The 72,089-nt window shown below is 44.9% G+C and overlaps 2 protein-coding genes and 1 non-coding gene across 3 annotated transcripts; 1 reads left to right on the top strand and 2 right to left on the bottom strand.

Annotated features, from left to right (window-relative positions):
* The first annotated feature begins 35,717 nt into the window (after positions 1 to 35,717).
* LOC127297831 (U2 spliceosomal RNA) lies at positions 35,718 to 35,914 on the top strand. Its single transcript, XR_007849519.1, has one exon. It is a non-coding gene; the product is annotated as a U2 spliceosomal RNA (small nuclear RNA).
* Positions 35,915 to 36,001: 87 nt separating this feature from the next.
* On the bottom strand, positions 36,002 to 38,133 carry LOC127293616 (uncharacterized). Its single transcript, XM_051323257.2, has 8 exons — positions 38,001 to 38,133; positions 37,263 to 37,432; positions 37,063 to 37,148; positions 36,869 to 36,954; positions 36,661 to 36,721; positions 36,545 to 36,577; positions 36,430 to 36,465; positions 36,002 to 36,305 (listed from the first exon to the last, which is right to left on the bottom strand). The coding sequence occupies exons 1-8, from the start codon at positions 38,066 to 38,068 to the stop codon at positions 36,228 to 36,230; spliced, it is 618 nt and encodes a 205-aa protein (XP_051179217.1). The 5' UTR covers positions 38,069 to 38,133; the 3' UTR covers positions 36,002 to 36,227.
* Positions 38,134 to 38,562: 429 nt separating this feature from the next.
* Positions 38,563 to 43,016, bottom strand: LOC127293615 (chlorophyll(ide) b reductase NOL, chloroplastic). Its single transcript, XM_051323256.1, has 13 exons — positions 42,689 to 43,016; positions 42,191 to 42,259; positions 41,799 to 41,860; positions 41,599 to 41,685; positions 41,221 to 41,288; positions 41,069 to 41,117; positions 40,885 to 40,970; positions 40,567 to 40,624; positions 39,980 to 40,030; positions 39,682 to 39,732; positions 39,556 to 39,597; positions 38,916 to 39,026; positions 38,563 to 38,808 (listed from the first exon to the last, which is right to left on the bottom strand). The coding sequence occupies exons 1-13, from the start codon at positions 42,939 to 42,941 to the stop codon at positions 38,761 to 38,763; spliced, it is 1,035 nt and encodes a 344-aa protein (XP_051179216.1). The 5' UTR covers positions 42,942 to 43,016; the 3' UTR covers positions 38,563 to 38,760.
* Between the last annotated feature and the right edge of the window lie 29,073 nt (positions 43,017 to 72,089).

The following is a 72,089-nucleotide window of genomic DNA, read 5'->3' as shown; positions in this document are numbered from 1 at the left end:
CCCAAAAAGAATTCTGAAATACTAAGAATGTGCATCGATTACTCCGGCTTGAACAAACATTGTCCGAAGGATCCGTTTCCCCTGCCGCGCATTGACCAAGTCATTGATTCGACGGCAGGGGCGGAACTTCTGTGTTTTCTTGACGCATATTCCGGGTATCACCAGATCCGGATGAAGGAGTCCGACCAAAAGGCGACCTCGTTCATCACCCCATTTGGCACTTACTGCTATGTTACTATGCCCTTTGGTTTGAAAAATGCAGGTGCCACCTACCAACGTACGATGCAGCGATGCCTGAAGGACCAAATTGGTCGGAACGTGCACGCCTACGTCGACGACATCGCGGTCATGACCCGGACAGGATCCGACTTGATCAGCGACCTCGTAGAAACCTTTGAGAATCTCCGACGGTACAAGATGATGTTGAATCTGCTGAAGTGCGTCTTTGGCGTTCCAGCCGGAAAACTCCTTGGCTTCATTGTCTCTAACAGGGGCATTGAAGTTAACACGGAGAAAATCAAGGCAATCCTGTGCATCAAAAGGCCAACTTGTCTCAAAGATGTGCAACGACTAACTGGTTGTGTCACAGCAATCAGCAGGTTTGTTAGCCGTCTTGGCGAGAAGGCGCTACCCCTGTACAAGATATTGAAGAAAACAGACAAATTTGTCTGGGATGAGGCAGCAGATGCATCACTTCAAGGGTTGAAGGAAATACTCACCTCCCCACCTTTCCTAGCAGCACCAGGAGAGTCAGAGCCTATGCTCCTTTACCTAGCAGCTACCAACAGAGTCATCAGCCTCGTCATCGTGGTGGAGCGACAGGAAGAAGGACACGAGTATGGAGTCCAAAGGCCAGTCTACTACATTAGTGAAGTGCTTACGGAATCCAAACAACGATATCCTCACTTTCAAAAGCTAGCCTATGGAGTATTCCTAGGTAGCAGGAAGCTGAGACACTACTTCCAGGAGCATCCAGTAATAGTCGTGAGCAAAGCTCCGCTGTCAACGATTCTCAACAACGCTGACGCAACAGGACGCACAGCAAAATGGGGCATTGAATTATCCGCCTTCGACATCAACTACAAAGCCAGGACTGCGATCAAGTCCCAGATCTTGGCAGATTTTGTCGCAGATTGGACAGAAGCTCCGGATACAAATTTGGAGCCGGAACCAGAGACATGGGTTATGCACTTCGATGGATCCAAGCAGCATCAAGGCTCAGGAGCCGGAGTCACCCTGAAGTCCCCCACCGGAGAAGAACTGCAGTACGTTCTGCAGATCCACTTCGAAGCTACAAACAATATGGCGGAATACGAGGCTCTACTACACGGACTGCGCATCGCTAAGGAGATCGGGATCAAGCACATTATCTGCTGCGGAGACTCCGACCTGGTGGCACAGCAAGTAGCCGGAACCTGGAACGCCAGAAACTCCGTCATGGCGGCTTACAGAGACGAAGTTGACGAGATCGCCAAATGCTTCCTTGGATACGAAGTCAAGTACGTCAGGAGAGACGATAACACAGCGGCAGACATGCTATCCAAGCTCGGATTCGGCAGGAAGCCAATTCCGCCTGGAATTTTCCTGGAGCATCTCCGGATACCCTCGGTGAAGGGCGCTAACCCGGAAAACCCAGAGGTGGCAGTATCTCCGGCTAGAGAAGTGATGGCTATCATTCTGGCTTGGACACAGCCTTTCCTGGACTACCTCATTGATCAGAAGTTGCCAGAGGACGAGGTCCTCGCACGACAGATCATCAGATGAGCAAGATCCTACACAATCGTTGATGGACAGCTCTACAAACGAAGTGCAACAGGAGTTTTTCTCAAATGCGTCTCTAATCAAGATGGTATTGAGATACTCAGAGAGATCCATGCAGGGGATTGCGGGCATCATGCCGCTCCCAGGTCACTCGTTACAAAAGCTTTTCGGCTTGGGTTTTACTGGCCCACAGCTAAACAAGATGCTGACAAGTTGGTTAAGACCTGCCGAGGTTGCCAGTACTACGCTACTCAACCAAAATGCTCCAGCCTAAGAGCTGAAGACCATCCCTATCACCTGGCCGTTTGCGGTCTGGGGGCTAGATATGGTTGGTAAGTTAAAAAGATCATCTCCTAGCGGTTTTGAATATCTCCTAGTCGTTGTTGACAAGTTCAGTAAGTGGATCGAGGCAAAGCCAGTGAGAAAAGCCGACGGTTCTACGACACTAAAATTTGTTTGCAGCCTCGTGATGAGATTCAGCATCCCACACAGCATAATCACAGACAATGGCACAAACTTCGCACTAGGAGAATTGAAGGATTACTGTGAGGAAGTAGGGATACGACTGGACCTTGCCTCTGTGGCCCATCCACAGTCCAATGGTCAGGTCAAAAGGGCCAACAGTCTCATTTTATCAGGAATTAAGCCTCGCCTTGAAGAACCGCTGCGGCGCGCAGCCGGAGCTTGGGCTGATGAATTGGATTCTGTCTTGTGGAGTTTACGAACTACCCCTAACAGGTCAATTGGATTTACTCCTTTCTTCCTGATATACGGATCCGAAGCCGTGCTCCCCTCCGACATCATCCACGATTCACCGCGAGTTTACGCCTATAATGAAGAAACTGCTGACGAGGCCAGACAGCTATCTGTGGACTTGATCGAAGAAGCTGGGAACCTAGCCGACCAACGCTCCACCATATACCAGTAGAAACTCCGACGCTATCACAGTCGTCGAGTTCAGAACCGCTCTTTCATGGCCGGAGACTTGGTCCTCCGCCTTCGTCAGGTGAAAGACCATAAGCTGCAATCTCCATGGGAAGGACCCTTTGTCGTTAGCAAAGTGCTTCACAACGGATCGTACTACCTTGTCAATTTCCGGGAGCTAAAGGATAGACCTGCTAATTGGTACCGGAAATGCAAGCGAGAGGATCCAGATGACATCTACGACGAAACAGATCGCCCTTGGAACATTGCACAGCTACGTCCTTTCCACACTCAGCAAAATTTTCCGAGTTAATACTCTGTAATAGTTATACATGATCAATGAAATAAAGCTTTTGGTTCACTCTTTGAGTCCTTTACCTCATTTACTTGTTCATTTTTAGATCGTGTATGTTTTCCGACTAAAACCGCAGAGCTGGATATTTCCGCCTAGGCGTGTATGAAAGTTGTGATTTTCAAAATCGTCCTTTAGGACGTAAGCTTAAGTTTTCTGGTGGAAATGTTTTCTGTTGCGAACTCATGGATTCCTAGTAGCGATTTCCGGCACCTTAGCTAGGGGCTTGTTTCCGCGGTTATTGACGGACTGCCATTGGGCTTCGTCGCCGCTGGCGAGCGTTTCCGGCTAAAGGTCTTCCGGCTCGCGGAAGGTCAAGTGAGCAAGTCGGAAAACGTCGAAATCAACACTTGCTTTCCGATAAAATGAAACATGCAAATAATATTAAAGGATAGCAGGATAAGTTGTTTCCGCCCATGCATAACTGTTTCGTTCCTAGCTACTTAAGAATTTAAGTTATCTTACAAACCCACTCCGGGGCCAAAATGATACATCATTGTCTCATTGTTTCACAGGATTTCTATTCGGAGGAATGATCCTCCTCAGACGCCACATAGGCGGAGCCATCGCCAGAGCCGTCGCCAGAACCAATGTCAGAGTCGCCATCAGAGCCTTCCTCGGACTGCTCATCGCTCAACCCGGAGCCTTCCGCATAGTAATCCTCAGCGCATTCATCTTCGTCTTCCGCGTCCGAGAAGCCCTTGGGGAGATCATACTTGTGGTACCAGAACGAGTGGTTAACTCGCCTAACAAATAGTTGATCAAACCCTTGGGTCTCCGCGAGAATGGAGCGCATGTTGGCACCCTTGGGAGTGTCGCGCGCAACATCCGTGAAGTTCATAGTGGGGAAGTGCGCCTTGCAGGTGGCTAAGACGAGCGAGGCGATTCCGCAAGAAGAAGATTCTTGCCAGTCTTTGATGAGCTCCGGCACCTGCTTCATAAGCTTGGACATAGTGTCAATCACTGTGGTCTTGGCTCTCTTCAAAGACAGGGACTTGGCGATTTCACGACACGCTGCGAACAGCTCGTCAATGGAACTCCGCGCTTCATCATATGCCTCCGTCCTCTTGAGGGCTGACTCCTTGGTCCACTCAAAGCCAAGACTCGCTGCAAAATTGGTGATCAGTTCTTCTGCGGACATAGCAACATATGACGAAGTCGGAATTACAACATAAAGGATACTTACGAAAGATCATCTTGTCGATAGCCTCCGCCTCCGCTTCTTGACTCTTATTTTTGGCCACTAAGGATGTTACCCTTTGCTGGCTCTTCTTAAGTTTGTCAGCGAGTTCCGCCATGTCGCGAGCATGCTTTTCCGAGAGCTCCTTCCTCGCCAAAGTCTCCTTCTCGGAGGATTCTTTGATGAAGTTCTTGAGGGATTCGTTCTCCGCCTCCAGCACTTGGACTTTGGCGGACAGGTCGTCGATGGCGGGGCGCTTGGCAGTTTCTTCTGTAAGCGGAAAAATCACACATGTTATGCATCATGAAAGTTTATAGAAAGATTCAAATCCAACCCGGAGTTCTTACCGTTTAGGCGGGTCTCCAAGTGCTTTATAGCCTTTTGGCTATTTTCAGCATTCTGGCGCAGCCCCTCTATCTCCGTTATTTGCTCCAGCACATGGACGCGCAGGTCTTCGTACAGCTTCCGCGTGTTCTGAAAGGCAGACAGGAGTTAGCCGGAAATTCAAAATTCTGGGGGCTGGCAAGGAGTTCAAAGTCTTGGATTGAGAAAATTTTAAATTTCCGCCTAAGGTACATATCGAAAAAAAACATTGGCTAACACATGTTACACGGAAAAAATGTCTAACCCAATGCTTGGGGGCTAGTGTTACCTGGCGCACGTCCTTGTGCTTAGCAAAGAAGACCTTGAGATCACTCTCAAGGTCGGAGAGCTCCTGAATTTCCGTGTTCGCAGGCCCCCACACCTTGTCCATCATGGCGGAGACTTCCGCGTGGCGTTGTGAGAGGGGGAGCTTTTGCAGAGACGGAGTAGGGTGAGGGTGAGTTTGGAGCGTGCGAGTGGCACGAATAAGCTGCACTTTCTGCTCGTATTGCTCAGCCGTAGGCTCAGCTGAGGTGGCGGTTGGCTGCTCAGGCGGAGGTGCAGATGTAACACCCCAAATTTCAAAACAAAGAGAAAATGAATTTCCTTTTTCCAAAAATGAGAACCAACAAAAACTTTTCTTAATTAGAGTGCTATGCTTAATGCTCATACCTATTACTTGTGTTTTTTTTCCATGATGAGGGTTATTATGCTTATGTGATAAACCCTAAAACCCTAAAGTGATCAAGTGAAGATCACAAACCAAATAAAACTAAAAGAGAAAGAAATCAAATAAGAAAAACCCTAAACCCTAACCTTCATACAAATCATTTGATCTATTTTGAGAAACCTAAGTTAAAGAAAAAGACATATGGGGGCCTATAGCCTTAATATGTAAATCTTGAACCCTACCTCTTCTTTCTTTGCTAAATGGTGGTGAACCATTGCAAAATCTACTAGACCCTAAACCTCATCCCTCTTGTCATCAATCTTTGAAAAATAAAATAAAAAGAAAAGATCTTATTTAAGAAAAAGGCATATGCAAGCCTATGGCTACTTTTTGAAAATGATGAGCTTTGCTTTGTCTACCTTGAGTAGATGATTTGAAATACCTCAACACACTAAACAAAGCACCTACCAACCAATTCAAGTGAGAAACAAAATAAAATCCAACATATGCATAGAGGCACATGTGGCACTTAGCCAAATTATCAGATCTTGACCTAGCCACTTCCATTGCCTCAAAATGGGTTGAACCTTTCACCCAACTCAATCTAACACTAAATAAACCTCACTCTTGCCAAAATAAAGCAAAGAGAAATAAAAGGATAAAAGTTAGAAAATCACAAAACCCTCACATATGGCTTATGCCATTTCTACAAATTTTGACCCTAGACCATTTTGGTCTTCACCATTAGTTGAATAATGTTACTAAACACTTATTAAAACTTTTGGAATCAAAGAAACACCAATCAAATGATTTTCAAACTCAAATTGTGCTCACATGTGATAATGGTCAAAACTGCCAATTATAGTCTGATCACTACTTTGAGCCCCTGCAATTCAAAATTTTCAAACTAAACCTTGCTAACTCTTTGCACCTCATCCAAGACAACATCAAGGTGAACACTTTTTGTAAATACCACCATGTCAAATTCATCCTAGATCAAATACTATGCTCATCCAAAGTTGGAACTTTTCATTAAGTGGAACATTCTCACACTTAGCAATTTTGCAAATTCTTTGAATTTAGAAATTCCACCACCACACCTCATCTTCTCTGGTCAAATACAACTCAACTAAATACCACATTTCCAAATCTTGCCACCTTTTGAATCAAACCAAATTTGGTAAATTACCTAAAATTTCAACTATGGAACAATGCAACACTATTTGAAATAGTGTCCTATCTAACCCTAACCTGCCCCAAATCTCTCTCTCTCTGGTCCCCTTGACTCCTCTCACCCTAGCCAATCCACAGGAACCCTAGGAGGATCTAGCCATGCTAGCATGGCATGGCCATGCCGGCCATGTCCCTCTCCTTCTTCTCCCCTTCACTCACCACCCTGGCCACCATGTCTCCTGGCTCCACAGCATCCCTCTACACCACCTAGCACCGTTGCTTGTCGAGGAGGACGACGACATTCGCCGGATTTCGCGCGCCCAAATCTGCCGAGCATGCCGCTCGCGTCGCACAGCATGCACGCCACGGCGAGCTCTGGCCACGTGCATAGCCACCGAAGCAAGCCTCCCCTGGACCCCCTGCTACGCGTTGAGCTCCGCCACCACGCCAGGATTTCCGCCGGACACGCGCCCGTGCTCTCGCGCTTCTTGTCGCCGACGACCAGCTCGCCGGATCCCCGTGATCTTGCCGCCAGCACCTCGCCTCTCGCGCGCTCGCCAGACCGTCCCCCACCTCGCCGTCTAGCTTCCTAGCACCGCCTGGACGCCGCCTAGCTCGCGCTGACGTCACCGACCCACTTCCTTCGCCGGAGTTGTCGTGCCACTGTCACCCTCGCCGCACACCACACGGCCACCTCGCCATTATAAATAGAGCCATCCCCGCGCTTTCATCTCCACACCAAACCTGCTCGCCTCCTTCTCCTCGATCTCCTCGACCCATTTCCCCTCTCCAATTCTCACCGGAGCTCGCCAATTGCTCCGTCGATCGCCGGAACCCGACGCAGAAGCCGCCGTCGATTGACGCCTCCCCGAGCGACGCCACTGGTACCAGTGCACTCCTCATCGTCGACAACGCCGTCCTGCACCGTCGCTGACCCTCGCCGGAGCTCCAGCTCGCCGCCGACCCCCTACCTCCGCCGCGGCAGCAAGCCCTTCCCCTCGACGGAGACGACGCGCCTCGACCGCACGATCTGCATCTAATCCAACCGCCCACATTCATCTGTACCACTTCGGTAAGATAGAGTCGCTGACGTGCGGACCCCACCCTGTCAGGCAGCCCACGCGTCTGTGGACCGTGGTGGGCTGGGCAGGCCGTTTTAATTTGAATTTCGGCCCGTTAGCTTTCCCGCCGGCCCTTTTTAATTCAAACTCCATTTAAACAAATCCACATAATTTCAATACTGCCCAAACTTTGAAAATCCATAGATTCAAATTGGCTTAACCAAATTCAATGAATTTTATATGGTTGGAAAGCTAGTAAAAAGATCTAAAGAATGCCACTGGTCCCATGTCAAGATTTGTTGTAGAATTAATGTGATAAAAAGAAGAAGGCAGGGACTTTTCCATATTCAAATAATTATTAAAAATCAACCAAAATAGATATTAAGTTAATTCCAACTCTAATAGCTCACCTTTGACTTACATTAATTGTTTAGGCAAGAAAATGGTGTGGTCACTTTGCATGATCATGCCCTAGTTTAATTAATGGAAAATATGGCTAGTTTATGTAGCTGATATTGTCCAAAACTATTAAGTAAATCATATGAAGTATTATACTTCATTTAAATTTTGTCTCAAATGAATTCATGTGATGTTTGAACCCCTGGCCAAACTCACTTATATGAATTACTTGGAGATTTAAATCATATGTAGCATTATTAAATGGTATGAGGTGGTCTACCTCATTTAAATCATTTTCTCAAATGATAATGATGAATGTTTGACTTAGGTCAATATAAGTTCATATAGGATTGTTTGAGAAATTAAATCTTAAGAAGATTTCAATGAGAGGAAATTATTTCTCAAGAACCCTATGGAAACTATCATTTACATATTAAATCAAAAGAAGTAAATTCTCCTCAAGCAATACACCCCATGCACCCTAATTAGATTATTTGTGTGCATAGAATAGTTTGTGTGATGATATGAGATGTATGGAATAGCCATTGAATTAGTGAGTAATTATACTCGTATTTAAATTTAGAAGCTAGCACCGGAGAGTACACGGAAGAAGAAGGTTGCTACCAGGAGGAGGAGGAGAATTTTGAGAACTACCAAGGCAAGCTAATATTCTTGCAAAGTGCAAAGCCCCTTTGGGGAAAGGCACCATGAATCTTACCTTTTCTTACATAATCCTATCCCAAGTTTATACATTACAAGTTTTTACTTGTTTTCTCAAGAAGTTGCTTTTATACTTAAATTTGGTCAAAGTAAAGAAGTTTACTAGAGTAGTAAAGTTAGTCTCCATCAAGCAAAGCAAGATAGCACCCCTCATGATTTAGAGCTAGTGCTAATGAATAAAACTTGACTACTCTAGATGGGAACAATGTGAATGGAAATGAATTTGAAACCTTGGAATGAGGAAGCATTCCATTGAATGATTTTGAAGGTGAATATGACCAAAGAGAAGATGGTGATTTTTGATAAACATGATTGGTTTGAATGCATGCGATACCTTTCCAATATTGAGTACCCTCACAATACCTGATTATGGGTAGGGCTTAACTGGAAGTTTATGCATTTTAGTATGGGTTCCCTCTGAACACATATCATAGGGGTTATGCTTGAGGCTGCCTCCGTTGTTGAGAAATGATGTGAATTGAGGTGAATTGTACGGCCAAGCCCTGTGCAGTTCCCAGGTTGACAGTTGGTCTTCACTGGGAGGCCAAGCTCATGGGGAGAGGTGCTCATACGAGGATTCGTAAGTGAAAGGTTATGGTTGATGATCCGTGTACTGTGTTACGATGATTCGGGGTAATCCCGACGGATGAAATCAAATGTTGTGGCACAAGTGTGCAACCTCTGCAGAGTGTCAAACTATTCGAATAGCCGCGTCCACGGTTACAGACGGTTGGAAAGGCCATACAGTTTCCGATGTCATATATTTGAAAATGATGTTGAAAGAAGATGGTGAAATGACTTGTGGTGAATTGAATTGCAATCACCACTTGAATGGTGGGAATGACACTAATGTTTCCACTTGAGTTAGTTAGCATTGGAATAAGCTTTTCTCAAATACTTGTGAACTAAAATTGGCTTTATGCAAATAAACTAGAGCTTAGCAAACCTTACTAGGATGTCTAGCACTTACATTAGTATTAGTTTGCGAGTACTTGAAGTACTCACGGCTTTGTCCCTGGCTATTCAAATGGCCAGAGTATGAAGATGAACAAGGAGATGACCAGCAGGACGCCTACGACAACTAGGAGTCTTCCGACGTCAAGCGTTGGCATGTGGACTCGAGATTCCTTGTATCTTACGCTTCCGCTATTGAACTTGTGTTTGTTCGTTGATCAATAGATCAACTATTCGTGTAATATGGATGATGTGATTCCAATTGTAAGACAATATGGTTGGTAATGAATGATGACTGTGATACTTAACTATTATGCCTCGCAACAACAATATTCCTGGGATTGCGATGTATGACATAATAGGCATTCGGACTTAAAAATCCGGGTGTTGACAAGTTGGTATCAGAGCCATTGTTTGACCTTAGGAGACCCTAGTTAGAATGGACGTCTGCAAAACTTAGTTTCAAAACAAATAAAGTGAATATTTATGAAAATTTATTCTCACTCTTATCCTTGAGATCTTTTTCAAAATGAGAATCTCATGCTTTACTTTTTTCTTTGAGAACTACATAAAACTTTACACACTTGACCACTTCTTTAACTTACTCATCCTCATTGCTCACAGATGGAGTACAAATGGGATTTCTATCAGCTTGGTCACGGAGGCAACCTGATGTTCGAGAAAGACTTGAAGCAACTAGTGGATTATCTAGGACGGCCGTATCCCGAGTTCTTCGGAACACCCCTCAACCATCACTCCGGAGGACCACCTTGGTGGGAAGTTTCTGCCGACCTACGAAGAAAGCTTGGAGCCCCGGTATGGGAAACCATATGGTTTTCTGTAACGGGAAACACTTGGAAGGAGGGACTAGTCAAAGCTATGCAAGAAACAATTGCCCGTCTGTGTGGAAAAAATGAGAACAAGATCAAGAACACTCGCTTCATCTACTACCCAAGACATGACCCCACCGGAAGACCGATGACCATGCCCCCGCACACGGAGATGAACCACTATGTAGCACACCTCGACTTCATGTTGTACAAGACCCGCAAGGAGTTGGACAACGCCCTCGCCTCTCGCCAAGCACATTACCCGTGACAACGAAGACTCCACCCCGAAGAGTAGTATCACTCCAGCACTTAAGTAGGTGTGAGTTGTATCAGGATCCCCTTGTATCGTAGAGCGAATGAATGGTTCTTCAAACCAACGGAGTGTTAGATTTGTAATGTGTGATGTTTGGTATGAATGAAAAAGTGTTGTTGGTTATACCCCCTCAACACTACTCAAAATTTTCAAGTTTTGAACTTCGTGAACTTTAATTCAAACAAACCGTAGAAATTTCCCTCTTATCTTATCATCCACTCCGATGTTCAGATGGCCCCACCAACCCGCAACGCCACCCAAGACGCCATGCTGCAGATGCTAGAGATGATGATGGCCGACCGAGAAGCCGAGAGAGCTGAACGCCAAGCCAACATTGCTGCACTGCAACAGCTTGCTCAGAACAACAACGGCCATGGAAACCACGACCACCCTGGGTCAAAACTGAAGAACTTTCAGAACACCAACCCACCTATCTTCAACAAGACCGAAGAGCCCCTAGACGCCAACGACTGGCTCCAGACTATGGAGAACAACTTGGAAGTAGCTGGAGTGGAAGCAAATGAGAAGGTTTTGTTTGCAACCCACTATCTCGCCGGACCAGCCCGCGCTTGGTGGACAAGCACCCGTGCCATGAACGGAGGTCAGTTCATGACTTGGGAAGACTTCAAGCTGAAGTTTAGCAAGTACCATGTGCCCCAAGGACTGATCAAGATGATGAGAGACGAGTTCCGCGAACTCAAGCAAGGCAGAATGTCCGTGGTAGAATACCGCGGCAGATTCCTTACTCTGTCAAGGTACGCCCCGGACGAGACCGACACCAATGAGAAGAGGAAGGAAAGATTTCTGAACGGACTCCACGACGAGATGCAGACTGTACTGGTCAACATTCCCTTTGCTGACCTAGAAGCCCTGGTGGACTCCGCCATCCAGATGGAAGGGAAGCTTCACCAAGCCAACGAGAACCGCAAACACCGGATGATGAATCAGCATGGGTCCAGCAATACCCAGAAGTACCGCAACAACTCATCTGGAGGATATACTCCAAAGTACAACAAGCCCCCTGCTCAGAATTACCGCTCAAACTACACCAACAACCACGGAGGACCCCCGAAGCCCGGAGGCAACAACAACAATCACACCAGCAACAACAACCCCAACAACAACAACGGGAACAACAACAATAGCAACAACAACAACAACAACAACAACACCACTGGCCCTAGAACTGGAAGCAACTCCATCCCCATCGCCAACAAGGACAAGGCCACCATCACTTGTTATGAGTGTGGAGTGGTTGGGTATTACTCCAATGAGTGCCCCAAGAGACTCGCCAAGATTGCCGGCAACACCGCTGCACCTACTCAGAACCAACGCCGCTTTGCTGCAAGAAAGAACCAGAACAACAACGGCCGCTACTACAACATGACTGCCATTGAAGCCCAAGAAGCACCTCAGGCCATGCCAAGTATGTCTTCCTGTTAAATCATATCGCCAAATCTCTCTTAGGAATCTAACTTTTCTTAAAATCTCGGGAGGAGATTTGTTTAAGGGGGAAGGGTTTGTAACACCCCAAATTTCAAAACAAAGAGAAAATGAATTTCCTTTTTCCAAAAATGAGAACCAACAAAAACTTTTCTTAATTAGAGTGCTATGCTTAATGCTCATACCTATTACTTGTGTTTTTTTTCCATGATGAGTGTTATTATGCTTATGTGATAAACCCTAAAACCCTAAAGTGATCAAGTGAAGATCACAAACCAAATAAAACTAAAAGAGAAAGAAATCAAATAAGAAAAACCCTAAACCCTAACCTTCTTACAAATCATTTGATCTATTTTGAGAAACCTAAGTTAAAGAAAAAGACATATGGGGGCCTATAGCCTTAATATGTAAATCTTGAACCCTACGTCTTCTTTCTTTGCTAAATGGTGGTGAACCATTGCAAAATCTACTAGACCCTAAACCTCATCCCTCTTGTCATCAATCTTTGAAAAATAAAATAAAAAAAAGATCTTATTTAAGAAAAAGGCATATGCAAGCCTATGGCTACTTTTTGAAAATGATGAGCTTTGCTTTGTCTACCTTGAGTAGATGACTTGAAATACCTCAACACACTCAACAAAGCACCTACCAACCAATTCAAGTGAGAAACAAAATAAAATCCAACATATGCATAGAGGCATATGTGGCACTTAGCCAAATTATCAAATCTTGACCTAGCCACTTCCATTGCCTCAAAATGGGTTGAACCTTTCACCTAACTCAATCTAACATTAAATAAACCTCACTCTTGTCAAAATAAAGCAAAGAGAAATAAAAGGATAAAAGTTAGAAAATCACAAAACCCTCACATATGGCTTATGCCATTTCTACAAATTTTGACCCTAGACCATTTTGGTCTTCACCATTAGTTGAATAATGTTACTAAACACTTATTACAACTTTTGGAATCAAAGAAACACCAATCAAATGATTTTCAAACTCAAATTGTGCTCACATGTGATAATGGTCAAAACTGCCAATTATAGTCTGATCACTACTTTGAGCCCCTGCAATTCAAAATTTTCAAACTAAACCTTGCTAACTCTTTGCACCTCATCCAAGACAACATCAAGGTGAACACTTTTTGTGAAGACCACCATGTCAAATTCATCCTAGATCAAATACTATGCTCATCCAAAGTTGGAACTTTTCATTAAGTGGAACATTCTCACACTTAGCAATTTTGCAAATTCTTTGAATTTAGAAATTCCACCACCACACCTCATCTTCTCTGGTCAAATACAACTCAACTAAATACCACATTTCCAAATCTTGCCACCTTTTGAATCAAACCAAATTTGGTAAATTACCTAAAATTTCAACTATGGAACAATGCAACACTATTTGAAATAGTGTCCTATCTAACCCTAACCTGCCCCAAATCTCTCTCTCTCTGGTCCCCTTGACTCCTCTCACCCCAGCCAACCCACAGGAACCCTAGGAGGATCTAGCCATGCTAGCATGGCATGGCCATGCCGGCCATGTCCCTCTCCTTCTTCTCCCCTTCACTCACCACCCTGGCCACCATGTCTCCTGGCTCCACAGCATCCCTCTACACCACCTAGCACCGTTGCTTGTCGAGGAGGACGACGACATTCGTCGGATTTCGCGCGCCCAAATCTGCCGAGCATGCCGCTCGCGTCGCACAGCATGCACGCCACGGCGAGCTCTGGCCACGTGCATAGCCACCGAAGCAAGCCTCCCCTGGACCCCCTGCTACGCGTTGAGCTCCGCCACCACGCCAGGATTTCCGCCGGACACGCGCCCGTGCTCTCGCGCTGCTTGTCACCGACGACCAGCTCGCCGGATCCCCGTGATCTTGCCGCCAGCACCTCGCCTCTCGCGCGCTCGCCAGACCGTCCCCCACCTCGCCGTCTAGCTTCCTAGCACCGCATGGACGCCGCCTAGCTCGCGCTGATGTCGCCGACCCACTTCCTTCGCCGGAGTTGCCGTGCCACTGTCACCCTCGCCGCACACCACACGGCCACCTCGCCATTATAAATAGAGCCATCCCCGCGCTTTCATGTCCACACCAAACCTGCTCGCCTCCTTCTCCTCGATCTCCTCGACCCATTTCCCCTCTCCAATTCTCATCGGAGCTCGCCAATTGCTCCATCGATCGCCGGAACCCGACGCAGAAGCCGCCGTCGATTGACGCCTCCCCGAGCGACGCCACTGGTACCAGTGCACTCCTCATCGTCGACAACGCCGTCCTGCACCGTCGCTGACCCTCACCGGAGCTCCAGCTCGCCGCCGACCCCCTACCTCCGCCGCGGCAGCAAGCCCTTCCCCTCGATGGAGACGACGCGCCTCGACCGCACGATCTGCATCTAATCCAACCGCCCACATTCATCTGTACCGCTTCAGTAAGATAGAGTCACTGACGTGCGGACCCCACCCTGTCAGGCAGCCCACGCGTCTGTGGACCGTGGTGGGCTGGGCAGGCCGTTTTAATTTGAATTTCGGCCCGTTAGCTTTCCCGCCGGCCCTTTTTAATTCAAACTCCATTTAAACAAATCCACATAATTTCAATACTGCCCAAACTTTGAAAATCCATAGATTCAAATTGGCTTAACCAAATTCAATGAATTTTATATGGTTGGAAAGCTAGTAAAAAGATCTAAAGAATGCCACTGGTCCCATGTCAAGATTTGCTGTAGAATTAATCTGATTAAAAGAAGAAGGCAGGGACTTTTCCATATTCAAATAATTATTAAAAATCAACCAAAATAGATATTAAGTTAATTCCAACTCTAATAGCTCACCTTTGACTTACATTAATTGTTTAGGCAAGAAAATGGTGTGGTCACTTTGCATGATCATGCCCTAGTTTAATTAATGGACAATATGGCTAGTTTATGTAGCTGATATTGTCCAAAACTATTAAGTAAATCATATGAAGTATTATACTTCATTTGAATCTTGTCTAAAATGAATTCATGTGATGTTTGAACCCCTGGCCAAACTCACTTATATGAATTACTTGGAGATTTAAATCATATGTAGCATTATTAAATGGTATGAGGTGGTCTACCTCATTTAAATCATTTTCTCAAATGATAATGATGAATGTTTGACTTAGGTCAATATAAGTTCATATAGGATTGTTTGAGAAATTAAATCTTAAGAAGATTTCAATGAGAGGAAATTATTTCTCAAGAACCCTATGGAAACTATCATTTACATATTAAATCAAAAGAAGTAAATTCTCCTCAAGCAATACACCCCATGCACCCTAATTAGATTATTTATGTGCATATAATAGTTTGCGTGATGATATGAGATGTATGGAATAGCCATTGAATTAGTGAGTAATTATACTCGTATTTAAATTTAGACGCTAGCACCGGAGAGTACACGGAAGAAGAAGGTTGCTACCAGGAGGAGGAGGAGGAGAATTTTGAGAACTACCAAGGCAAGCTAATATTCTTGCAAAGTGCAAAGCCCCTTTGGGGCAAGGCACCATGAATCTTACCTTTTCTTACATAAGCCTATCCCAAGTTTATACATTACAAGTTTTTACTTGTTTTCTCAAGAAGTTGCTTTTATAGTTAAATTTGGTCAAAGTAAAGAAGTTTACTAGAGTAGTAAAGTTAGTCTCCATCAAGCAAAGCAAGATAGCACCCCTCATGATTTAGAGCTAGTGCTAATGAATAAAACTTGACTACTCTAGATGGGAACAATGTGAATGGAAATGAATTTGAAACCTTGGAATGAGGAAGCATTCCATTGAATGATTTTGAAGGTGAATATGACCAAAGAGAAGATGGTGATTTTTGATAAACATGATATTGGTTTGAATGCATGCGATACCTATCCAATATTGAGTACCCCCACAATACCTGATTATGGGTAGGGCTTAACTGGAAGTTTATGCATTTTAGTATGGGTTCCCTCTGAACACACATCATAGGGGTTATGCTTGAGGCTGCCTCCGTTGTTGAGAAATGGTGTGAATTGAGGTGAATTGTATGGCCAAGCCCTATGCAGGTACCAGATTGACAGTTGGTCTTCACTGGGAGGCCAAGCTCATGGGGAGAGGTGCTCGTACTAGGATTCGTAAGTGAAAGGTTATGGTTGATGATCCGCGTACTGTGTTACGATGATTCGGGGTAATCCCGACGGATGAAATCAAATGTTGTGGCACAAGTGTGCAACCTCTGCAGAGTGTCAAACTATTCGAATAGCCGCGTCCACAGTTACGGACAGTTGGAAAGGCCATACAGTTTCTGATGTCATATATTTGAAAATGATGGTGAAAGAAGATGGTGAAATGACTTGTGGTGAATTGAATTGAAATCACCACTTGAATGGTGGGAATGACACTAATGTTTCCACTTGAGTTAGTTAGCATTTGAATAAGCTTTTCTCAAATACTTGTGAACTAAAATTGGCTTTATGCAAATAAACTAGAGCTTAGCAAACCTTACTAGGATGTCTAGCACTTACATTAGTATTAGTTTGCGAGTACTTGAAGTACTCACGGCTTTGTCCCTGGCTATTCAAATGGCCAGAGTATGAAGATGAACAAGGAGATGACCAGCAGGACGCCTACGACAACTAGGAGTCTTCCGACGTCAAGCGTTGGCCTGTGGACTCGAGAGTCCTTGTATCTTACGCTTCCGCTATTGAACTTGTGTTTGTTCGTTGATCAATAGATCAACTATTCGTGTAATATGGATGATGTGATTCCAATTGTAAGACAATATGGTTGGTAATGAATGATGACTGTGATACTTAACTATTATGCCTCGCAACAACAATATTCCTGGGATTGCGATGTATGACATAATAGGCATTCGGACTTAAAAATACGGGTGTTGACAGCAGACGAGGAGGCGCCCTTGCCGGAATCGCCGTGGCCAGTTGGGTCTTCGGGGAGGTCATCAATGTTGATGACGTCCTTGGGATCCGGCTTGGCGGTAGAGGAGGCCTTGGCCGGAACCTCGACTTCCGGTGTAACGGGAATGGAAGCCGGAGATGGCTTGGTTCTCTTCTTGGGGACCTTTGGGGCCTTGGGGGGCTGGCTTCCGGAACTTCTGTTGCGCAAAGGAAAAAAGTATAATGATTAAGTATGTGCTGATTCATGATGACAGAGGGATTTTAATTCGGAAATTGAGCATTTACCCGGAAGGCTTGAAAAAATGGTGTATGTCAGGTTGAGCTCTGTTGCTGGTGTCGATGAGTTTAAGGCGCTTATTCTCCGCCTCCGCCTTGCGGGTAGCCGCAGTGCTAAGCACTTCGCGGGCACGTTTGGCTGCAGGGCTGGAGGGAGCAGCCCTTTTCCTCTTGGAGGGGCGCGGAACCTCGGGAGCCTCCGCATCTGATGCGGCTTCCGGATCAGTGTTGCCCGCGTGAGGGACCCGGAGGAGAGTTCCGAGATCGCCTTCCTCGAGGGCTTCGAGCTAAGTTACCGAGCCAATACTTAGACAAAATTCTGATTGCAAAGAAATCAACGGTTGAGTCAAAGACAACATACCGCGGTCCCGGAGCCGCTGGTGTAGATGTCCTTGTTACACACGTGAATATGTAGATCACGCGGAATCTTGATGAGGAGTCGGATCCGCTTGTCGATGGCGTCGGCAGAGAGGTTGTCCTTTGAGGCGCGCATAGGATCGTCGCGCCCAGTGTACTGGAACATCAGGCGATCCCGATGTTGAAGTGGTTGGATCCGCTTGGTGAACCAGGACATGGTGAGGTCTTTCCCCGTCAGGCCTTCCTCCGTCAGCTTGCAGATCCGCCTAACTGCACGAGTCAGCTGAGGCGACTCGGAAAGATGAGGACATCGCGTCCAGGCCGGAATCTCGCTGGCGGGGCTGTTCTTGAAGGGCGGCAGCATCCTTTTGCTCGCCGGGTCGGAGACGTCCTTCAGGTAGAAGAAGCCTCCAGACCAGTACCGCGCGGATTCATGGCGGTCGGTGGGAGGATAGACGCGGCCAGGGCGGAGCATGAAAGTGATGGACCCGCAAGTGGCCAACTCGGAGGTCTGTCGGATCTTCTCCTTCTTGACGGAGAAATAGTACTGAAATAGAGGAAGTTCTGGAGGTACCCGGAGATGGCCCTCGCAAAGGGTGACGTGATTGCTGATCGCCAAGACACTGTTTGGGGATATGTTGTGGGGCTGGAGCCCATATGCCTTCAAGATTTCTGAGAAGAAATCGGATGGCGGGAATGAGAAGCCACGCTCCACCAGCGCCTTGGTCACCACCATCTCTCCATCCTCGGGGGCTGGAGCCAGAGAACCCGGAACTGATCGCCAGGATCCGGGCCTCAGGAAGCCTTCCGCCTCGAGGTTCTTGAGTTCAGTATCGGTGGTGGTGCAGGGCCACCATTTCCCCTTGGCTTCACTATCCCGCTGGCGAGCCTTGGATTTTCTGGCGGCCACTTCTTCCGCCTTCTGCTCCGCCTGATCTGCCCCGGAGGTTTTCTCCGGGTTAGCGGAGGTCCCCTCGACATTCTTGCCGGAATCCTTGGAAGGATCCAGCTGAACGGGGACGAAGGGTGGAGGGGCGGAAGCTAGGGGTGTTGCCGTGATCGGCTCAGATGTAGGAGGTGGAGTTGTAGAAGACATCTGAAGAAAACATGGCGGAAAAGCTAGTTTAGTCGGATCCAACGTAAAAATCCTAGACTCATCCCTACCAACTACGGCGCAAGGACGAAACTCGAGAGCTTACCGGAATGGTTTCTGCGGTGGTTGGAGTCACCGGCGACGAGGTTTTGGCACGGTGGCTCGCCGAAGTTAAGAACAGGAAGAACACTGCGCGGCGGCGAAGTGACCCCGGCGAGACTCCGGCGAGATTCCGGCAGACTCCGGTACGGCGGAGGGAGAGCTCGGAGGCGGCGCTGCGCTGAGAGGAGAATGGGGGGGTGAATGAGGTGTTTAGGGTTAGACGGTGGATATTTATAGGCCGTGGGAGGAGATTTGTGCTCCGCATACTCTGGTCGGAACGCAAGCGTCGCATCGTTGGATGCGCGACACGTGTTGAAACCCTAAACGGTAAAAATGGCTAAGGATAATTTACCGCTCAAATCGCGCGAAAATGGCGCCAGAATTGGCGGAACCGTTTGAATCTTTTAAGGTTCCGGCTAACGGCGAGAAGATAAGCAAACTCTTGTCCGCGAGCAGGGGAGTAACCCGAAGACATGTCGTGTACTGTCGATGGATGAAGTCCCGCAGGATGGGGGATTTTCCGACTAAAAGTTGGGAAAGAAGAAAATGTGAAGTTGGAGTTCTTCAAGTTTCTCCGCGTTACCAATATTGCCGGAGACCATGAGGCGTTAGCAAGGCGGAAACAGGAGGTGAAACTCGGAGAACTCTGGGGCTACTATTGTGGGTATACTTCATGGGTGTACCATCGACAGTGCCTAGATCCGGCAAGCCCAGGTGGCCCATAGATGGTGATGTGGCATGTGGCCCGGGCGGCCCAGTTGCTGTTGATCCTAAAGGATGAAGTCCAGCCTAGGAGAGGGAAGGCGGATCCCAACCGACCTTCGGAGGAAGTCGGATCCATGGAGGCCCATAAGGAACCCGGATCCAGTACGACGTATAAGGGAAGGCGGATCCTTGACGTACACGGCAAGACATTGTACCGTAGTTAAGCAACCTGTAATCCGGCTAGGACTCTCCATGTAAACCCTAGATCCGTGCGCCTTTATAAGCCGGATCCCGGGAGCCCTAGAGGCACAACCACAACTCATTGTAACATCGCGAAAGCGCCCGGATAATTCCAGACAAGCAGTAGGCCCTGTCATCGTGCAGGTGTTCCGAAGCTGGGTAAATCGCGTACCACCGTCCCGTGTGCACTCCGCCCTATGGCCCCTACTTCTTCTCCCCCTCGTGAGGATCCCTCCTCCGAGGCACCGTCGATTAGGCAACGACAGCGATACTATCGCTAAGGTGTTGGAAACTTCCCCACCGAATGTGGCGTTCAGAAGAAGTCTCATCGGACCTAGACAAACCTCCTGGCATGAATTGTTACATCGTCTCGAGTTAGTTCAATTGACGCATGGGTCTGATGTGTTTCGATAGTTCATTCTTAGTGGCTTCCATGTACAATGCTTTAATTTAGCCTGACATTCCAGTCGATAATAATTCAGAATTTTGGAAGATGAAGATACCGTTTAAAACGGAAGTGTTTGCATGGTATCTTCATCGTGGGGTCATTCTTACTAAAGATAATCTTGCCAAACGCAAGTAACATGGAAGTAAAAATTGTGTCTTATGTCATCATGATGAGACTATTAAGCACTTATTCTTTTAGTGCAAGTTTGCTAGGTCTATATGGTCAGCCGTCCAAATAGGGTCTACCTTATATCCACCACGTAGTGTTGCCAATATATTTGGCAATTGGCTCAATGGTGTGGATGTTAGGTTTAAGCGTCTTATTAGGATGGGAGCGATTGCAGTTATTTGGTCGCTGTGGCTATGTAGAAATGACAAGATTTTCAATAATATTTCTTCCTCTTTTATGCAGGTCATATACCAGTGCACAACTACACTCCGTTCAAGGGTGCCCACTGCAGCGGGTGGAGCATCGAGACATCTTTACGGAGGTGTCTTCATGGTTGGAGGATACGATGAGGGATATTTTTTTCCAACATGGGTGGCAGCGTGATCTACGACTGGATCCACCTAGCTAGTTCATTTTATTTTCCAAGAACTTTGGTTTTTTGCCTTTGGGTATCAGTGGTGTTTTGTAACAGATATTTGTGCGGCTATGTGCATCCTAGCGATGCAGAGGCCGGGTCTATTGCTTAAAGTAATAAAGTGCCCATTATCGAAAAATTTGAAGCTTTGATGGTTGTTCCCTTCATGAAAATTGTGATCCTTCGGGTACTTCGACAAGCGGGCGACTTAATTTAAAACGTTGTTTGTCCGAGCTGAAAGAATTTTAATGTGAAATCAGTACAGTATTGTTTGCCCATCAAGAACAAAAAAGGAACGTTTAGTGCAAACTTCAGCAATGAAGTTGCCACTTTTTGCAATGATTTCATTTATCATTAATGTAGATTGTAACATTTGCTTTTCTCTTACATTAAAATGTTTTCAGTGTTTTTTAAATACCTAAATGCATATCGGTTATCAAATGCCACATTATACCACGTCCAGAAGTATTTATAGTGCTCTACTACACGCACTTGCAAAGCACACCATATGTTGGTCGAGTGCTCCTAGCTCATCTATTTTGCAGTCAATGGAAAGTGGGTTCCTCCAGCTTGAGGTCTCGCATGAAGGAAGGTTTGTGTGCAGAGTACACTTCATGTTCAGCTCGAGATAAGATTCTGAACCTTCACTGAATAGTCTACGGAAAAGCACCTGCTATCGCCCTAGCATGTTAACAATTCCTGATGCCTCACATACCTACGGTGATCTATCTCAGACGAAAAGGCTTGAATGTCGAGTATTTGCCTTCACTCAAGAGAAATTTTAGTTATGGGTTAGTGGTGCGTGCGTGCTTCACTCTAAATTGTACAACTTTAAGTAGGTGAGCAAGTGCGGAGTTTGCGATTCTTTTTATAGTCACACCTTCCGCGTGGAAACTTACCGAGGACCACAGAACGCTAGGTAGATAGACACCAAATGCAACCGGTATGTCGGATCTAACCCTACTAAAAAACGCCTGAGTGGGTTATTTCTTGAACCTACCGTGTTGGGGGGATGACCCCCGGTATGCCAAAGGCATGCCAAACCGGATGGTTTGAGCCATCAAGATACCGGTTTAATATTCTTACCAGAGCACAAAGATAAGAGCTTGGCTAAGTAAAGGCAGACCGGTATCCCCAGAGGGGTATACCGGAACCGGATGAAGAAGATACCGGAAGGAAGGGCATGTCGGCAAGACTGGTCAAAGATTCTCTTCAGAGCTAGAAGACAAGGATGAGCTAAGCAAAGTGACTTTAATCGGAGCCCTGGCGCCAAAGAGAGGGGTGACGCTGAAAGAAGCCGGAGGACGTCAGCGTCCCTGATTAAAGAAGACCCCGGCGTCATCCATGATTAAAGTAGCTTTGTAAAGTAGTTTGTCCAATCAAAGATGCCATTAGGGTTTCTTGCTCTGTAAGCCACCCTCTCCCCTATATAAGGAGAGGGGGCACACCCGTATTCGGGATGGTCGATCCCTAGACGCTCATGTACGCTCAGAAACCTGTAACCATGTGGAGATCAATGAAGCAAGCGATCTAGAGCAGAGTTCTTTCTCTTGTCTTTCTTCTTGCATACCTGCCTTTGGTTGTGTTCTTGAGGAAAGCATCCGGAAGTTCATCCCATCTAATCGCAAACCCTCCCCCGAATCCTCTAGCGCCCATTCGGCCCCAACTTAAGCCATCCCATGGCATCTGCTCGTTCGCCACGACGACAGTTGGCGCCCACCGTGGGGCATGAAGTGGCGCTTGCTGGAGTTCACATTCGGGCGGGCATCCTCGACGTCGCCGGCCAGCGTACGGTCTCCGCGTTGGTGCAGCGCATCTACGCCATGGACTTCATCAACGACAACGCGGGCTGCTTCGCCAACGGCGGCATCTTCCCCAAGAACGGCCGCATCATCGAGTTCGGCAACCACCGCATCTACTTCGGCACCGTCCCTGTGCGCCAGTGCCTCTCGCCGGTGCTGGTGGCACCGGATCCGCCAAGATGGCTACATGCTGGCCGCGCTCCTGGCAGTGTGGAGGTGATGATGGCAGGCGCGATCGACGCCGGTAAAGAAGCTGCGGAAGAGGGTGCTGGGCGTGCGGTTTCGACCCGTGCGGCCAAGCCACCGCTGGAACGCGGCGCAGGCGCTGCGGGAGCATCATCCGCTCCACCGGAAACACCGCTCCAAGCGGCGATGAACGTCCTCGCCACCCCCATCGCGCAGAACATCGACCCGGCAGCGGCTCAGGCGGAGCTGGAGGCGCAGCGCCAGAAGATACTCGAGAGCGGCAAGGACGTTGTCAGGGCGCAGCGCGAGCTGAACCTAACCGTACGTGAGTATAACGCTGCCCATGGCTTTGCTTCTGTTAGCGCTCATGCTGCTAGGATACCGGAAAACCGGCTTAAGACTCGCAATCTAGACCAGGATCTGCGTAAAGAAATTCATGCCGGCAAAAGCACTTCTGCATCTGTGAGCATAGTAGAAAAACCTAAATACAAAGAGTCTTGATAAAACAATAAAAGCTGCTAAAGCTGCTGTGCAACTGTGTGAATCGCTTTCCGGGGACGCTCTGGCAAAACAACAAGAGCGTGTCCGGGAACTTCTTGAAACTATTGAGCAGCAAAATGCTAAGCAGCTTGATAAGCTGAATAAGGCTGTGGCTTCAAAATCCGCGCGTTCGACAAGGAATGCCGGTAGCAAGTCCCATGGGCAGGCTTCGTCCCCCCATCCGGACAGAAGAAGAGAAAAAGAAATGAATTCACAGCAGATGACTGTGTATGATCCGGTTCTTGCCGGAAAACAACAAGCCGGGCAATATGATGCCGGTAGAAAAGGCCAAGGGGCAAACAGAGGCTACGCCAAAGAAGGCTATGCCGGAAACAATCATGCCGGAAGACAGGAGACCGGGCAAAATTATCGAGCTGCAAGGGCGGCGTACGATGAGGAGGAAATTGATCCCCCAAGGTACCGGCAGGCGAGGGCCGCAGTACCGGAATGTTATGATGAGGCTGATTCCACAAGACCGGCAGCATACCGGAACCCATTGGGGGAACGTCTGGGAGAAAGATACCTACCGGAATGGGATGCGAGGCACCGTCTGGATAGAGTATACTTGTCAGAAATGATCGAGGAAGAAGGTCCCCCGGGCCCAAAATGTTTTGGCCCAAGGATCATGAAAGAAAAACCACCAGTTCGCAACTTTATGTTGCCCCGTGACACAAAAACATACGATGGCACCACGAAGCCGGAAGACTGGCTCGCGGATTACGTGACCGCGGTATACGTCGCAGGCGGCGGAGGAACCGTAGCTGGAGGAGGAAACCGGCGTTGGGCCGTGAGAATCATACCATCATTCTTGGTAGGACCGGCAAGAATTTGGCTGAACAACTTGCCGGCGGGAAGTATAAATGGTTGGTTGGACTTTGAGGAAGCTTTCGTGAGCAACTTCAGCAGCACCTATCAAAGGCCAAACAGGCCGCAACAGCTCGCTTTGTGCGTGCAGCGCCCAAATGAAACATACCGGGATTATCTGGCCCGATGGAACACTACAAGGAACTCCTGTGAAGGGGTGATAGAGGCACAAGCCATTGCGTGGTTTAGCAGTGGGTGCATAAGAGGTTCGCCGTTGTGGCAAAAGCTGCAGCGGAACATGCCGACAACGATGGCAGAGATGATACGTGTGGCGGATAGCTATGCGTTGGGAGACCCTACGCAGCCGGCGGTGCAACCTGAGCCGGAACAGCAGCGCCAAGAGCAACACCGGGATAACCGGAACAACAAAAGAAGGGAAGATTTTCCGGATCGAAGGTACGGTCCGCAGCAAGTTGCTGCTGTACAAGAAAACTCTGAGGCCAGCGGCAGTCAGAGACAGAGAACCGGATCGCAGCCATGGGCGGGTCCTAAGAAACAGTGGGTAGAAAAGAAACCCTGGGGCCAGAAAAAGAACTGGCAAGAACCCGCGAAGTATACCATGGAAGCTGCCATGGACCAACCTTGCCGGTGGCACACACCGAATCCGGCACACCCATCAAACCATCTGACAAAGGATTGTACCTGGACCAAGTACTTGATGCAAAAGGGAACGGTAAAAGATGCACAACCACCGCAAGACATGCCGCGGCAACAACAGCTACCACCACCACCACCGCTTACCGGGGCAAACGCCTTACCGGTACAGCCAAACCGGCAGCAATACCAGCAAGTTAACCAGGTGGGAGAAGGCAATGGCCAACCGCCTCCACCGGCACCTTTTGGGCCGGAATGTTTACCATGATCCAGATATGTGCTGCGTTGTGTTCGTAACTGAGCCAACCGACAGACAGAGCCTGCATCGCCGTTCTATGGAAGTAAACGCGGTGATGCCGGCAGTACCGAAATACATGCTGTGGTCTGATCAAGAGATCTCGTGGTCGTTCAAGGATCACCCTAAGATCATGCCTAACCCGGGTGGCTATACTCTTGTCTTGGACCCAATCATGCAGGGGCCAAACGCTCGAGTCAAGTTCAGCAAGGTGCTGATAGACAATGGGAGCAGCATAAACATCATGTACCGGCACACCATGAACATGCTGGGCATAACAGAAAACATGCTTCAGCCAACGCGTACGACGTTCCATGGAATCGTTCCGGGCCTGTCCTGCGCACCAGTTGGAAAAGTCCGGGTGGATGTGTCGTTTGGAGGACGTGACAATTGCCGGGTTGAGAATCTTGAGTTTGAGGTGGTGGACTTAGATAGTCCTTACCATGCTTTGCTGGGGAGACCGGCGTTGGCTGCTTTCATGGCCTCAACCCACACGGCGTATCTCAAGATGAAGATGCCGGCACCTCGTGGACCCTTGACTGTGGTGGGAAACTACAAAGTCTCACTGGAAACAGCTTCCGTCGGATCAAACCTGGCAGAATCGCTGGTGATCGCTGAAGAAAAAAGGAGGATGCAAACTGCAGTGGCGCTGGCTCAGTCCTCACAGCTGAGTTTAGCGGCAATGAGTGCAAACCTGGGCACACCGGCATTCAAGCCGACAAAAGAAACAAAGGACATTGTGCTGGACCCGCTTACCCTGAGCGCACCGTTCGTATCGGTGCCGGCATGAATGAGGCATTGTTATCACCAGATTTTGGACAAAGTCAGAGGTGGGCCACGATTGAGATAGACTTGAAGATATACATGGAAGGAAGAACAAGAATTGGCCTTATACGCGAAGTTGGGCTGAATTGCCCATGTATCTGTAATATAGTAGATCGCATCTTAGATTGAAAGTTAGAGTTTTACTTGTGCACGGTTAGGTGCACGCCTGAATTAGAAAGTCCGCTGGACTATAAATATGTATCTAGGGTTTATGGAATAAACAACAACTCACGTTCAACCCAAAACAAACCAATCTCGGCGCATCGCCAACTCCTTCATCTCGAGGGTTTCAATCAGGTAAGCGACATGCTGCCTAGATCGCATCTTGCGATCTAGGCAGCACAAGCTCCACGTTGTTCATGCGTTGCTCGTACTGAAGCGTCTTTGATGGCGAGCAACGTAGTTATCATAGATGTGTTAGGGTTAGCATAGCTCTTCGTATAACATGCTTACGTAGTGCAACCCCTGCATGTCTAGCCGCCCTCACGCCCATCTCGGGTGTGGGGGCGGCACCCTGCTTGTTCATCATCTAGTAGATCTGATCCATTACGATTGCTCCTTGCTCTGCAAGGATTAGTTTAATATCTGCAATAGTTAGGCCTTACAAAGGGGTGGAGGATCCAGCGGCACGTAGGGTGGCGTTCGCGAGTCCTAAACAGGATGTTCCGAGGATCAACGTCATGTTGGTTTTTAGGCCTTGTTTAGGATCGGCTTATAAGCACCGTGCGTGGCCGCGAGGCCCAACCTGGAGTAGGATGATCCGATTATGCGGTGAAAACCCTAAATCGTCGTAGATCTCATTAGCTATATTTTGATCAAGCAGGATCACCAAGTATTCGTGCACCCCGTACGAATCATGGGTGAATCGGCTCTTTGAGCCGATTCACAGATAACCTGAGAGCCGATCGAGGCTCGTATTTAATGTTTACGTGTATGCCATGCAGGAACTAAGCGAGGCATCCCCATCACCTTCCTGACCAGGTATAGGTCAGGTGGCACGCCCTTGCACTTCGCATCGCCGCGTGTGACCAGAAGAGCATTGCGGGCCGTCGCTCGGAGGGGTCTCGGCCCAGCCGCAGCTCTAGGCTCTTCCCGGCTCTCCACCGTGTTGACAGCCGCTGCCCGCCGGTGGGTTTTGGCGATCAACACATTCTCGGCACGCCCGGTGGGACAATCGTCTACATCAACCACATCGCCATCTACATCCGAGATGGCGGACGGCACGCCGCCACCTACGAGGAGCTGCCCGACGAGCTCAAGAAGAGATACGACGAGATCAAGGTCACCCTCGAAGCCGACCTCATCGGCTCTTTCCGCAGAACCCGTTCCCATGGCATCGATGGAAGGGATTCTCACCGCAAGGTGCACTCGATGGGATAGATCTCTCTCGCCCCGTCGGAGGAACGCACTGTGGCCTACGGCAGAGATCAACTACTTGGTGGCTCACTCGCTACACCGCCACTCGAAAACCTGGTCAACGTGTTGGAGCGTCTCGCTGCGCGTGATCCAGAGATCATGAGCCACCGCACTCGCCGTCGGGACCAGCTCTCGGGACGCATCAAGGAGAGTTGCCGCTCCAGCCCCGTCCACCGCTGCCATATGCGTTGGTAGCACCACAAGTGCCGGCTACACCGGCATTCGTCGTCTACAAGATTGGTGGTGATCCTAGTGACTACCGCTTCTTGACCGAGGCGCCTAAGGAGATCCCTCAAGGATACGCGTGCACGTATGTGCGATTGTGGCAACCGGGCACTCTCAAACCAGGCCACAACATCGTGGACTCCGGCGAAAACAGAGAAACGTCGGCAACGAGCTTGAGAAGCGCACGTGGCTAACTAAGTACGCCACCCCGACGAAACTCCCGAGCCCAGCTCCCGCAGCTGGCTCGTAGCTGGAAAAGCAAGCATGGTTGGCTAAGTACGCCACCCCGGCGAACCTTCGCAGTGCAACTTCGCAGCCAGCACAATGATCAGATCAGCACCATACCGAGAGACCAGTTCGGCATGGTGCCGAAAAGAAGGGCAATCGGCTATTCCAAGCCGTACCACGACGAGTACGAGATGATCCCGCTGCCACCTAAATATCGGCTCCCCGACTTCTCCAAATTCAGTGGATCGATGGCTCCAGCTCCATCGAGCACGTCGGCCGATATTTGGCGCAACTAGGACCGGCTTCGGTGTCGGATCAGCTACGCGTGAGGCTCTTTTCACAGTCCCTCACAGATCGGCTTTTGGATGGTACACCTCTCGCCAAAGAACTCCATCCAGCCTTGGAAGCAATTGGAAGAACAATTCCATACGCAATACCATTCGAAGCTTCCGAGTCTAGCATTGCCGATCTAGCACAACTACGTCGAAGCGCGGAGAAACGGTGACAGAGTACATCCAGCGCTTCAGAATCTTAGGAACCGATGTTATTCGGTTTGTATAATCGAAAAGGAAGCGATCGAGTTGGCGTAGCTGGCCTTGCAACACAGCTCAAGGACATGGCCTCCCAAGCAGATTATCCTCGCCGGCGCACATGGTTCGAAACTATCGCATATGAACAGCGCCACCTGCACTGTACCAAGACAAGTTCAAGCGTGCGATAGTCATGGTCGATCTGCAGAGGAAGATGAGGTGCCTGCGGGAGACCAAGAAGTAGCAATGGCTGAGTGGACTCGGGGAGGAACCCCGTATCCCGCAAATGGGTAAAGCCACCAGGGCCGCCTGTGGGATTTGATTTTGACGTGACCAAGACTGAACAAATCTTCGACCTCCGCTCAAGGAGAAACAGCTTGACGATTCCCGAAGGTCTCAAGTTCCCCACGGCGCAAGAGCTAAACGGAAAGCCGTACCGCAAATTCCACAACTCGCTTTCCCATGCCACCAACGACCGCAGGGTGTGGCGTCAAGACATCCAAGCGGCGATAGAGAAGGGGCGTCTAATTTTCAACCCGACGCCATGAAGGTCGACACCCAACCCTTCCCGCCGTTAACATGGTAGAAGTCATCTACTCCCGAGGGTTGCCAGCCAGGTCCCACGTTCAGCATTAACATGGTAGGACCTGGGAACCACTCTGGCAAAGATGGAGATGAGGGCAGCTGCTCTCATAGCAAGGACACAGAGGAGGCCGCTCCACGCGATCGGCTCCATCATGATGGTAAGCGCTATGTCACAGAGGGAGAAGTGAAGAACATAAGATATCAACGACCTCTCTCTGATCACCTCCTCAACAAATATGTGAGTCAGTATGACCAACGCCGACGGTCCAACTATGATGATGAAGGAGATCGTCTGGCTAGAGAAGCCAGAAGACATCGTCGGCAGGATCGCGATGAGGAGGAGCACGAGCGCCGTGCCACGGACAAGTCAAGGGAGCAAGATGACAACGCCGCACACCGGGATTGCCCTTTCTTCGTAGACATCGCTGGGATTCAGAATGAGCCGATTGCCCACAATCGGCAATTGCCCGTAGATGCAACCAGAAGAAGAAGGAGGCAGCCAACGTGTCTGTGTTCAAGCGCTTAGGGCCTCTCCCGCCACAGAGCAAACGTGCTGAGTCACCTCGTTGGGCAGATCTTGAGGATTCCGAAGACGAGGGACTAGAAGAAGAAGAAGACATGTACCACCGTCCAAGGTGGTGCCCTGACGGACTCAGCCGTTCACAAAAACGCAGGGTTCAGCGGTTGCGCGGCCTGGAGGAAGCCGAAAGGTTATACTTGCACACGCTAAGGAAGGCACGACCTGATCTGGCTGCAAAGGTTCAGTGAGCCCTGGATGAAGAGGGTCGTCCACGGAGAATGGAGTGGCGTCCCAAGCAAAAGAAAGCCGATGATGAAACATCGGCTGGCACAAACATGGTGCTCGTCTTGCCGACAGAGTTTAGTGCTCCACGATTATACGATGCACTCAGGGTGGACGACAGCAGGCGCATCAAGTCAGAGGTTGGGTTGGTTTTATCCAGCCTAACCGAGTAGCAAGATTAAACCAATGAGCAAACCGTGCGAGGCTGATCCTTGTGATCGGCCCCAAAAAAATTTATGGAGGGACATTACAAAACCTTCATCGAACAAGCAATGTGGAGGCCGATTCCAGCAATCGGCCAAAATTATCCTCTGCACATATTCTGTTTGTGTTCAGCAACGATCCACTGGGCGGCGGCCACGTCGGCAGATGAAAGTCAGCGTGAATCTTTGCGAAGCCGACGTGCAAGTGCAGTGCCCTGACTAACCATGAAAGCCGATATCTGCAGTCATTTGGCAGATTCGGCTCGGGGGGCATATAGTCAGATAAACATGTGCAGATAAACATGTGCAAACTTGCGTGCAGTGGAACATTGGGGGCCGATTAAGGAGAAAAATCGGCCAAATAAAAAAAAAAAATTTCGCAGACCAAGATCAAGACCAAGACCTACTGGCTATCGCAAGATGTGCTCAAGGCTCACGTTTTCGCTAGGATGGTTTTCAGTTTGGTGTTTCATCTACAACATCGGCGTTCAGTGGAGGGGTGCTAATCAATGACATGTGCATCCTCGCCGGTATTCTCGCCTTGATTAAGGCTCGGGGGGCGGCTCACCCTGAAGGTTCTCTGCTTTGGGGAGCCGATTTTGTTGAAATCAGCTAACTCTGCGTAGGCGGCACATTCGGCTGATCCATTACCGTTCTCGCCTCGACTGAGACTCGGGGGGCAGCTGGCTGATGACTGCTCTGTTTTGGAAAGCCGATTGGGGTCGCATCGACTGGCCCTGCATTGTGATCTCCTCTGAATCGGGGTAGGAGGCCGTCAGTTTTTACAAGTTTGGACCGTCTTGTCACTGCAAAAGGAAGAAAGGGACTAGATTCTCAAAATAGCCGATGAATAGTCATCGGCTAAGGAATTGCGAAAAATTGTGGTCAGATACCAAATCGCAGCCTGAAATTGAGAAGTTCTTGGCCTACGAGTTTATCGACATGAGGGTCCGGCTTCATGGGTGTCCAGAAGAAAAATCCGATACATTGCTATCGGCCTTGACGAGACAGGCGGAAGGAATGAAATTGGGGCAATTGAAGGATGAATCAAAAGGACAATTTCATTAATTCAGAGGAGCGGCTTTACAAGAAAGAGCCGATTGGCTCTCAAAAGAGGGATCTAGTACCTAGCGCACTACTACTACTAGTCCTATTCTACTAGTCGTCGTTGTCCTCGTCGTCACCGCCGTCGATGTCGTCGGCGCTGCTCCCAGGGAGCTCCTCGTCGCTGCTACCCCAGCCCGTGGCCGGAGCCTCTTCCTCCTCGTCATCATCATCGTCCTCGCTGTCCGCCCAGGAGCGGAAGCGCTTGGTTGGTGGGTACCCAGCGGAAGAGGAAGATTCATCTTCCTCCTCCTCTTCTTCTTCTTCGTCGTCATCTTCATCCTCGCTGTCCGCCCACTTGCGGGAGTGCTTCTTCAGCGGGAGCTTGGCGGAGGGGAGGGTCTTGGCCTTCACTACTTCTCCTTCTTTCTTCTCATTATCGGAGGGGAGGGGGTTCACCTCGGAATGAGGCTTGTCCTCGTTCTTCTTCGGCGAGAATGGGGGGAAGAGGTTTGAGAAGGAGGAGGAAGAGGAAGACATGGCTGGGGGAGAAGAGGGTTTTTTGGGTGCCGATGGCTGGAACAGAGGAAGGGGACGAAGAAAGCTAGTTGATCGGCACAGTTAAATAATGAGAAGCCTGGTGGAAATTTAATGTCATTACAGTTTCCAAGGAGATGACGCCGGAGCTATCGAATTTTGCAGAGGAGCTGAGGAGACAGGGCATAATGATAACGGATACTGCAACAACTCTGCTCTGCCACGACATGACCCGACGAAGGAAAGCATAATGATTTTGGAAAAATTATTTCCAAAACCAGGGGGGCATGTGTTATCACCAGATTTTGGACAAAGTCAGAGGTGGGCCACGATTGAGATAGACTTGAAGATATACATGGAAGGAAGAACAAGAATTGGCCTTATACGCGAAGTTGGGCTGAATTGCCCATGTATCTGTAATATAGTAGATCGCATCTTAGATTGAAAGTTAGAGTTTTACTTGTGCACGGTTAGGTGCACGCCTGAATTAGAAAGTCCGCTGGACTATAAATATGTATCTAGGGTTTATGGAATAAACAACAACTCACGTTCAACCCAAAACAAACCAATCTCGGCGCATCGCCAACTCCTTCATCTCGAGGGTTTCAATCAGGTAAGCGACATGCTGCCTAGATCGCATCTTGCGATCTAGGCAGCACAAGCTCCACGTTGTTCATGCGTTGCTCGTACTGAAGCGTCTTTGATGGCGAGCAACGTAGTTATCATAGATGTGTTAGGGTTAGCATAGCTCTTCGTATAACATGCTTACGTAGTGCAACCCCTGCATGTCTAGCCGCCCTCACGCCCATCTCGGGTGTGGGGGCGGCACCCTACTTGTTCATCATCTAGTAGATCTGATCCGTTACGATTGCTCCTTGCTCTGCAAGGATTAGTTTAATATCTGCAATAGTTAGGCCTTACAAAGGGGTGGAGGATCCAGCGGCACGTAGGGTGGCGTTCGCGAGTCCTAAACAGGATGTTCCGAGGATCAACGTCATGTTGGTTTTTAGGTCTTGTTTAGGATCGGCTTATGAGCACCGTGCGTGGCCGCGAGGCCCAACCTGGAGTAGGATGATCCGATTATGCGGTGAAAACCCTAAATCGTCGTAGATCTCATTAGCTATATTTTGATCAAGCAGGATCACCAAGTATTCGTGCACCCCGTACGAATCATGGGTGAATCGGCTCTTTGAGCCGATTCACAGGATAACCTGAGAGCCGATCGAGGCTCGTATTTAATGTTTACGTGTATGCCATGCAGGAACTAAGCGAGGCATCCCCATCACCTTCCTGACCAGGTTTAGGTCAGGTGGCACGCCCTTGCACTTCGCATCGCCGCGTGTGACCAGAAGAGCATTGCGGGCCGTCGCTCGGAGGGGTCTCAGCCAGCCGCAGCTCTAGGCTCTTCCCGGCTCTCCACTGTGTTGACAGGCCGCTGCCCGCCGGTGGGTTTTGGCAGTCAGCAGGCATAGGAAAGCGCGCTCGTCAGCTTCCTCCGTGAGAATCGGAATATCTTTGCCTGGTCTACAGATGACTTGGTAGGTGTTCCGAGGGAGCTGGCTGAGCACTCATTGAATGTCCGGAAAGATGCAAAGCCGGTAAGGCAGCCGTTGCGCCGGTTCGCTGAAGACAGGAGAAAGATCATTGGAGAAGAGGTGACAAAGTTACTGGTTGCCGGTTTCATCGTGGAGGTACTGCACACTGAGTGGCTAGCCAATCCGGTGCTGGTCGAGAAGAAGAAAGAAGAGAACATGGAAGCAAAAGCTCCAAAGGTGTGGCGCATGTGCATCGATTACACCAACTTGAACTAAGCTTGCCCGAAAGACCCTTTCCCTTTACCTCGGATCGATCAAGTGATTGATTTCACTGCGGGATGTGAGCTGTTGTCTTTCTTGGATGCTTATTCCGGTTTCCACCAAATCCGCTTGAAAAAGGAAGATCAAATAAAAACTGCGTTCATTACCCCGCACGGGGCTTATTGCTATGTCACTATGCCTTTTGGTTTGCGCAACGCTGGTGCAACGTACCAGCGCTGTATGCAAAAATGCTTGTTTGACCAAATCGGAAAAAACGTGCAAGTCTACGTGGACGATGTCGTGGTAAAAACCAAGGTCAAAGAAACCTTAATCGACGGCCTCCAACCGAAGATTCCGGATGTCAATTGATCCTACCGCTTCTTGTAAACAAGGATGTCAATTGATCTTACCTGTCACAAATTTAGTTCAATGGAAAATAATTATGCATGAACTTAACTAAACATGCATAATATCTACACCTTTTGACATGGTACACTTGTTCATTCTTTACATAAAAAGGTGTGTGTTTGCTCGAGTGCTTCTACACATACGCAAGTGCAAGCATACTTGGCAATTTCTTGATTATGAACACATACACCGACTAGTCGCACAATTTTACATTGTTTATTTGCTTACAAACTCCATAAGTTAGTTGTGCACGGATTGGCTGACTTTTATGAGTCAACTACAGTGGATACTATTGGAACGAACGTATCGACACAATAAATGGTTGCAATATTGCAACTTATTGCCACTGATTTTAGTTTCGTCCCGAGAATAATAATAGCATATAGCACATCGAACAACGAGAACTTACAATTTCATTGAGACATAGTTTGCTAAAACGGCTTATATCATGAAATGGAGTTATGTATATGATCACATTTTTTGAATCATAGTAGCTGCTCGGCTGAGTGGCCAAGTATTACCAGGGTAGTACGGACATGCATTCTTGGGCTAAAAATAACCTGTAATCTAATACGTGCCGGGGCACTCTCTAGTCTTAGCGAGTGCTCCCTGTAACTCCCGTCCGATCAACATCCATCGGTGGTCACCTAACGCTACTCTGGTTTCACTCGCCATACCACATCCGTCCCCATCCCCAACAAAAATTTTCTTCATTCACTGGGAGACCATCTCCTTCCCCACACATAGATCTAGGCAGAGCACTGAGCTGCCCCGGCGAGGCGGGCGCCGTCCTCGTTGCGTCGGCGGCGGCTGGGCTGTTCCGGCGAGGTGAGGCGCGAGGAAAGTGGCTTCGGCTGCCGCTAGGGCTGCTTCGGCGAGGAGAGGCGCGGGGCTCGTGGCGTCGGCGGCTGCTCAGGCGATGAGGGGCGTCGGCGGCTGCTCAGGCGAGGAGGCGCGCCGACGGAGGCTGGGGCTTCTCCGGCGAGGAGGGGCGTCAGCAGAGGCTGGGGATGCTTCGTGGAGGAGGTGCGCGGCGCCGGTGCTCACGCCGAGGCAAAGTGGCGGCACCACCACAGGGGCCATCACATCGATGGGAAGAGTCTCCCCACCCTCCTCTTCTCATCAACTCCCGCACCTCCATGGTCCAGTTCTACATCTAGTAGTACCAACGTATGCTAATAATAGCAGGTTCTCTAGAGATCCTAATTTTTTGGAGCTTGATGTATTTTTTTTTCTCTTTTTACATCCAGATAATGGGAACGGTGGATGTATTTTTTCCATTTTCTACATCGAATATCTTGAAAATAGTAGCTTCTCCCCAGATCTTGATGTATTTTTTGATCTCTTTTTACAACCAGATGATGGGAACGGTGGATGTATTTTTTTCCATTTTTCTACATCCACGATCTAGTAGCTTCTCCCCAGATTGTAATTTATTCCTTTTTCTACATTTATCTCTGCCATTCTTTTTTAGAAAAAGAAAAAAGTGCTAGATGCATTTATTTTCTGTTTCGTTCTGTCTGGCTTTTTTCACCAATGTGTTTGGGAGTTGCGATGGAGCAGGCATTCTCCGGTTGCATGAATACAAAGGGGCGCGGAGGAAAATCTCGGAGTCAGACGGAGTCAGACTTTTCTACTTTAGGAAAGTGTGGACAACGTGAGATTATTTTTCTTTCTATATTTGGGTGGGGCACCCTCTAAGACTAACGGGTGCCTGGGCACTGCGTAGCAATGCCCAAAAAATAAGTACTCATCGGCCGAGTATACAAAGGCGACTGGGCCAAACGAAGCATCTCTCGATCTGAGCACATCCCACGGGCCCTGCTGAAACGAAAGCCCACTTAGCCTGATAGCCTCTTCGAACCTGGCTGCTCCCCGACGCCAGCTGAGTCTAGTGGTTCGTTTGTTTAGTCCCACCTCGCCGAGCGAAGCAGGAGACCGGGCGCGGCTGTGCTATAAGAAGGACGGGGTGGCCGCGCTAGCAACTCATACCTTTCTCGGCCTTTTGGCTAAGATCAAGTGTAGTATATGTTCTTATCAGTTTAATATCTGATATGTGGGCTATGTGCCCACAACGATATTAAATTTATTTTTTGTGGGGGAGGGTCCACCACAGTGGCTTGCCACTGGGGCCCTCTAGTGTCGCCTGGGTGTTGCACTACTGACCAGGCCTGGCGCACCCCAACCAAGTGAATACAATGGTTTCGCAACCGTTCTGGAAAAGAAGATCATCACAACTTCAAGATTAAACTCTGCTCAATTAGAGGCACTCAAAACGATTTGTATAGTTGAAATCTTATTTTTGGAACGTAACTGGAGGACAAATATCCACATATCAGTCCTAATGTCACAAGAAATGTACTAGGCAAGTGGGATCTGAGGATACTGTTGAGTCCTGCCATTTTCCTTAGCTTATCAGCAGCACAAGCAGTATTGTTGCCATTTTTCTTGTTGCCGGATTACTGGGAATATGAGCCGGTTCATGCACCTTGATTTCATTAGAAAGAGGGTGCCTGGACTTCTTTTCGAGAACCTGGCTGCGCCTTGATTTCATTCATCAGTTCATTCTCCATCATCTGCATCAATATTTTTTACGTAACAGCAGCAAAGTGTTACAGCGTGTCAGCATCAAAAGCTTCGTTAATGTGAGGCAGTGATCAGTGGAAACAGGTAAAACATGATTCGATGATTTGAATGTACCTGCACCTCGTCTGCAGAGAAATCGTTATCCACCATCTGCAAGAGGCAACATAGGTAGTAAGTTGCCTTCACATATAGATCAAGTGCATTTGCAGGTATGCAATGAAAACTGTACCTCCCTGTCATCCATAAGCAAATAGTTCACCATCTAAATCACAAGGAAACATAGCTTCGATTAGGAATAAATGACGAGTAATTTCCAATTTTTTCAGTTGAAGAGATCATTTATACCTCCATTTCAGCCATATGCATAGCTGCGCTATTGTCCATCACCATCTCACTCTCAGATGTCCTGCACATCCGAACATGTTTCAGAACTTATGCACCAGCACCACAATTGGTCAGTGAGTGTTCTAAGAAAAGACCACAACAGGAAAGCATGCGGATCCAATAATCTGATTGCATCAAGAAATAATCTGATTGCATCAAGGAATCATACATATTATGTCCTGCCATGATCGGTGATGCAGCACCTAGAACATCCTGACGAGGTTGACCTCCTAAATCACACTTCTCCCTGTATCTCTGGCACACAAGAATAAGCAAAGTGTATTCAGATCCTGCACTGTGGAACGGGAACGATGCAAGTATATCTGGTGTAAATCTGCATGACCGTAGGGCCTTGTGAGGTACTTGGAGGTGGCTTTTTATGTTCTGGATTGTGAGGCCTGTGACTCCCATAGCTTCCATTGTCTGCTTCACCGTAGAAGGCTTTGCCTCTGAAGATTGCAAGAGTTGAATAGCGCGGCGTCAGTTTCATCAAGAGATTTCAGATCAAAAGAACAAACAATGAATTGTTCGACATTGTAGGATCAAAGTTCAAGAACCCAAACCATAGGGACCTCCTTGTTGCTCTACAGCTTCCACGAAGATCTTATGGAGATCATCGGTCCAGCGAAGTAAACTCCTTGTCGGCTGCATTGCCCTGAGAATGCGACAGGCCAGCATGCTCGACACGTAAGAAACATCACTGCTTTGTGCTGTCTTGTTGTTAGACTTCATTCTGCAACATGTGAGTAAGGATCAAGGAAATCTGGCAGTCTGTCTTGTGCAACTCTCTGTTTTAGAATGAAGGCATAACAAGTGGCGATAGGACAAAGCAGCAGCTTGTGTAACTAAAGATCCAGAATCCATCAAGTTTTGTTTATTTTGTAAATTGGGTGCCCATATAGATCCAGAAAACATTTCCAAATACAGAAATTAAATGGAAGATCAAGCAGAAAATCGATGATCTTGCATCCTGTATTAGAAAAAGAATGCACTAAACTAGCACAAGAGAAACTAAAACTCATTAAATACACAAGTACCAGTATATGCCGCGGAAGCAAAAGGAACTGGGAGTGTATGTCCTATCTTTTAGCAAGAAGAATAAGGGATGGCGTCTTTCTCTATCAAGCCAGCCACCCTTTTATACAGTTCTTGTAAAGACTAGAGATACTGCACTAGTTTTGTGTACCTACAATCCTACATTCTACCACATTAACATAATTCATCATAATTGGTTTGCATAGGCGGAAAGGTTAGAAAAGTAAAGATCTTGCAAAATGATTAGAAGCGAGAAGAATGATTACCTAGAATTTATTATTGATATGTCATGAGGTACTGTTTCCATAGCACATGCAGACTCCGCCAAATCCATGAATGGTTCACATCACATTTACAAAAAAGGGCAATAAATGCGGCAGAGAAGAAGCAAAGAACCACAATGACAAATTAAGTGCATTAATGAAGGGGTTGAGGTAAACTTATCAGGCAAACTAGACGCAAGATGTGTGAGATCTGATCGAAGTCCTATGCTGGCAATGCTGCCAACACCTAGCAGCCAGAGTGCATGGGCCTATCATTGCAATGCCATCTGCATGCCTTTCAATGAAGAAAAAATATAGTGTATATCAATAAATATATCTATCTTAGATGCTTAAAATTTTACATTGTGGACAAACTTACCCCAAAACAGGAAAGGTAGGCAAGACTACAGAAGTTCTGGAAACTAACAAGGAAAAAATGGGTTCAGCCTTAGTCTGTAGGTGCATAGATGTATCATGGGCTCCTCTTGCATGGGATGCAACATGCAACTTTTGGCAAACTTGTACTCTACTGCAGATTATAAGGGCACACATAAACCACATGATCTATAAATGATTCAGTCGATGACAATAACTTTAATGAGATAATCAAATTACATGTCTCTTTTATAAGAGGAGTACATCGCTGTGTTCTAGAGATGCCATCGGTAATACAGCCTATTTTTACAGGAAAAGAATGAACTTCTAATAGACGATAACAAGAATATTCCTAATTTCTTCTGGGTTGGAGGATGCCAGTAGATAACTAATCCTCAGTAACATACTTGTTCCTACGAGCACCAAAGGCAATTCTCTGCAAATGAAATCAAGGAGAATGATTATTAAAGCAAACTGCCATTAGTTTGGGATGTCCAAGATTAAATTAATAAAAGACAGTCCCGGATTTCAGGGAGTTCTTACTGAAAAAATTCTTGAGTAGGCTCTCAAGCCTGTAAGAAAGCGAATGTAAGTCGGCTTCATGGATTGGTTGGTAGGGATTGCTCTGATGTTTGGAACAAGGTAATCCGCGACCTATTATATAACAGTGAATCAACATCATTATTGTTTACCCATGTTATAAAACAAAATATGAATAGAAGGTGTACATAAATAACATTAAAGGTAATCATTAATATATAGTTACATATTAATTTCAAAATGAACATAGAGCTCCTTCACTATACAAATCAACCATGGCTATCATGGAGTAAGGCTTCTAAGTAAGCTATAAGTTATAAAATATGAAAGACAATTTTCTCATTTTATATCATGTCATTAGATCAGCTATTTTTGCTCAGATTAACACATTTGATAACTGTTGATGTATGTTCACACTGAAACAAACAGATGAATAAAACATGTTTTCCCTGCGAAGATCATATGAAGAAAATGTCGACAATGTAAATGTATGCATGATCGAACCCACTTCACATTACAAATTTTGAACTTCATTAGTGCAAGTAATATATAAGATTAACTTGGCCCTTTGTCAAAGGACATATTGCAATTTTCAGGAAAGTAACACTGTTCTGGGAAAAAGGAACAATGGCGGAGCTCTCACCACTTCAGGAGGTTCAGCCAATATATTGATGAAAAACTTTGCCTGTCATCAGTACAATTTTTAGTAACTATGAATCATCTGATTCTAGAATGGTAAAACACGAATGGGGGAATGTTTATCTCTTACTTGCTTTGTGGTAGCACCAGACATAAGAAGCTCAGTGGTGACCATGCCAGGCTGCACAAATTAATTAAGTATTTAGATTTTTAGAAGTGTCTATTTTCATTCAAAAACTGCCCTTTTAAGAGTTATAAATAGCTCAGAGCCAAAAGGCAATTTACTTATGCACATATTCCATGGCCCAATCCTTACAGCCTTTCACAAACTAGTTAAACTACACCAATATTTAATAATCTTTATGCAAGAGAAGAATTAGGGAGTTCAGATTATACAAGATAGTGAAAGAAATGGTAGAGCTACATACCGATAAATTGTGCACCACGACATTGTTCACTTCATTCATCTGCAACTCAGCCTGCAATTAGATCATGTTATTACTCGACGATATTTCTGATAAGGCAAGTTGAGACCTAACCTAACACTACCTTAGCAAAAAAAATCAAAGGAAGGGAAATAGATGTAAGGGTAAGATGAGTTCTTCATAAAAATCCACGCCATTAAAGACTTAAATGATTTATTTTTGGGGGAAGTAAATGATGGTATTCTAGAAGAACACCTTAAGGACTAAAACCTTTACCTAAAAAAGAGTCAAAACCTCAAGTTCAAGTGGATAGCATCGCCTATTTCAATGGATGATTACAATTTAGATTGTCCCAGAAACTAGTTTGCTGTAATAACTAATGAGTAATTATTTGGGCATTTCATACGGCTTTGATATTGATAAAAATCAGTTATCACATTGTACTGTTGCATGTTTGTACCTCTAAGGCAATCAACAATTGCATGAAGTTACATTCCAAAAAATAGTTCATCATTTCTGAATGCTTAATTGCAAATGTTTGAACAGAAGCTAATCATTTCAGATGATATCACCACAGATATTATCTCTACCTGTAGAGACTTCGTAAGGTGCACCACACTTCTCTTCGTTGCACCATAAGCGGCAAACCTGGTGATTATCAATCATAAATTCATTATTACCAAGATTTCAAGACTAATGATTCACCAAAAGATGATAGAGTTTGCCTCTTTAGTATTTTGCTTTGCCCACCTTCATTAATCTAAATAACTATATTACCATATGGCTGTGCAAATTCAATACGTCAAGTACAACACAAACTCATGTGAGAGGGACGAAAGATACTCTTATCAGCATTAAAAAAACAACGTTCCACATTTACTACACAACAGAACAAACAGAAATGCTACCTTGGGGTAGGCCTTCCATCAGAGCCAGCACCATCAATGTTAAATATGTGACCACCTCGAGGTTGGCTCCACATCATATTTATTGCCTAACAGTAAGATGACAAGACGATGAATGTTGGGAAAATGATTCTTTATAGTTCTCATAATATAGGACAAAAGGCTAATATGGAGTGGAAAGTAATACCTCACGACAACATAGCATCAATCCAAGAGTGTTAGTGGTGATCACCTCGCTATAAAACCAAACAAAAAGGTTGATAATTATTGGCACTTGAAAGTACAACTGAATAAAGGTGTGCTTGTTCAAGCCTTGCCAATACAGAGACTGAAAATTACATGAGAGCCTCATCGGAGGTTTCCACCAACGGTTTGAAACTATATGCATTTGATCCGGCATTGTTAATCTGCACCAACGGAAATAATTCATAAGAAATTTGAGCTCTTTTTTGGCATGAAAGAATCTTTCAGTTGATTGCATTAAGTTTAAACAGTTACGTAAAGTTGATATATCAATTTTCAGGCAAAGAAGTGCAGATTGGACGGAGTTATTCCATACACAGTTGCATATGTTAAGCACCTAACTATCAAATATGGGGAATGATGCAGTGAGCATCAATGTTATTTCATAGATAGTGGTTACCATAACACAAAAAATAGCAAACAGGAATAGAAGTGCATGTGTTAATATTTAGTGAGGGAGGGGTCGCTATGTACCCAAATATCAATATAGCCCAGCTTATCACGTGCAAAATCCACAAGTGCCTTCACATCCTTTCCTTCTCTAACATCACAGACAGTTCCCTGTGATAAACAAAGGGCGTCAACTGAGATTATGAAATCGAATATGTTGCACTGTAATATATTGAAGTAGCTTCAATGCCGATATAAGAACGAAGTAGCTCAGAAGTAGGTACCCACACATGCTGCTCTCCAAATTCCTTTTTCAGGTCACTGGTTGCAGACTCCACCCTTTCAGCTGTAGAGGATAGACTGCATGTCAAGGAAAGACTAAGCTGGTATCAACCGTAACCTGCATGTTGTCCATTTCATTCTTTCCAAAACTGTCTCGGGAACATTAAAACATTTAATGTGTTTGCCATTTAAGAAAATCATGAAAAAGCTTTTGAAAGATCAGTGATCTAAAGGACAGCATCTACAGTGAGTACCATCTGTAAGATAAAATTAGAATAGTCCAGGAAGAGTTAGATGTCGATCAATTTGGCATGCATCTTAGTCTACATGAAAAGAATATCTATTTCTTTTATGAAAACACTAAAATGAACAACTAAAACCAGTTCTTTCTAACCTGATCTTGAGCAGATTACAACATTATCACCAGCGTTCAGAAACTTCCTTGCCAGCGCGTATCCTATACCTGTTCAAGAACATACAGAGGTTACTGAGCAAGACATACAAATGTTAACCAGAACCAAATTATCACAAGTTATGTATGCCTCTGTATCATTTTATCTCAGTTTCCTGACCGAAATAGGATATCAAATCAATCCTTTTGCACAGCTTCAAGCTCAACTTCCATTCATGTCATTAAATAGGGCAAGTGCGCCCATTCATTATACCTAGAGTCATTCTCTGTCGTTTTGGTCATATGTGCAAGTAAATGACTATTGGCAGGGCCAACATTACAACAGAACATTAGACACCTATAACAACTTCGGCCAATTGCTGTCCTGTTAATTACGAATGCCGCAAACGCATTCAGATCACCATAATTCAATTCCTTCATGTAAACCAAGCAACACGTAACACAAAGAGGGGGCCAAAAAAAAAGAAGCATAAACAGCACCTTTGGTGGAGCCAGTGATGATGACATTGTACGGAGGCACCATGGGCTCCTTGGGGCCCCCTCCTCCGCCGCCGCCGAAGAGAGCCTCCACCCGGAACCCTGCTGATTCCCGAGGGCGGCAGACTCCCGCCACCAGCCTGCGCTGCCCCAGCCGGCCGGGGAACCGCGCCCCATCGTCGGAGGACAGCCGGAACGGCGCGTGGCCCGCGCAGGCGGCGGCCCGGAGCGGGAGAAGGGCGGCGACGGTGGCCATTCGGGAAGAGCGAGCTTGGGGGCGACGCGTGTGTGCGCTGCGCCTGCGGTGCTCGCTGAGATAACGAGCCAAGGAGCTGCGTTGCGCGCTCAGAGACGAGATGGCCCGCGTGTCGGTGTCAGCAAATAGCCCGTCGTATACGAATTCTCAGGTCGGTTGTCTTCTTCCTCTACTTGCGAACAAAAAAATGTTCTGAAAATATTTACTACTCCGTACTAGTTTTCAAGGTTTTCAGTATCGATACTAAGTATAGTATCGTTTTTCCATCAACAATATCGTATCAATTTATGTTTTTCCATCAACAAAATATGGTATCATAGAATCGTATAATGATACTATGAGATTTCTACTTTTCAAAATAAAATCAATTTATGTGTTAAGCTATTACCTGCTTATAAGGCTCGCTCCTTGTAACACCCCGACCACCCCAGCCGGGTCTGTTACCCCTGGCAGCTCTCTAGGATCTCTATAGGATCTCTAGACTAGCCCTACGAACCAACACATGTCTTTCCTGCGCAGTTTTTCCTCACTCGTGCGCACCCTGGAAACCACTTCCCGGTCGGTCACCTGGGATATATCTATACTATTTAATTAATTATTATTTAATTAGTTTTAACTTATGTGTGGTATCATCTGACGTAGAAGTATCGAGATACTACTGATTTAAGGCATGGTATCGTATTCTAACGACGATACCACCTAATTAGGATACACAACACGATACATATCATTTCAATCCAATAGGATCTTAGTATTGTAAGACAATAGGATATGTATCGCGATACTGACAACCATGCTAGTTTTATCCAAATTTGTTGTCGCAATGAACATGGATAATGCTCCCTCCGTTTCATAAAAGTTGTTTAAGATTTGTTAAAGTTTGGATATATCTATACTATTCAGTGTCTAGATATGTTTAATTTCGACAAATTCTCTACATGTTTGATGAAACGAAATTTTATCTAAATCTATGACAACTAATTTAAATAATAGAAAATAATTGTTTTTAAAACTAAAATATTTACTAATTGAAAATTCAGATCGAGCACTGATTACAATGTAAAAGTAGGTTTCTAATTTGTCTCAACATGGTAAAATGGGACTGCAAAACAGATTAGTAGAAGGTTAGGGGATTATGTTAGCCAATTTTGATCTTAGAAAATGCTCTACCCGTTTTCTAAAATATTCCTCCGATCTCTTTTAACTGATTCAAATTTAGTACAACTTTCTACTAAATTCAAGTCAATTAAAAAGGACCAAAGGAAATATTTTTTTTAAGATTGGTTGTGCGGCCACGCTTGCTCGTCTGACCGGACGATGTCATACATGTTGCTCTAATCGCCTTCACGCATAGTCGAACTAAATGTCAAGAAAATATGTTTGCTAAGTAATTCCCTTCTTTTAAAGATGAAATATTTACTAATTGATAAGTAGATTTCCTTTTGTTACGCTTCTCATGGTAGGAAGCTCGCCGATCAAGGCAAAGAAGTTCAGATTCTCCGCACGCTAAAGAAAAGTCCATTACTCCTTATCTACTATGGATCCTACAAAACTTGTCCCCACATCGAATTCTAGAAGAAAAAGAGTTGTATTTGAAAATAGATCTGGTCTTATCTACCACATCGCAATCCTGGTTTGGCAAGTGAAGGTGTTTTGCACGTAAACGTTTGCCTTAATGGATGTAGTGCAGTGTGCAAAATGGGTTTTGGACTAGTCGACTAGAGTCCGATGTCATTGTTGTTTTTGCAGCTGTGGCACCCAAGGCAGTTTCAATCGAAGTTGCTCTCACAAGCTAACATTATTTACAATGAAAAACATCATACACTAGTAGTACTAGTACTATGTATATGATACTCCATTTCAAAATATAAGGCATCTAAAAATTAGTAAAAAGTCAACGTTTTTTAAGTTTGACCAAATTTATACACAAATATATAAACATTTATAGTACTGAATCAACATGAATAGAGTCACCATAAAATATATTTTCTTAATATGTTCATTTGATATTGTAGATGTAAATATATTTTTCTAAATATTTGGTTAAAGTTAGTAAAGTTTAACTTTTGATCAGTCCTTAGATACCTTACATTCTGGGATGGAAGGAGTACTAGTTTCTCCATTCTTTATGATTATATCATCTTTACAATACATAGTATCATGAGGGGAGTGGTGTTTTGGAACATGGGTGCATATGCTTCCTATATTTTGAAATGCATCTTACACATATTTCAAATTTCAAAAAAAATTGAAACAAAAAATTCGCACGTACATCTTCACGTGCTCCGCGCTCACAAAATCGTTTCATAAAAAATCGACTTATCATGTGACATGTTTAAAAAAGATAAAATCTAGTACTAAAAATAATGCTTTTCATAAGATAAACTTTCTCCTTTTTATATAGACCATAAAAAATATTATTTTTTCGTGAAACTTGATGAAAGCACATATATTCCGAAAATGTACATGTAGAATTTTTTGTCCAAATTTTTCGATATTTCAAAATATGATTTTTTGGTAGAGGAAGCATACGCACCTGGGAGCCGAATTGAATTTCCAGTATCATGAAGTAGTATAATAGTTTCATCATATTTAATATATTAAAACATGCACATCTAGAGCCACACAACAAATGTTCAGGAATAACATACAATTTTCGCGATGTGTGCAAAAGACCAAGCTTGGTGCTATATATGTTTTCCCAGGAAAAAACTGAGAGCTTTATTCAGCTATAACAATTCCAGTGCCATGGCTAACAATTAGGGGGTTACGTCGATCGTGCTATATAAAAATGCTTTCCACAATACTACTTTTTTTATAAAATACTAATTAGACCTTTTCTACATGAAACTATACGTACATCAAAAACACACAAATATGTTCATCATCTCCTCTTAGCCATTCAGACATGTGGTGGAGTTGATGATACTTCTCCATTCCAGAAGATACATCCGAACCATGTCGTGGACAAGGCTGTCTTAGAATTTGATTGAAAATGAAGTGATTATCCTACAATTTTAGTTCCTTTTTTAGGAACCGCCCTATCTATAGGTAAACTCTTGAGGGGGGTAATAGAACGCAAGTCAATTTGGCCAAAGATCAAATTCCGCAAATTAAAATCATGGAATATTGTAGCTCATGATTTTGGAGCTTTTGGTATGAAAGCTTTGTGAAGTTCAGCTTAAGAGCATCTCCAGTCACATCCCCAAACCGTCCCCTAAAGGGATTTGGGGCGCGCCAGACAAAAAAAAAACATTCCCAGTCGCGTTCTCCAAACCCGTTTTTTATCCGGCGCTATCCGATACGGTGTCCGGCGCCCGAGCCTGTCCCCGCCCCACAGGGGACGCTCCAGGCACGCCGGACACAACGAAATGCGAGGCGGGGAGTGGTGGGGCTGACACGTCGGCGACACATTCAGTTTTGGACCTAACCGTTGCCTACCTCGCGGCGGAAGTTATTCGAGCGCAGTGACACACGACCGAAGCGTCGCAGCTTTGCCTTAATGGCGACGGAGGGGCAGGCGAGACGTCTCGTCGGTGCTGCGCAGCCTCCACGCGTCGCCGGCGTTTGCACGCCACCGCGCGTTCCCGCGCTTTCTTCCCGCTTTCTTCCCGCTGCTTCTCGCCTCTTCCCGCGCTTTCTTCCCGGTGTCGACGTCTATAAAAGGCCCTCCCGGCTCAATGGCAGCCACCACAGCCACCGGCACCCCTTTCCCCGCCACAAGCCCTCGTCGCTCCACTGCCGTCTCCTCCACCACCACTGCGCAATGATGAACCGCCCCCGCGATGGCCAGTTCCCTCCACCGCCGTCTCCTCCACCACCACCTCCACCACCGGATTCGCAGTTCAACATCTCCGCCGCCGCCCAGGAAGAGCGGCAGCAGCACGGGCTTGTGGAGAGGCGGCGAGCGCAGCAGGAGCTTCGGCGGAGGGGAGGCGACGACGAGGCAGGACCGTCGAACGCACCGTCGGGCGGTCAGTAGCCTAGGGCTTAGATGAAATCTAGCCGTTTTCATTCAAACTTTGTAATATATAATCAAATTTAAATGAAAACATTTATTTTCGTGCACTAAATATTCATTTGGGGAGTGCATTTGGGGAACGCGACTGGGGAGCGATGTCCCCAAACGCGGCACGAACAAAGCACGTCCCCCAAACACTTAATCTGGCGCCGTTTAGGGGATGGTTTGGGAGACGCGACTGAACATGCTCTAATAAGAAGTGCGCGGTAGAGACATCCAACAATGCGCATGTTTACTAGTTTTCAGTAGGTTTTATATTTAGACTAGCTCTGGGCATTGCGGTTTGAGAAGCCTACCTACTTATTAATAAATTATTAATAAAAAGAGCATGAAAAGCAAATGTGAGACTGCTCATAGTGGGAGTAAGGGCATCTCCAACGCACCCATCCCGCGCCCGCGCGTCCGGATGGGTCCAACCGGACAAAAATGCGGTCCAACGCGGGCACGCCCCACAAATGCGGATGAACGCGGCGTCTGAAACGACGTAAACCCGACCCAAATCTGGGCCAGGTTTGCGTGGCCGCGGATGGCACGTGGCGTCCGGCCGCGTCCGGATGCTCGCCTGCTCATCTCCCTTGGGCCCACCAGTCGGTGACCCCGGCGGCTTATTGTAAGGGTACATTGCCCCTATGTGTGGTTTTGGCAATTAATGACAACCCCTATGGACTAATATTTTCATTGAGTTTATATGAAGGAATATTCCATAGGTTCTACTTGTATTCCATGTGTTGGATTCAAGTATGGATGCCATGTAAATAAAGATACATCTTGTGTATTGGCATCAAGATCATCGATTTGAAGACATATATGAGATATGATCAAGAACAAGAAATGAAGATGGAGTTCTTATGTGGAACTCAATATTAGCCATGCTCTATCTTATGAGAGTATGAGAAGATACAAGGTTGAGTTGGGCAAGTTCAAGATGAGCATCTCAAGTGGATCACATGCTTGAAGCTTGCCGTCCATTTGGTGATAATGGACTTGTGAAGATGTGCATCAACGAAGCTTTCCCATCATAGTGTATGGGGGAGCATTTGTGAGTCTTCACAAAGCAACAATGATCAAGTTGTGGCATTCCGGCTTGTGTAGAGCTTGAAGAGTTATCATCAAGATCAAGCGGGATGCGCAAGACAAATGTATGACCTTGATAGGTTTTCCTTTTACCGGTCTCAAGGTGGTTGATGGGAGACCGGATTATAGGATAGATAGCCGCACTATTAAGAGGGGCTTTCGGTTGAGTAACTCGATCACTTCGTCTTAGGGAGCTCAATCCTTTGCATACTTTGCATATTCCTATTGCTTCTTGGTGTTTCTCGGTGTTAAGTTCTTGAGCTTGTTTCTAGCTTTACAACAAGCCCGAGTTCATCGAAAACGGAGTTTGCATGCATCTTCTATTGCGTTTTCGAGGTTGGGTGATTTTACCGGTTATTCATGATATAAGGTTCTACCTTTTATATTCATGATAAAATCCCCTCTTACAGTTTCTTGAGTTTTCACTTTCTATTAGATAGCATTTGTTGTTATCTTCCAAACAAAATTGGTTTCATTCGAATCGGAGTTCGGGAGCACTAGTTATTAAAGAAAAAGGGAAAAGAGTAAAAGAAGAAAAAGAAAAGAAAAAGAAAAAAATGGGGAGGCTGCCGGCTGGCCGCTCGGCCTGCCGGGCCAAGCGCCGGCCCACCCGGCCGCCATCCGGTGCGGCATTCTATGGGCTTCGCGGCCTGGTTCGGCCCAGTGGCCGGCCACCGACCGGCCCGCTCGGCGCACCGCCCGGCCGACCGGTCTCCTGGCCGGGCCGGGCCTTTTTCCTCGCCCCGCGTGGCCCGCTCGCTCTCCCCCACGCGGCCTTGCTATCTGCCACCTGTGCGCACTCGCTATCCCGCCCGGTCGGTGGGCCGGCCTAACCGGACGCCCTGCTGGGCTCCTCAGTGTCCAGTCCGGTCGGCCGGCCTGGCAACCGGCTGGGCTGTTTTTTTCTGCCCGTTTTTCTGTGATTTTAAGTGTGTTTTTTCCCCAACGGCCGTTTCTCTCTCCCTTGCTATAAATAGCTTTCTCCCACCTTGAGATAAGGGCTTCTTCCCCTTTCTTCACCTCCATTGTTGGTCTTGGAAGAACTTGCTTCCCCTCTTGATTCCCCCCATGATTCTTGCCCATTCTTGAGGGATCTAAGAGAGGAGATCTAGATCTGCACTTCCACCAATCCATTTCTCCTCTAAGTGAGGGGAACTCTTGGGATCTAGATCTTGGAGTCTTTTGTTGACTTTCCCCATTGTTCTTCCTCTCCAATCTCATCTTAGCATTTGTTGCTTGGGTGGGATTTGAGAATGAAGGACTTGAACACCTCTAGTGTTCTTGCTTTGCATCATTGCATAGTGTTGAGCTCTCCACCATGATTAGTTCGAGTGAGAGACCGTGAGCTTGTTACTCTTGGAGGAAGACCTCCTAGTTGGCTTGGCGGTTGGTGCTCCGGTGATCTCTTCAAGAAGATTGTGAAGAGGCCCGGACTTCTCCTTCGTGGAGCTTGTGAAGTGGTTGTGGAGCTTGCCATCTCCGGAGCGGAGGAAAAGCTAACCATAAGGAAAGGGCCATTATCCTTCGTGGGTGTGGTTCGGAGAATAGGATGAGCCTTCGTGGCGCGGGGAATCCTTCGTGGGACCTCCACTCCTCCAAACGTGACGTACCTTCTTGCAAAGGAAGGGAACACGGGAATACATCCTCGTCTCCGCGTGCCTCGGTTATTTCTATACCCGAGCTCTCTTTCCTTGTGATAGCCATTGTGCTTGAAGTACATATATCTTGCTATCACTTGTGCTACATATATCTTGTGCCTATCTTGCTTAGCTCTAGTTGCTATTGTTACACTTAGTTGAGCTTAGCATATTTAAGGTTTGTGCTTGTAAACTAAACGATAGTTTAATTCCGCATTATTACAAGACAAATCCGTAAGAGTTTTTAATTGCCTATTCACCCCCACTCTAGGCGACATCTCGATCTTTCAATTGGTATCGGAGCAAGGTCTCTCCTTGTTTAAGGCTTCACCGCCTTGAGAGTAAAGATGTCGGCTAGTATAGTGCACAGTGACACAATTGTCTTTAATGGCACAAATTATCTTTTGTGGCGAAATTGCTTACTTTGTAATCTTCGGACCTTGTGTCCACATATAGAGCAATTTCTAGATGTCGGTTTTTCTCCTCCGATGGATTCTCAAAATCTATCTTTAGAGGATGAGAAAAACTTACATCTTGAAGCTCAAGTATCTAATGAGCTTTTATTCTCCTTGAGACCCGATTTTCGTAGGTTCTTGATATATATAAAGCGAAAATCGTCTCACGAGATGTGGATCAAGCTTAAGGAAATATTTGGTGGATCCACTTCGCAATTGGTCGGTGGTGACTCCGAGGATCTCTCTTCCCCTTCACATCATGAAGAGCTCCAAGTTGCTTCCACCTCCGGTCGTGATGTGTTATCATCTTCTTCCACTTCACCAACATGTAGCAAGACACGAGGTAATGATATGGTGAGTGGTGAGGAAAATTGCAATGTTGATATTGTGCTCAAGAGTGATGATTCTTCATCTCTATCCCATTGCAATGCTTCCTCTTTGGACTTAAACACATCTAGCATTGAAAATAATCTACATGCTTGTGTTGATAGTCCTTGCATATCATGTGTAAATTGCTTACATAGATCTCATGATGATATGCTTACCTTGTCTTGTTCCCATAATCAAAATGCTTCTATTTCCTCTAGTTGGTTGTTGACTAACAATGTAGAGGAAACCGAACACTCTATGGATCAAGACACGATTTCAAATGAGGATTCAAGAATATCTTCATCTTCATTCACCGGTTTGCACATGTGCCTTATGGAAAAAGGATCAAAGGTATCTCCTACTTTGACTCCTAACACATCCTCTAACGATGATAATGATGATGATGATAATGATGAAGAATATAATACCTTGGTGCATAATATGGCAATGGTATATGCTTCTCTTCATGGTAATAAAGAAGCTCGTGCTAATCTCGAACACTCTATGGATACCTTGAATAAATATAGGGAAACCATAGTGGAGTTGGAGTCCAATGTTGAAAATGGGGAAATGAGATTCACTCTCCTCAAGCATGAGCTAAAAGATGAGAAGCATACTAATTTTATGCTTACACAAAAAATGAATCCTATATGCATGAAAATGAGAAAACTATTGTTGATGCTTGTGCTACTAACTCTACTTCTTGTGAAGCATCTATCTTAAAGGAGAATGTTGAGTTAAGGGATCAACTTGAGTTGCTAACTAGCAATTATAGAATTGGAAGAAAGTCACAAAAAGCTCTCGGGCTCTCATAATGATCTTCTAATTTCCTATGATCGGCTAAAGTTAGCTCATGAGGCAAGTATCACTAAGGTAACATGTTGTGAGCCTCATGTGGATGTTAGCACAACCTCTACTCAAAATGCTATATTGCCATGTGCTAGTCCTTGTAATCCATCTAGTCAAACTAGTGACACACGTTGTGTTGGATTACTTGCTTTGCCTTGTTGCTCTAACAATGAAGCTTCTACTTTCTCTAGTACTTGTATTTCTACTAACCATGTAGAGGAAATCAAAGAGCTCGAGACCCAAGTCCTTTCTTTGAAGAAAGACTTGGAAAAGCGTCATGAAGGGAAATCCGCACTTGACAAGATGCTAAGTGTGCAACAATCCCCCAATGACAAGAGTGGACTTGGATTCAACTCCAATAACAAGAACAAGTCCAAGAGCAAGAGCAACATGAATAAGGGCCAAGACAAAGTCAATGATTCGGCCAAGATTGTTTGCTTCAAGTGCAAAGTTGAAGGGCACCATGTTAGATCATGCCCATTGAAGAAGAAGAAGCACTTAAGTGAGAAACAACAAGGGAAACGGCCACAAAGTCAAGGTCAAGCTCAAGCTCAACCTCAAGTTGAAGATAGGCCATTTCCCAAGAAGAATCAAGATATTGTTCCCCAAGAGAAGAAATCAATAAAGAAGAAAAAGGGGAACACTTGCTACTTATGTCGTGAGAAGGGGCACTTTGCTTCTTGTTGCTTAGGTGGTACCTTAACTCACCCTATAATTGTTGACAAAAGAAGCCTGGTGACCGGGTGTATACGTGAGCACGCATCCATTGATCGACATGTGTCACCATTAGCCATTTCTTGTTATCCCCATATTTCGGTTAGCCATCCACATTAGGTCCTAACTCCACACTCATGCAAGGTGGGACCCATATTTGAATTCAAAAAAGTGGACCCTATTGCGCACTATTCTTGCAGGCCCTACTTTTGAATTCAAATAGTGGGACCCATAAATCCGACCCTACATTTTTGAATTAAAACATTGGGACCCATATACTGGATCATAATGAATCAATTTCGAACATGTTGTCCCATTACACGGACCCAGTTCCCATACTCCACATTCTGATTCAAGTTGCTTTCCCCATTTCCCACCTCAGAAGCAGTTTTTCTTGCAATACTCTAGCGAGCATGCTTTTGTTTGCTCATACCGTGCTGGACTCATTATCGCCGGTTGCATCCATTACATACACCATGGTACCCATACACCCAGCTAACATGTCTAATCTTGTTATAGTTGACACGAACATTCCAAACATTGAGTACACACCATTTAATCCCGTCAAGTAGTAAGTCATAGTGTAGAGTTAACCCTTCTCGTTACCCTTACACACCTCTCATGGACGGTCTTTTCTTGATCGAGCACAGTCGTTTACCCATCATTACTCAACAACACCAGAGGTAGGAGAAGATGAACAGTAGCTCCAGCAGTTCGCCCCCAACCTCCCGGCTGCGTAGAAGGCGTTGCTGGCAGCTGCGATAGCTCGCCCCGACCTCCCGTTAGCACCGGAAGCCGCGCCGGCAGCTCGGCAGCTCGCCCCCAACACTGCCGGCAACATTGGAGGCCGCGCCGGCAGCTTGTCCCCAACATCTTGGCTGTGCAGGTCGACGAGGAGAGATCGTGCAGCACGCGTCCCCAACCTCCCGGCTGCACATCGCCTTCTCGCCGGCTCCAAGCAGCGTATCTCGCCGTGATCTCCGGCAAGCACCACAATGACAACCTCTTATCTCCAGGGCAATAGCAGGACTTAACACATTACCTGGATAGTATCACTTGCTAAACACATTACCCATTTACCCTGAGTTGTAAAACTAGAGTAATGAACATTATCAGTAGAAGTTTCAGTAGTAGAGCTTAGATTGCAAATTACAGCGCGAAGCAAGATTGGCAATGACTACGTACTGGGAGATAGTTGGGAGGAACCAATACCCAAATCGTATGGTCTTCCATGCCTGGGAGACGAACTTGCTGTCCCCGATGCAGGAGATGCTGGCGAAGTCGTCATCGGTGAGGACGGTGTCGTTGTGAGCCAGCCTCGTTGTGCCCTGACACCGGGCGAGGGTCTGGGCGAGCAGGGAGCGGTACCCATGGGTGGGGCGGTCGAGGCAGAAGTGGACGTGGGAGGGGCCAGCGTTGTCCGCATTCTGGATGAGTTCCCGCAGCGCGATGGTGCCCTCCAGGTAGTTGGCCAGCACCTTCGTACTCTGACGGAGAGAGCGACGCGTTCTTGATGCTGGATGGAGAGAGAACCGCAGCGACTCCCTCCATGTTCTCAACCTCCTCCAAGGAAGACGCCAAGATCTGGCATGCACAACTCATCCTCTGTGCCTTCGCCGAGATCTGGGAGGTGTTAAAAATCGAATTGTCCACCACCTCGATGCAGCAGATTTTTTAGGAGAGCGTGGCAGAGGCGACAATGCGCAAGGATAGGAGAGGCGGCAGAGACGCGCGCGAGGGAGAGGGCGGTGGCGAGCGCAGGAGAGCGCGGCGGTGGTGCGGGCAATGGACATAGCGCCGGTGAGGGATGGTGAGAGGGACGCCAGTACCTTATAAATGTTTTGACTGAGATCGGAGTCACGAGAGAAAAAAGATCAACTGAAAAGATTCCTTTTTTCACTCTCGCGCCAAAAACAGGGCGTGAAAAGAATTCCCGCCCACGAAACGCTAATGATTCGCAGAAGTAATCATTAAAACATGGCCCACGCATCGCAGGGCAAGTTAGGATTAGTGTCGCGTAAGCCAACGACCAGTCAACAGCCTCCTTGATAGGAACCGAATCTCAACACACATTGAACGGTAGCCAAGGGGTGCTCACGTATACACCCGGTCACCAAATCCTCTCTCTAATTGTTGATGATGATTATTCTCTAGGGAAGGATAAGGATGGCAATGTGTTTGCCAAGTTTGTTGGAACTCAAAGTGGTTTCAAGAAAAGAACCATTTGGGTTGCCAAGCCTATTGTGACTAACCTCTTAGGACCCAACTTGGTTGGGGACCAACAAGCTCAAACTTGATCAATAGGTGTAGGTGAAGGTCATTGGAGACTTGGCTACTTCATGAAGAATTAAGGGATCTTCATATATTATATTTTGACCAAGCCAAGTCATATGGATTATCATCTATATCTTATATCCAATGTTCCTCTTTGCGGTAACTTATACTTCAACTCATCATATTTATTGTAAGTTACTTGCCCCTTTGCATGTTTGGTTTTGTACCAAATATTTGTGTGTATGTGTTGTGTCTTACTTACCTATCTTGTGTATTCAAGTATGTTTGTTTGACTCATCATATACTTGTGTATTGTTTTGAGCCTAATGCATCTTGATGATATCTTATTTGGCTCTCTTTGAGTGATTAATGGAACATCCCATTTTGGGGGAGTGATATGCATTATGCATCTCTCTTTCTTTAAAATGTGTGTACATGTGAACCACCACTTAGTATTGATATTGCAAGATTATCTAGTCACTATGTGGTGTGTCATACTCATGAGAAATTCAAACTCTAATGTCCATTAATCATCTCTAGTCGAATTTTAGTTGCCTCTTGTTTAGAAGAAATGTTTTATCACATTATGGGGGAGTAATATGTCTTGTACATATCACAAGCCTAGAAAATGTGAACATATGAGGTTATGCCACTTAGTGTTGATACTCTTAATTATCTTGATCCTAGGTGGCATGTTTGCTCAAACAAGCTCCACTTGTATTAAAAAGCTTTTATTGCTCATCTTATGGGTTCTTGTTTGAGTAAGAAATTCTTGGTACGGTTTTCCTCAAATACATATCTCTATACATTATTTGGGACACCGTTTGCTTCATGTTATTCTAATCATTGCCGTGCGTGATTGTTTGACTAATTGAAACTATCAAGAATCTTCATCCGTGCATAGTGCTTAATTCTATATACTTATCCTATGCCTTTTATTGTGAAGTTGATCCTTACTATTCTTTTTGATATACCACCGGAAGTTAATTCCAATATTCTTATTGTCTTTGACAATTGATAACCTTGTATGTGGTTGAATTTATGGATCACCTTCACTTTGGATTGCTTCTCATTGCCTTATTTTATTTCCAAGAAATCGTTTGTTGCTCCCATGTGTCTTCCTTGTCCCTTTGAAAAATCTTTTGATAAATTCTCTTAATTCATATCAAGTGTTTGTTTTGGAAGACAAACCTTTTTCTTACGGTACATCGTGCCATTGTTAAAAGTGTAGAGGGTTTGGTTTATTTGTTCGAACCTTGCTCTTTTGGGAGTTTGCTATCTCATTCCTTCTTACATGCTTTATTTGCTTGAATGAGATAAATCTTTGAGCATGTTTGCTTTATTTCATCCTTTATGCTCAATGGTTTCTTCTTAGTTCATTTGTTGAACTTTGTTGAACAAATCTTTTGAGATTTGCGTCTTTGATATAATTTGGACAACAAATTTGTTTAGTCACATCTTTATGCCTTCTTCAATTCATTTGGTGTTTTGTCCAAAGTATATCTTTCTTGGATCTTTAAAGTCTTTATGTGTGCTTATATGTAATTTGTTTATATTTATAGCATGCTTTCTTTCTTTGATCCATTATATAGGGTATACTCCATCAAATCCTAAATGGCTAAGATGTGCATGAAATTCAAATTTCATCTAAATATGCACATATTTATATGGAGTGTGTCATATATATTGTGGTTAGTCTAACCATGTTGGACCCAATGAGTTTGGGGACCAAGATGTACTTGAATGTTGTTTTAGGTACATTGGAGATGCAATGGAGGCTTGTCTCATCTATAAGGAAGGTGTTGTCACCATATGATAATTGGAATCAAGCTAATATGATCGATGAAATCTTATCTACTACATCATGCCATTGCTATCTCGGTAACAAGTATCTTATTCATGCATTCTCATGTAGCATCCAACCTCTTGTAGGTTGTATCTTGGCATGAAATTATTTATTTTGAAAATATTGTGGTTCTTGAAAAATCCTTTTTAAAGTAAAACTTTTTATTGTACATTTGAGTAATTTGAGAAGATGCATATGTTGGGAATATATAAAAATCATGTTTATGATTCACCTACCCAAATATGCCCTCTAGCAATTTATTGCATATCAATTCCTCAAAGAACTCTTATGTGCAATTTTGATAAAAAAAATTGCGAAATAAATCCCTATTTGTGATACTTGTTGCCTCTCTCGAAACATTCCAACTAGCTTTACTTCCCTTATCGTTAGTTGTGATGTTTTTGAGATTTTTCTTGGTTAAAGCTCATTCATATACCATAAGTGAAAATTGGAGCCATAGGCTATATATGCTTCTTAAGCAAACATCTTTTGGTATATTTTATGACTTCATCTTGGATATCTTGTCTTATTTATTTTCTTAACCTCTTGAGTGTGCATGTTTCTTTATGGACCATTTTGTCCACTTTAGAAACTTATATACATAAGAGCGTTAATCCATCACCTTGATATCCTTGTTCTTTGCTGACCATCTTTTATTCTTTTTTTCTTAGTGGTGTTGGTAAAGAAGATTTATGGGTGCTTGGTTTATTTGTTTTCCTTCTTGCACTCATATCTCGTAATTGTTGGACTCAAGTTATTCTTGATAAGCATATTATCTTTATCTTGGTTGTGTTCTAAATGGTATTGAGGGAGTAAGGATTCCATGTTTGTGCATATTGTATTCAAATGCAAACACTATAAATTATGCACGAACCTTGGGGAGCTTCCTTATTTTATTTAAAGCACTATATCTGTCTTATCATGATATATTTGTTGTCGGATTGGATCTTTGATTGATTGCTTTATTTGTTAAAGCTTCCTTCACCATGTTATCCTTGTGCAATCTTTGATCCTCAATATAGTTTGACTTCCTTCAAATATTCATCATTGGATATGTGCATTTGATTCCACTCAAATTATGAGAAGTGCACACCTTGGGGAGGAACTCACATTATATTGGCTTTCTAAAATTTTCACCCATTTTGGCACTTGATGCCGATGGGGGAGAAGTTTAGAGGGTTTAAGGGAATGGTTTTATACTTAAGTTTGGTTTGTGCTTAAGTGTTTTGCCTCTCATGCATTCCATATTTATATGTCTTGCATGGTTGTATATATATAGTGGAAATTGTCCCAAAGGTTAATCTTGACGATGTATGCAATGAATTCATGTTCATCACATGTGCTTACATTGTGGGGGAGTTTTCTCTATATATATTGGTTCTACTCACATCCCGTGCATTTGTTGTAGTTGTGTGAGTAGAGCCGGTTTTGATATGGGCTAGTAGCTTTGTGTTACTTGACCATATCAAATACAACCTCTTGTATACAACTTATTCTCGGATAAGTTGCGTACTTGTTTCTAATATTCATTATATAAACCCTCTTATTGTGATTGTCATCAATTACCAAAATGGGGGAGATTGTAAGGGTACATTGCCCCTATGTGTGGTTTTGGTAACTAATGACAACCCCTATGGACTAATGTTTTCATTGAGTTTATATGAAGGAATATTCCATAGGTTCTACTTGTATTCCATGTGTTGGATTCAAGTATGGATGCCATGTAAATAAAGATACAGCTTGTGTATTGGCATCAAGATCATCGATTTGAAGACATATATGTGATATGATCAAGAAGAAGAAATGAAGATGGAGTTCTTATGTGGAACTCAATATTAGTGATGACCCACAAGTATAGGGGTGTATCATAGTACTTTCGATAAATAAGAGTGTCGAACCCAACGAGGAGCAGAAGGTGTTGACAAGAAGTTTCGATGAAGGAATCACTGTAAATGCTCACAGACAAGTATTCAGGGGGTTTTGATATAGCAGATTGCGGTGACCCAGCATACCACTGCATGTTGTAGTATACAAGTCGTTGATATGATCTTTGCGAAGGGACTTCTTCACAATTTGCCATATCCCTCAGAGTGGTACAACAGAAACATTGCAGGTCATAACACTCCATACTTTATTACAAACATTGTCTTAACAAGTTGGTATTCTCACAGGTCCTATGAGAACACCCTAAGATACTACTTAAGTACGATTAAAACTCATAACAAATATAAAGAGAGCTCAACAACTTATTTAGGTAAGTTCTACGTTGCTCGGCTCTATGATGCTAGGGTATGTCACTACTCCTCCACCTCCGTGTCATCTGGTCCGTAGACTATCCCATAGTCTACGCCTTCCACTCCGCCGGTAAGATCAGGTTCTTCGTAGACCAGCTCGTAACTTCCTTCTGGTGCTCCATCGTTGATAGCCTCCACTTCCGGATCACCGTCTAGCAAGGGTGTCGAAAGAAAGTGAGTACAGGGGTACTCAGCAAGTTCTTAAAAGAATAAAAAGGTGTTTGATGTACTAGCTACGACCATTGATCAAGAAATCGCAGGTCAATGCATGTTTTTGAAATCATTTCTTTAAAAGGTTGCTTTTATTATGAAAACTATGCCCGTCAGTCTTCACAGGTTGATTAGAACTTCGTGGAGTTCCTTTCCTGCCGCGTTCGCAGTTCCCTTCCCGGAACAAGGAGTGACAGCCACAATTTGATACACTCTGCAGAGGTGCGTTACTTTTCCCACAAGAGATCTCACCCTTTTTGCCATCCGCAGGGACTTGCCCCCGTTCACACTTCCTTTGGTGTGAGGCCAGGTATAAAGATCTAAGCCCACACCGCCTTCTCCGCGACTGTAAACCCACCCTTTTGTCCAACCGTACACCCCCAGTAGACTTCCCCCGATAATACGGCTTTACTCACGGTGTACTCCGGACAATCCTTCATAGATCGTAGAGCCATCATCACTAATGGATGGGGATTTAAAAGGCTATCCCAACCTACGGCAGTGCCTCCAACACCCCGCCGGCTCTACCAATCCGTTGGCGTGCAGAAGGGAAAAGATACGGCTGGCTTCCCCAGAGCCATTATAGATCTCATGGTCAACGCGGTTTGTACGGCGCTAGAATCACTGGACGGCATTGGTAATTAATCCTAGGGTGATATAACCCATTGCAATGGAACCTCCACCATATCAACACATACCATGGTTCCATTGCCAGCCACATAGTCATATTCATAGTTGGAAAGTAACATTTCATTTGCGATGCAGGAATGATAAGTATATAGCTTTGCATTAAAGTAGTAGAAAATACTCAAGTTGACATGAGCAAGGGAGAACTTGCACAGGACTGCGAGATAGTGCAGTTCAATGCAGTTGATGGAACCTGGACCTCGGGTTCTGTAAGAAGCATCATTGTCCGGTAAGGACAATGTTATAAAATCCAAATAATGCAATCATGGATGTATTATTTTATGTTGAATCCCTATACCCCGCTGAGTTATAGCAATTTAGGGTTAAGTTTAAGATTTTATGTCTTTGACGGTAACTTGCAATTGATTTAAAAGTATAAACCATTTTAATTCACACAGAGTACAACAATTCAAAGTAAAACTATTTTTACTTGGTGATTTCCTTAATCATTCCAAAAATAATTTGAAATCATAGAGTTACCTCTATAGTTTTTGGAATAAAAAGGAATATAGTATTTTTCTTGGAAAAATACTCTTTTCCAATAGAAATGACTTGGAATAGTAGAATTTCATTTTGAAATGTTTGAAAATAAGTATTTGAACTTATTTGAGATTTTTCCTTGAATTTTAATTACAAGGAAATAATAGTTTAAAATTCCAAGTTATTATTTAAATTCTTAAAATTCATAATTTTGAATTTGTCTCATAAATTCATTTCATATTTTATTCTTGTTAAGATTTATTTTTCATTCATTAATCCAATTTTTAATGGATTTTTAGAGTTGTATTTGATTTATTAAAATTTGGTAAAGTTCTGGCCTTTTATTAAATGTTAAAAGACCAAAATACCCCCCTGGACCCGTATTGGGCCCAGCCCATTTACCTAAACCCAGGGACATCCCAATAGGGCTAATCCCTTTTGGGTTCGGTGGCGCCGAACGGCCCACCTCTCTCACTCTCTCGGCCCTTGATGTCTACGTTCCCCCTCCTTTCCTGTAGACAGTGTTGGGCCTCCAAGAGCAGAGGTTTGTAGAACAGCAGCAAGTTTCCCTTAAGTGGATACCCAAGGTTTATCGAACTCAGGGAGGAAGAGGTCAAAGATATCCCTCTCATGCAACCCTGCAACCACAAAGCAAGAAGTCTCTTGTGTCCCCAACACACCTAATAGGTGCACTAGTTCGGCGAAGAGATAGTGAAATACAGGTGGTATGAATATATAGGAGCAGTAGCAACGGTGCCAGAAAAGTGCTTGGCGAGTAATTGATGGTGGTGGTATTGCAGCAGTAGTAACACAAGAAAACAAGAAACAAGCAAAGAGTAATGCAGCGGTATTTAGGAACAAGGCCTAGGGATTACACTTTCACTAGTGGACACTCTCAACATTGATCACATAACGAGCAGAGATAAATGCATACTCTACACTTTTGTTGGATGATGAACACATTGCGTAGGATTACACGAACCCTCAATGCCGGAGTTAACAAGCTCCACAATAATGCTCATGTTTAAGTAACATTTAGTGTAAGATAGATCAACAGACTAAACCGAGTACTAGCATAGCATGCACACTGTCACCTTCATGCATATGTAGGAGGAATAGATCACATCAATAATATCATAGCAATAGTTAACTCCATAATCTACAAGAGATCATGATCATAGCACAAACCAAGTACTAACACGGTGCACACACTGTCACCTTTACACACGTGCAGGAGGAATAGAACTACTTTAATAACACATCACTAGAGTAGCACATAGATAGTAGTGATACAAAACTCAGATGAATCTCAATCATGTAAAGCAGCTCATGAGATCATTGTATTGAAGTACATAGGAGAGAGATTAACCACATAGCTACCGGTACAGCCCCGAGCCTCGATGGAGAACTACTCCCTCCTCATGGGAGCAGCAGCGGTGATGAAGATGGCGGTGGAGATGGCAGCGGTGTCGATGGAGAAGCCTTCCGGGGGCACTTCCCCGCTCCGGCAGGGTGCCGGAACAGAGATCCTGTCCCCCAGATCTTGGCCTCGCGATGGCGGCGGCTCTGGAAGGTTTTCGTGGGTTTCGTCAATTGGTCTAGGGTTTTCTGATCCAGGGGCTTCTTATAGGCGAAGAGGCGGCGCAGGAAGGTCGAAGGGGGGCCCACACCCTAGGGGGGCGCGCCCCCCCCCCTAGGCCGCGCCGGGGTGTGGTGTGGTGGCCCTGCCACCCTTCTCTGGCGGTTCACGTGTGTTCTGCATCCTTCCGGGTAAAATAGGAACCAGGCGTTGATTTCGTCCGATTCCGAGAATATTTCGTTACTAGGATTTCTGAAACCAAAAACAGCAGAAAAGGAATGGCACTTCGGCATCTTGTTAATAGGTTAGTTCCAGAAAATGCACGAATATGACATAAAGTGTGCATAAAACATGTAGATAACATCAATAATGTGGCATGGAACATAAGAAATTATCGATACGTTGGAGACGTATCAGCATCCCCAAGCTTAGTTCTGCTCGTCCCGAGCAGGTAAAACGATAACAAAGATAATTTCTGGAGTGACATGCCATCATAACCTTGATCATACTATTTGTAAAGCATATGTAGTGAATGCAGCGATCAAGACAATGTGTATGACATGAGTAAACAAGTGAATCATATAGCAAAGACTTTTCATGAATAGCACTTCAAGACAAGCATCAATAAGTCTTGCATAAGAGTTAACTCATAAAGCAATAATTCAAAGCAAAGGCATTGAAGCAACACAAAAGAAGATTAAGTTTCAGCGGTTGCTTTCAACTTGTAACATGTATATCTCATGGATATTGTCAACATAGAGTAATATAATAAGTGCAATAAGCAAGTATGTAGGAATCAATGCACAGTTCACACAAGTGTTTGCTTCTTGAGGTGGAGAGAAATAGGTGAACTGACTCAACATTGAAAGTAAAAGAATGGTCCTCATAGAGGAAAAGCATCGATTGCTATATTTGTGCTAGAGCTTTGATTTTGAAAACATGAAACAATTTTGTCAACGGTAGTAATAAAGCATATGCATCATGTAAATTATATCTTATAAGTTGCAAGCCTCATGCATAGTGTACTAATAGTGCCCGCACCTTGTCCTAATTAGCTTGGACTACCTGGATTATCACCGCAATACATATGCTTTAACCAAGTATCACAAAGGGGTACCTCTATGCCGCCTGTACAAAGGTCTAAGGAGAAAACTCGCATTGGATTTCTCGCTATTGATTATTCTCAACTTAGACATCCATACCGGGACAACATAGACAACAGATAATGGACTCCTCTTTTAATGCTTAAGCATTCAACAACAATTAATTCTTTTCTCATTAGAGATTTGAGGATGTTTGTCCAAAACTGAAACTTCCACCATGGAACATGGCTTCGGTTAGCGGCCCAATGTTCTTCTCTCACAATATGCATGCTCAAACCATTCAACTCAGTGTAGATCGCCCTTACTTCAGACAAGACGAACATGCATAGCAACTCACATGAAATTCAACCAATGAAAAGTTGATGGCGTCCCCAGTAAACATGGTTATCGCACAACAAGCAACTTAGTAAGAGATAAAGTGCATAATTACATATTCAATACCACAATAGTTTTTAAGCTATTTGTCCCATGAGCTATATATTGCAAAGGTGAATGATGGAATTTTAAAGGTAGCACTCAAGCAATTTACTTTGGAATGGCTGGAAAATACCATGTAGTAGGTAGGTATGGTGGACACAAATGGCATAGTGGTTGGCTCAAGTATTTTGGATGCATGAGAAGTATTCCCTCTCGATACAATGGTTTAGGCTAGCAAGGCTTATTTGAAACAAACACAAGGATGAACCGGTGCAGCAAAACTCACATAAAAGACATATTGAAAACATTATAAGACTCTACACCGTCTTCCTTGTTGTTCAAACTCAATACTAGAAATTATCTAGACCTTAGAGAAACCAAATATGCAAACCAAATTTTAGCATGCTCTATGTATTTCTTCATTAATGGGTGCAAAGCATATGATGCAAGAGCTTAAACATGAGCACAACAATTGCCAAGTATCACATTACCCAAGACATTATAGCAATTACTACATGTATCATTTTCCAATTCCAACCATATAACAATTTAACGAAGAGGAAACTTCGCCATGAATATTATGAGCTAAGAACACATGTGTTCATACGAACCAGCGGAGCGTGTCTCTCTCCCACACAAGCATTTATTCAAACAAAAACAAAAATAGAAACAAACAAACAGACGCTCCAAGAAAAGCACATAAGATGTGATGGAATAAAAATATAGTTTCAGGGGAGGAACCTGATAATGTTGTCGATGAAGAAGGGGATGCCTTGGGCATCCCCAAGCTTAGACGCTTGAGTCTTCTTGATATATGCAGGGGTGAACCACCGGGTGCATCCCCAAGCTTAGAGCTTTCACTCTCCTTGATCATGTTATATCATCCTCCTCTCTTGACCCTTGAAAACTTCCTCCACACCAAACTCGAAACAACTCATTAGAGGGTTAGTGCACAATATAAATTGACATATTCAGAGGTGACACAATCATTCTTAACACTTCTGGACATTGCATAATGCTACTGGACATTAGTGGATCAAAGAAATTCATCCAACATAGCGAAAGAGGCAATGCGAAATAAAAGGCAGAATCTGTCAAAACAGAACAGTTCGTATTGACGAATTTTAAAATGGCACCAGACTTGCTCAGATGAAAATGCTCAAATTGAATGAAAGTTGCGTACATATCTGAGGATCATGTACGTAAATTGGCTTAATTTTCTGAGTTACCTACAGGGAGGTGGACCCAGATTCGTGACAGCAAAGAAATCTGGAACTGTGCAGTAATCCAAATCTAGTACTTACTTTTCTATCAACGGCTTTACTTGGCACAACAAAACACAAAACTAAGATAAGGAGAGGTTGCTACAGTAGTAAACAACTTCCAAGACACAAATATAAAACAAAGTACTGTAGTAAAATAACACATGGGTTATCTCCCAAGAAGTTCTTTTCTTTATAGCCATTAAGATGGGCTCAGCAGTTTTAATGATGCACTCGCAAGAAATAGTATTTGAAGCAAAAGAGAGCATCAAGAGGCAAATTCAAAACACATTTAAGTCTAACATGCTTCCTATGCAAAGGAATCTTGTAAATAAACAAGTTCATGAAGAGCAAAGTAACAAGCATAGGAAGATAAAACAAGTGTAGCTTCAAAAATTTCAGCACATAGAGAGGTGTTTTAGTAACATGAAAATTTCTACAACCATATTTTCCTCTCTCATAATAACTTTCAGTAGCAACATGAGCAAACTCAACAATATAACTATCAAATGAAACATTCTTATCATGAGTCTCATGCATAAAATTATTACTCTCCACATAAGCATAATCAATTTTATTAGTTGTAGTGGGAGCAAATTCAACAAAGTAGCTATCATTATTATTCTCATCATCAAATATAGGAGGCATATTGTAATCATAACAAAATTTACTCTCCATAGTAGGTGGCACCAAAAGACCACTATCATTATCATCATAAATAGGAGGCAAAGTATCATCAAAGAAAATTTTCTCCTCAATGCTTGGGGGACTAAAAATATCATGAAAACCAGCTTCCCCAAGCTTAGAACTTTCTATATCATTATCAACAATGGTGTTCAAAGCGTTCATACTAATATTACTACCAGCATGCAAATAAGATTTCATAGGTTTTTTAATTTTCGCATCAAACAATCCATGTTTTAAATCAGGAAATAGAACAAGAAGCTCATTGTTGTCCATTATGCCAAACTAGTGTAAACAAGAAACAAAAAGATGCAATTGCAGGATCTAAAGGAAATAGCTTCGAGCACAAACACAATGGCGCCAGAAAAGTACTTAACCTGGAACCGAAGTATGAGTGCCTTTTACCTTTCCTCCCCGGCAACGGCGCCAGAAAAGTGCTTGATGTCTACGTTCCCCCTCCTTTCCTGTAGACAGTGTTGGGCCTCCAAGAGCAGAGGTTTGTAGAACAGCAGCAAGTTTCCCTTAAGTGGATACCCAAGGTTTATCGAACTCAGGGAGGAAGAGGTCAAAGATATCCCTCTCATGCAACCCTGCAACCACAAAGCAAGAAGTCTCTTGTGTCCCCAACACACCTAATAGGTGCACTAGTTCGGCGAAGAGATAGTGAAATACAGGTGGTATGAATATATAGGAGCAGTAGCAACGGTGCCAGAAAAGTGCTTGGCGAGTAATTGATGGTGGTGGTATTGCAGCAGTAGTAACACAGTAAAACAGTAAACAAGCAGTAGTAACGCAGCAGTATTTAGGAACAAGGCCTAGGGATTACACTTTCACTAGTGGACACTCTCAACATTGATCACATAACAGAACAGATAAATGCATACTCTACACTTTTGTTGGATGATGAACACATTGCGTAGGATTACACGAACCCTCAATGCCGGAGTTAACAAGCTCCACAATAATGCTCATGTTTAAGTAACATTTAGTGTAAGATAGATCAACAGACTAAACCGAGTACTAGCATAGCATGCACACTGTCACCTTCATGCATATGTAGGAGGAATAGATCACATCAATAATATCATAGCAATAGTTAACTCCATAATCTACAAGAGATCATGATCATAGCACAAACCAAGTACTAACACGGTGCACACACTGTCACCTTTACACACGTGCAGGAGGAATAGAACTACTTTAATAACACATCACTAGAGTAGCACATAGATAGTAGTGATACAAAACTCAGATGAATCTCAATCATGTAAAGCAGCTCATGAGATCATTGTATTGAAGTACATAGGAGAGAGGTTAACCACATAGCTACCGGTACAGCCCCGAGCCTCGATGGAGAACTACTCCCTCCTCATGGGAGCAGCAGCGGTGATGAAGATGGCGGTGGAGATGGCAGCGGTGTCGATGGAGAAGCCTTCCGGGGGCACTTCCCCGCTCCGGCAGGGTGCCGGAACAGAGATCCTGTCCCCCAGATCTTGGCCTCGCGATGGCGGCGGCTCTGGAAGGTTTTCGTGGGTTTCGTCAATTGGTCTAGGGTTTTCTGATCCAGGGGCTTCTTATAGGCGAAGAGGCGGCGCAGGAAGGTCGAAGGGGGGCCCACACCCTAGGGGGGCGCGCCCCCCCCCCCCTAGGCCGCGCCGGGGTGTGGTGTGGTGGCCCTGCCACCCTTCTCTGGCGGTTCTCGTGTGTTCTGGATGCTTCCGGGTAAAATAGGAACCTGGGCGTTGATTTCGTCCGATTCCGAGAATATTTCGTTACTAGGATTTCTGAAACCAAAAACAGCAGAAAACAGGAACTGGCACTTCGGCATCTTGTTAATAGGTTAGTTCCAGAAAATGCACGAATATGACATAAAGTGTGCATAAAACATGTAGATAACATCAATAATGTGGCATGGAACATAAGAAATTATCGATACGTTGGAGACGTATCAGCCCTCTCTCGCTTTTCGTCTCTAACCCTAGCCTCTCTGCGACGCTGTGGCGATGGCGTCGCCGCCATGGCCGCCGCCTCGCTCCGGCCAGCTCCGTGCTCCCCCGCCGTAGCCACCTACCGAACTAGAACCGCCGCGGGCAGATCTATCGATCTGTCCGCGTAGTTTTCCCCTTCTCTTCCTCTCCTGGCGAATCGCCTCCGTTCTGGATCTCGCGAAGATTCGCCTCGACGAACTCCGGCGAGCGCTCGTCCTCGCCGACGATGGGTACGCTCCTGGGTTGACCTGGCGCGGGTGCTGCTCGCAGTACTCGTGTCGTCGCCTCAGGTGCATCTGCTACGGTGGTGTTCTGGGTTCGTGTTTGGGTTCGCCGGCGTAACGTCGGCGCCTACCCTGGACTTGCAGCTGTTAGGGCCGCGCGAGCACTGCCTCGCCATGCCCTAGCTTCTGCTTCCAGGCGCAAGTAAGTTGCTGCACTTCCTCTTCCTCTTCTCCATATCTGTGCGCCTCCCCTTGTTGCTGTTCTTCTTCCTCCTCATGCTCTGTTGCTCTCTGGTGGTTCTGTGATCACGCAGAGCCATGCTATTGCTGCGCAATCTTCCTGTGCTTCTGTCTACTGCAAGCTCATGGCCAAATTACCAGTTACTGGTACTGACCCATGTTGCTTTGCTTGCTATTCATGCTGTGCTTGCTTCTCTACTGCACCTAGCATGCTCTGTACTTGCCATGCTCTACTGTGCTTGCTCAAAAGCTTGCTATACCATGCTATGCTTGATTAAGGCTTGCTTGTGCTTACTGGTATATCATGCTTGCTTGTCTAGGTGTATTTGTGATGCATCAGTGACACTTGTGTGTGTGCCAGTGGTGCCTGTGATATGCTTCAGTGCTTCCTATGCAAGCCAATGATCCATTGGATCATTCCTTGCTTGTTGGCTAACTTCCCTGTGTAGCTTGGCTTGCTATAATTGATCCATTTGATCAATTTAATGTCAGTGATGGCTTACTGATTAATACTGTGGCTAAGTGATTCAATTTCCTTGTGATGCTGATGCTCAAGCATCACTATGCTGTTGCTTACTCAAGCTACTGGTCTTGCTCCAGTGGCTATGGTACAGTGATTAAACTGTGTTGCTTAATAGCATGCTACTGTCAGTGCTAAGCATGGATCTGTGATAAATTCATGCTTGTATTAATTAAATTATGATGAACTGCTTATGCAGTAATGATTTAAATGACTTGCTTGCAAATGATTTGGCTATTCATGAGTGTTTAGCAAGCAAATGATTCTGAATCCATCTCTGGATAATGATGTGCTATGTTTGGCTTCCTTTTAATTGATGCTAAGTGTGATGTGACCTCAGTAGCTTTGCTACTGATTGGTTGCTCACCTATTTAGTTGGATCTTGTGGCTACTCCACCTTTGCTTGCATATTTGGGAATCATACTTGATATGAATGCCAATATGTTTGCCTGATGAAATCTAGGGTTACTGATGGTTCATAGCTTAGGATTTACTGTGTAGTCTTAGCTGCTAATCCTTGCAATTCATCTACTGGTGCTATCTGTGCATGTGATCTGGCTATGGTGTGCATCTGTGCATGTGTGCTAGTTTCTGTGTACAAGATCTGTACCTAGATGCTTTTCATTTTTAGTAGCTTTTGACTGGCAGTAATCCTTGGTGAAAACCAAGTGATGATCTACCCATATGAGCATCTGCTCATCCCATGCTTATTTCATGCATATGTGATGGATCAGATCCATTGGATCTGTCCAGGTATTTGGTATACCTTGTTCCAGCTCCTAGTGTGAAATATTTGGTTGATGCAGACTTGGGGTTTTTGGTGCACAGCCCTTCACCTCCAGTTTCTGGTTGATCTTCTCAGGTCACCATGATTACTGGTGGCTAAGTTGGTTGTGTTGGTTTCTGTTCTTGAGTATGAACTGGATGAACTGGTGCTTGTTCTTGCTTCACCCTTACCTGGTGATTTGCATTTCTGGTCGACTGTCATGGTTCTAGGGTTTGTGTGCTATTTATATGGTCTCTACTTCTTCCCTGGCCATGACACACAAGCTCATTTACTTTATGACTCACCCCTTGCATTGCCTTGCTGTTGCTTGCCTAGCAACAACCTTCATATGTTGAAACTTGAGCCCCTGTGGCTTGCTCAGTGCTGGTCTGCCTATGTTTATCTGGTGCTGTCCAGGATTTTGGACAAGCACAAGTGTGTCTTTGTGATGCTTTCACTGTCCAAACTGAACTTTGTGTTATTTTGCTAACTGTCCAAACTGAACCTTGTGTTAACACTTATATTCTGGCTAGTTCTTGTTCTCTGTTTTGTTTTGCAGGTTTGAATGATGCTATGGCAAGAAGATCATCCTCAAGCCACTTAGTTTAGGTTTAGTTTAGAATTAAACTTGTAATTTTCCTTTTCTCTTATTACTGATCATTATGTCTCAATTCTTGTATCAAGAATATTGTAAAGACTTTGTATTTGTGTTACATATCAATAAAGCTCAAGTTTTGGTTTATGAGCTTTGTATAATGTAATGTTTGTATTCTTGATTACATATTGTATTTGATATTCACTTTGAATTTCAAAGTGATTTGAATTTATATCTTGTGTTTGAATTTTAAATTCATTGTTATATTGTGTGATGTTTATCTTTAATTGTTTAACACTTATCAAATGCAATCATTCCCCAAAGTAACAAGTTACAAAAGAGATCATGTCGAAATTTCCCTAACTCACATTGCCTAACCCTAAGTGCAAAATGAGAGAGAACCTCGATCCCTCTTAGGTTTAGTTGCAATAAGGCGCGAAAATTTCCCCCGTTTTGCGATGAAATGCACATCCCATTTCTAAATCTACCCTTCGTTGTTCCTATGTTCTGGGTTATTATAGCCTCTCCCCCTTAACAGAAACTTCGTCCCGAAGTTAAGATTGGTACCTGAACATCTCGGGGTAAGACTTCCTTAATTCTTCTCCCGTCTCCCAAGTTGCTTCTCGCTCAGGATGATGTTGCCATTGAACTTTGCAGTATTTGATTGCTCTGTTTCTTAACTTCTTCCACTGTACTTCTAAGATCTTTTCCGGTTTTTCCACATAAGTTAAGTCAGATTGCAATTCTATTTCTTCATATGTACTGGGATCATCCGGTGCCTTCAAACACTTCCTAAGTTGTGAAACATGAAACACATTATGAACTTGACTTAGTTGTGCCGGTAACTCCAACTCAAAAGCTGTTCCTCGATTCTGACTGAGTATCTTAAATGGTCCAATATATCGAGGACTTAACTTTCCTTTCACTCCGAACCTCTTAAGTCCTTTCATTGGGCTAACCTTTAATAAACCATGTCTCCCACTTTCGGTTTCCCAATCTCTTCTCTTTAAGTCGGCGTAACTCTTCTGACGACTCTGAGCTATTTTGAGTCTATCCCGGATCACCTCGATGACTTCTTGTCTCTCCTTGATGTAGTCCGGTGTAAACTCCTTGTTTTCTCCGGTTTCGAACCAACAAATGGGGGATCGACACTTTCTTCCGTACAATGCTTCGTACGGTGCCATCTGGATGCTACTCTGATAACTATTGTTATATGAGAACTCCGCTAAAGGTAAATGGTCCTCCCATGAGCCTCCAAAGTTCAGAGCACAAGCTCTAAGCATGTCCTCAAGTATCTGATTGGTTCTTTCGGTTTGTCCTCCGGTTTGTGGATGATAAGCGGTACTGAAATCCAACTTGGATCCCAAAGCTTCTTGTAGTTGTTTCCAAAATGCTGATGTGAAAATTGAACCTCTATCTGAGACTATCTTCTTTGGTACTCCATGCTTACTCACAATCTCTTTCACATATATATCCACAAGCTTTTCTGCAGTATCCTTTGTGTTTACGGCTATGAAATGAGCACTCTTGGTAAGTCGGTCCACTATTACCCATATCATATCCTTCTTCTTACTAGTCATTGGTAGACCAGTAACAAAATCCATTCCGATTTCATCCCATTTCCATTCCGGTATCTCTAGTGGTTTGAGTAATCCCGCAGGACTCTGATGCTCTGCCTTCACTCGTTGACATGTATGACATTCCGAGACATATTGTGCTATTTCTCTTTTCATGTTGTTCCACCAGAACATCTCCTTCAAATCCATATACATCTTAGTACTTCCCGGATGTATTGAATAAGGGGTTTCATGTGCTTCTTTTAATATGATTGACTTCACTTCTAGATCATCCGGTACACAGATCCTTTTCTGGAAGTATAATGAATCAAAATCCCCTAGATGGAATTCCGATGGTCTTCCTTCTCCAATCCTCTTGATTTCCTCTTGTATAAACAAATCATCCGCTTGCTTCCGGATAATCTCATATTTCAAATCTGAATACATCTCATCCATAATCCTCATGGTTGCTATACTTCCCTTATCATCACCTTGAATAAATAAAATCTGAGCCTCCTCTATCTCTTTCCGAAGTTCCTTTGGAATCTCCCATTCCGTAGGTTGATTCTCCGTACTCTTCCTACTTAGGGCATCTGCTACTACATTAGCTTTGCCTGGTGTATAGTTGATCTTAAGGTCATAATCCTTAATCAACTCTAACCATCTCTTCTGTCTCATGTTTAATTCCTTCTGGGTGAAGAAATATTTCAAACTTTTGTGATCGGTGTATAACTCACACTTGGATCCATATAGAAATTGTCTCCAACTCTTCAGAGCATACACAACTGCCGCTAACTCTAGATCATGTACTGGGTAGTTGTGTTCATGTGGTTTCAACTGTCTTGATCCATAAGCTATCACCTTCCGATCTTGCATAAGAACACATCCAAGTCCATTCTTGGAAGCATCACAATACACCGTGTAATCCTTTCCAGGTTCAGGAACTGCTAACACCGGTCTTTGTGGTTAACTTATCTTTGAGTGTTTGGAAGCTGGCTTCACACTCATCAGTCCACACAAATGGAGTATTTTTCTTGAGTAACTTGGTCATTGGTCCTGCAATCTTCGAAAATCCCTCTATGAATCTCCGATAATAGCCTGCCATACCAAGAAATCCTCGTATCTCCTTAGCATTTTTAGGTGATTTCCATTCCAATACGGACTGAACCTTGCTTGGATTCACCGCGATGCCTTCTTTGGTTATGACATGTCCAAGAAATTCAACACTATCTAACCAAAATTTGCACTTGCTAAATTTTGCATATAGCTGATGTTCCCTCAAAGTTTGCAAAACTATCTTCAAA

The sequence above is a fragment of the Lolium perenne genome, chromosome 4, assembly GCF_019359855.2.
Source record: "Lolium perenne isolate Kyuss_39 chromosome 4, Kyuss_2.0, whole genome shotgun sequence".
Classification (NCBI taxonomy): Eukaryota; Viridiplantae; Streptophyta; class Magnoliopsida; order Poales; family Poaceae; genus Lolium; species Lolium perenne.
Note: the sequence above shows the minus strand (reverse complement) of the source record. Positions and strands in the feature narration are given on the sequence as shown.

Bases quoted from the DNA above. Each gene is read 5' to 3' on its own strand.
- LOC127293616 (XM_051323257.2), bottom strand. From the start codon at position 38,068: ATGGATTTGGCGGAGTCTGCATGTGCTATGGAAACAGTACCTCATGAC. The intron at 36,955-37,062 runs GTACCTCACAAG...CTTGTGTGCCAG, and splicing joins ACATAAAAAGCCACCTCCAA to AGATACAGGGAGAAGTGTGA. The intron at 36,306-36,429 runs GTACATTCAAAT...ATATTGATGCAG, and splicing joins TCTCTGCAGACGAGGTGCAG to ATGATGGAGAATGAACTGAT.
- LOC127293615 (XM_051323256.1), bottom strand. From the start codon at position 42,941: ATGGCCACCGTCGCCGCCCTTCTCCCGCTCCGGGCCGCCGCCTGCGCG. The intron at 41,289-41,598 runs GTACATAGCGAC...CCGTTGGTGCAG, and splicing joins TGGGCTATATTGATATTTGG to ATTAACAATGCCGGATCAAA. The intron at 41,118-41,220 runs GTAATTTTCAGT...TTGGTTTTATAG, and splicing joins ACCTCCGATGAGGCTCTCAT to CGAGGTGATCACCACTAACA.